Source organism: Taudactylus pleione, unplaced genomic scaffold (assembly GCF_031769625.1).
Source record: "Taudactylus pleione unplaced genomic scaffold, aTauple2 ptg001767l, whole genome shotgun sequence".
Classification (NCBI taxonomy): domain Eukaryota; kingdom Metazoa; phylum Chordata; class Amphibia; order Anura; family Myobatrachidae; genus Taudactylus; species Taudactylus pleione.
Genome location: NW_028286164.1, coordinates 103,862 through 175,950, shown reverse-complemented (window position 1 = coordinate 175,950; position 72,089 = coordinate 103,862). Strand labels below are relative to the sequence as shown.

General features: G+C 44.1%; 1 protein-coding gene across 1 annotated transcript; it reads right to left on the bottom strand.

Annotated features, from left to right (window-relative positions):
* Positions 1-31,332: 31,332 nt before the first annotated feature.
* On the bottom strand, positions 31,333-42,062 carry LOC148439465 (uncharacterized). The gene is given in 3 exon segments (XM_088464715.1): positions 31,333-35,527; positions 35,529-35,533; positions 41,978-42,062. Coding segments are annotated over 3 exon segments (3,180 nt in total). The 3' UTR covers positions 31,333-32,437.
* Positions 42,063-72,089: the final 30,027 nt, after the last annotated feature.

Here is a 72,089-nt window from a genome sequence, read left to right as displayed (position 1 = left end):
GGTGTTTTCTAGAATAGATTATTAGCGGCAGGTGCTTTCTAGATTTGGCTATTAGCGGCAGGTGCATTCTAGAATAGGCTATTAGCTTCAGGTGTATTCTAGAATAAATTATTAGCGGCAGGTGTATTCTAGAATAGATTATTAGCGGCAGATGTATTCTAGAATAGATTATTAGCGGCAGGTGTTTTCTAGAATAGATTATTAGCGGCAGGCGTATTTTTGAATAGGCTATTAGCGGCAGGTGTATTCTAGAATAGATTATTAGCGGCAGGTGTATTCTAGAATAGATTATTAGCGGCAGGTGTATTCTAGAATAGATTATTAGCGGCAGGTGTATTCTAGAATAGATTATTAGCGGCAGGTGTATTCAAGAATAGGCTATTAGCGGCAGGTGTATTCAAGAATAGGCTATTAGCGGCAGGTGTATTCTAGAATAGGCTATTAGGGACAGGTGCATTCTAGAATAGATTATTAGCGGCAGGTGCATTCTAGAATAGGCTATTAGCTTCAGGTGCATTCTAGAATAGGTTATTAGCGGCAAGTGTATTCTAGAATAGATTATTAGCGGCAGGTGTATTCTAGAATAGATTATTAGCGGCAGGTGTATTCTAGAATAGATTATTAGCGGCAGGTGTATTCTAGAATAGATTATTAGCGGCAGGTGTATTCTAGAATAGATTATTAGCGGCAGGTGTATTCTAGAATAGATTATTAGCGGCAGGTGTATTCTAGAATAGATTATTAGCGGCAGGTGTATTCTAGAATAGATTATTAGCGGCAGGTGTATTCTAGAATAGATTATTAGCGGCAGGTGTATTCTAGAATAGATTATTAGCGGCAGGTGTATTCTAGAATAGATTATTAGCGGCAGGTGTATTATAGAATAGATTATTAGCGGCAGGTGTATTCTAGAATAGATTATTAGCGGCAGGTGTATTCTAGAATAGATTATTAGCGGCAGGTGTATTCTAGAATAGATTATAAGCGGCAGGTGTTTTCTAGAATAGATTATTAGCGGCAGGTGTATTCTAGAATAGATTATTAGCGGCAGGTGTATTTTTGAATAGGCTATTAGCGGCAGGTGTATTCTAGAATAGATTATTAGCGGCAGGTGTATTCTAGAATAAATTATTAGCGACAGGTGTATTCTAGAATAGATTATTAGCGGCAGGTGTTTTCTAGAATAGGCTATTAGCGGCAGGTGTATTCTAGAATAGGCTATTAGCGGCAGGTGTATTCTAGAATAGATTATTAGCGGCAGGTGTATTCTAGAATAAATTATTAGCGGCAGGTGTTTTCTAGAATAGGCTATTAGCGGCAGGTGTATTCTAGAATAGGCTGTTAGGGACAGGTGCATTCTAGAATAGATTATTAGCGGCAGGTGCTTTCTAGAATAGGCTATTAGCGGCAGGTGCATTCTAGAATAGGCTATTAGCTTCAGGTGTATTCTAGAATAGGTTATTAGCGGCAGGTGTATTCTAGAATAGGTTATTAGCGTCAGGTGTATTCTAGAATAGATTATTAGCATCTGGTGTTTTCTAGAATAGGCTATTAGCTTCAGGTGTATTCTAGAATAGGTTATTAGCGGCAGGTGTATTCTAGAATAGGTTATTAGCGTCAGGTGTATTCTAGAATAGATTATTAGCATCTGGTGTTTTCTAGAATAGGCTATTAGCGGCAGGTGGTTTCTAGAATAGGCTATTAGCGGCAGGTGCATTCTAGAATAGGCTATTAGCTTCAGGTGTATTCTAGAATAGGTTATTAGTGGCAGGTGTATTCTAGAATAGATTATTAGCATCAGGTGTTTTCTAGAATAGGCTATTAGCGGCAGGTGTTTTCTAGAATAGATTATTAGCGGCAGGTGCATTCTAGAATAGATTATTAGCGGCAGGTGCTTTCTAGAATAGATTATTAGCGGCAGGTGTATTCTAGAATAGATTTATAGCGGCAGGTGCATTCTAGAATAGATTATTAGCGGCAGGTGTTTTCTAGAATAGATTATTAGCGGCAGGTGTTTTCTAGAATAGGCTATTAGCGGCAGGTGTATTCTAGAATAGGCTATTAGCGGCAGGTGTATTCTAGAATAGATTATTAGCGGCAGGTGCATTCTAGAATAGATTATTAGCGGCAGGTGTTTTCTAGAATAGATTATTAGCGGCAGGTGTATTCTAGAATAGATTATTAGCGGCAGGTGTTTTCTAGAATAGGCTATTAGCGGCAGGTGTTTTCTAGAATAAATTATTAGCGCCAGGTGTTTTCTAGAATAGATTATTAGCGGCAGGTGTTTTCTAGAATAGGCTATTAGCGACAGGTGTATTCTAGAATAGATTATTAGCGGCAGGTGTATTCTAGAATAGGCTATTAGCGGCAGGTGTATTCTAGAATAGGTCATTAGCGGCAGGTGTATTCTAGAATAGGTCATTAGTTTCAGGTGTATTCTAGAATAGGTTATTAGCGTCAGGTGTATTCTAGAATAGATTATTAGCGGCAGGTGTTTTCTAGACTATGCTATTAGCGGCAGGTGTTTTCTAGAATAGATTATTAGCGGCAGGTGTATTCTAGAATAGGCTATTAGCGGCAGGTGTATTCTAGAATAGATTATTAGCGGCAGGTGTATTCTAGTATAAATTATTAGCGCCAGGTGTTTTCTAGAATAGATTATTAGCGGCAGGTGTTTTCTAGAATAGGCTATTAGCGACAGGTGTATTCTAGAATAGATTATTAGCGACAGGTGCATTCTAGAATAGGCTATTAGCGACAGGTGTATTCTAGAATAGATTATTAGCGGCAGGTGTATTCTAGAATAGATTATTAGCGGCAGATGTATTCTAGAATAGGCTATTAGCGGCAGGTGTATTCTAGAATAGATTATTAGCGGCAGGTGTATTCTAGAATAGATTATTAGCGGCAGGTGTATTCTAGAATAGGTCATCAGCGGCAGGTGTATTCTAGAATAGGTCATTAGTTTCAGGTGTATAGGCTATTAGCGGCAGGTGTTTTCTAGAATAAATTATTAGCGCCAGGTGTTTTCTAGAATAGATTATTAGCGGCAGGTGTTTTCTAGAATAGGCTATTAGCGACAGGTGTATTCTAGAATAGATTATTAGCGGCAGGTGTATTCTAGAATAGGCTATTAGCGGCAGGTGTATTCTAGAATAGGTCATTAGCGGCAGGTGTATTCTAGAATAGGTCATTAGTTTCAGGTGTATTCTAGAATAGGTTATTAGCATCAGGTGTATTCTAGAATAGATTATTAGCGGCAGGTGTTTTCTAGACTATGCTATTAGCGGCAGGTGTTTTCTAGAATAGATTATTAGCGGCAGGTGTATTCTAGAATAGGCTATTAGCGACAGGTGTATTCTAGAATAGATTATTAGCGGCAGGTGTATTCTAGAATAAATTATTAGCGCCAGGTGTTTTCTAGAATAGATTATTAGCGACAGGTGTATTCTAGAATAGATTATTAGCGGCAGGTGTTTTCTAGAATAGGCTATTAGCGACAGGTGCATTCTAGAATAGATTATTAGCGGCAGGTGTATTCTAGAATAGATTATTAGCGGCAGATGTATTCTAGAATAGGCTATTAGCGGCAGGTGTATTCTAGAATAGATTATTAGCGGCAGGTGTATTCTAGAATAGATTATTAGCGGCAGGTGTATTCTAGAATAGGCTATTAGCGGCAGGTGTATTCTAGAATAGGTCATTAGTTTCAGGTGTATTCTAGAATAGGTTATTAGCGTCAGGTGTATTCTAGAATAGATTATTAGCGGCAGGTGTTTTCTAGAATAGATTATTAGCGGCTGGTGTTTTCTAGAATAGGCTATTAGCGGCAGGTGTATTCTAGAATAGATTATTAGTGGCAGGTGTATTCTAGAATAATTAGCGGCAGGTGTTTTCTAGAATAGATTATTAGCGGCAGGTGCTTTCTAGATTTGGCTATTAGCGGCAGGTGCATTCTAGAATAGGCTATTAGCTTCAGGTGTATTCTAGAATAAATTATTAGCGGCAGGTGTATTCTAGAATAGATTATTAGCGGCAGATGTATTCTAGAATAGATTATTAGCGGCAGGTGTTTTCTAGAATAGATTATTAGCGGCAGGCGTATTTTTGAATAGGCTATTAGCGGCAGGTGTATTCTAGAATAGATTATTAGCGGCAGGTGTATTCTAGAATAGATTATTAGCGGCAGGTGTATTCTAGAATAGATTATTAGCGGCAGGTGTATTCTAGAATAGATTATTAGCGGCAGGTGTATTCAAGAATAGGCTATTAGCGGCAGGTGTATTCAAGAATAGGCTATTAGCGGCAGGTGTATTCTAGAATAGGCTATTAGGGACAGGTGCATTCTAGAATAGATTATTAGCGGCAGGTGCATTCTAGAATAGGCTATTAGCTTCAGGTGCATTCTAGAATAGGTTATTAGCGGCAAGTGTATTCTAGAATAGATTATTAGCGGCAGGTGTATTCTAGAATAGATTATTAGCGGCAGGTGTATTCTAGAATAGATTATTAGCGGCAGGTGTATTCTAGAATAGATTATTAGCGGCAGGTGTATTCTAGAATAGATTATTAGCGGCAGGTGTATTCTAGAATAGATTATTAGCGGCAGGTGTATTCTAGAATAGATTATTAGCAGCAGGTGTATTCTAGAATAGATTATTAGCGGCAGGTGTATTCTAGAATAGATTATTAGCGGCAGGTGTATTCTAGAATAGATTATTAGCGGCAGGTGTATTCTAGAATAGATTATTAGCGGCAGGTGTATTCTAGAATAGATTATTAGCGGCAGGTGTATTCTAGAATAGATTATTAGCGGCAGGTGTATTATAGAATAGATTATTAGCGGCAGGTGTATTCTAGAATAGATTATTAGCGGCAGGTGTATTCTAGAATAGATTATTAGCGGCAGGTGTATTCTAGAATAGATTATAAGCGGCAGGTGTTTTCTAGAATAGATTATTAGCGGCAGGTGTATTCTAGAATAGATTATTAGCGGCAGGTGTATTTTTGAATAGGCTATTAGCGGCAGGTGTATTCTAGAATAGATTATTAGCGGCAGGTGTATTCTAGAATAAATTATTAGCGACAGGTGTATTCTAGAATAGATTATTAGCGGCAGGTGTATTCTAGAATAGATTATTAGCGGCAGGTGTATTCTAGAATAGATTATAAGCGGCAGGTGTTTTCTAGAATAGATTATTAGCGGCAGGTGTATTCTAGAATAGATTATTAGCAGCAGGTGTATTTTTGAATAGGCTATTAGCGGCAGGTGTATTCTAGAATAGATTATTAGCGGCAGGTGTATTCTAGAATAAATTATTAGCGACAGGTGTATTCTAGAATAGATTATTAGCGGCAGGTGTTTTCTAGAATAGGCTATTAGCGGCAGGTGTATTCTAGAATAGGCTATTAGCGGCAGGTGTATTCTAGAATAGATTATTAGCGGCAGGTGTATTCTAGAATAGATTATTAGCGGCAGGTGTTTTCTAGAATAGGATATTAGCGGCAGGTGTATTCTAGAATAGGCTGTTAGGGACAGGTGCATTCTAGAATAGATTATTAGCGGCAGGTGCTTTCTAGAATAGGCTATTAGCGGCAGGTGCATTCTAGAATAGGCTATTAGCTTCAGGTGTATTCTAGAATAGGTTATTAGCGGCAGGTGTATTCTAGAATAGGTTATTAGCGTCAGGTGTATTCTAGAATAGATTATTAGCATCTGGTGTTTTCTAGAATAGGCTATTAGCTTCAGGTGTATTCTAGAATAGGTTATTAGCGGCAGGTGTATTCTAGAATAGGTTATTAGCGTCAGGTGTATTCTAGAATAGATTATTAGCATCAGGTGTTTTCTAGAATAGGCTATTAGCGGCAGGTGGTTTCTAGAATAGGCTATTAGCGGCAGGTGCATTCTAGAATAGGCTATTAGCTTCAGGTGTATTCTAGAATAGGTTATTAGTGGCAGGTGTATTCTAGAATAGATTATTAGCATCAGGTGTTTTCTAGAATAGGCTATTAGCGGCAGGTGTTTTCTAGAATAGATTATTAGCGGCAGGTGCTTTCTAGAATAGGCTATTAGTGGCAGGTGCTTTCTAGAATAGGATATTAGCGGCAGTTGCTTTCTAGAATAGATTATTAGCGGCAGGTGTATTCTAGAATAGATTATTGGCGGCAGGTGTATTCTAGAATAGGCTATTAGCGGCAGGTGTATTCTAGAATAGATTATTAGCGGCAGGTGTATTCTAGAATAGATTATTAGCGGCAGGTGTTTTCTAGAATAGGCTATTAGCGGCAGGTGTATTCTAGAATAGGCTATTAGCGGCAGGTGTATTCTAGAATAGATTATTAGCAGCAGGTGTATTCTAGAATAGATTATTGGCGGCAGGTGTATTCTAGAATAGATTATTGGCGGCAGGTGTATTCTAGAATAGGCTATTAGCGGCAGGTGTATTCTAGAATAGATTATTAGCGGCAGGTGTATTCTAGAATAGATTATTAGCGGCAGGTGTTTTCTAGAATAGGCTATTAGCGGCAGGTGTATTCTAGAATAGGCTATTAGCGGCAGGTGTATTCTAGAATAGATTATTAGCAGCAGGTGTATTCTAGAATAGATTATTAGCGGCAGGTGTTTTCTAGAATAGGCTATTAGCGGCAGGTGTATTCTAGAATAGATTAATAGTGACAGGTGTATTCTAGAATAGGCTATTAGCGGCAGATGTTTTCTAGAATAGATTATTAGCGGCAGGTGTATTCTAGAATAGACTATTAGGGACAGGTGTATTCTAGAATAGATAATTAGTGGCAGGTGCTTTCTAGAATTGGCTATTAGCGGCAGGTGCATTCTAGAATAGGCTATTAGCTTCAGGTGTATTCTAGAATAAATTATTAGCGGCAGGTGTATTCTAGAATAGATTATTAGCGGCAGGTGTATTCTAGAATAGATTATTAGCGGCAGGTGTATTCTAGAATAGATTATTAGCGGCAGGTGTATTCTAGAATAGATTATTAGCGGCAGGTGTATTCTAGAATAGGCTATTAGCGGCAGGTGTATTCTAGAATAGGTTATTAGCGGCAGGTGTATTCTAGAATAGATTATTAGCGGCAGGTGTATTCTAGAATAGATTATTAGCGGCAGGTGTATTCTAGAATAGATTATTAGCGGCAGGTGTATTCTAGAATAGGCTATTAGCGGCAGGTGTATTCTAGAATAGGCTATTAGCGGCTGGTGTATTCTAGAATAGGCTATTACGGCAGGTGTATTCTAGAATAGGCTATTAGGGACAGGTGTATTCTAGAATAGGCTATTAGCGGCAGTTGTATTCTAGAATAGGCTATTAGCGGCAGGTGTATTCTAGAATAGGCTATTAGGGACAGGTGTATTCTAGAATAGGCTATTAGGGACAGGTGTATTCTAGAATAGGCTATTAGCGGCAGTTGTATTCTAGAATAGGCTATTAGCGGCAGGTGTATTCTAGAATAGGCTATTAGCGGCAGGTGTATTCTAGATAAGGCTATTAGGGACAGGTGCATTCTAGAATAGGCTATTAGGGACAGGTGTATTCTAGAATAGGCTATTAGCGGCAGTTGCATTCTAGAATAGGCTATTAGCGGCAGGTGTATTCTAGAATAGGCTATTAGGGACAGGTGTATTCTAGAATAGGCTATTAGGGACAGGTGTATTCTAGAATAGGCTATTAGCGGCAGTTGTATTCTAGAATAGGCTATTAGCGGCAGGTGTATTCTAGAATAGGCTATTAGCGGCAGCTGTATTCTAGAATAGGCTATTAGGGACAGGTGCATTCTAGAATAGATTATTAGCGGTAGGTGCTTTCTAGAATAGGCTATTAGCGGCAGGTGCATTCTAGAATAGGCTATTAGCGGCAGGTGTATTCTAGAATAGGCTATTAGCGGCAGTTGTTTTCTAGAATAGGCTATTAGCGGCAGGTGTATTCTAGAATAGGCTATTAGCGGCAGGTGTATTCTAGAATAGGCTATTAGGGACAGGTGCATTCTAGAATAGATTATTAGCGGTAGGTGCTTTCTAGAATAGGCTATTAGCGGCAGGTGCATTCTAGAATAGGCTATTAGGGACAGGTGTATTCTAGAATAGGCTATTAGCGGCAGTTGTATTCTAGAATAGGCTATTAGCGGCAGGTGTATTCTAGAATAGGCTATTAGCGGCAGGTGTATTCTAGAATAGGCTATTAGGGACAGGTGCATTCTAGAATAGATTATTAGCGGTAGGTGCTTTCTAGAATAGGCTATCAGCGGCAGGTGCATTCTAGAATAGGCTATTAGCGGCAGGTGTATTCTAGAATAGATTATTAGCGGCAGGTGTATTCTAGAATAAATTATTAGCGGCAGGTGTTTTCTAGAATAGGCTGTTAGCGGCAGGTGTATTCTAGAATAGGCTATTAGCGGCAGGTGTATTCTAGAATAGGCTATTAGGGACAGGTGCATTCTAGAATAGATTATTAGCGGTAGGTGCTTTCTAGAATAGGCTATCAGCGGCAGGTGCATTCTAGAATAGGCTATTAGCGGCAGGTGTATTCTAGAATAGATTATTAGCGGCAGGTGTATTCTAGAATAAATTATTAGCGGCAGGTGTTTTCTAGAATAGGCTGTTAGCGGCAGGTGTATTCTAGAATAGGCTATTAGCGGCAGGTGTTTTCTAGAATAGATTATTAGCGGCAGGTGCTTTCTAGATTTGGCTATTAGCGGCAGGTGCATTCTAGAATAGGCTATTAGCTTCAGGTGTATTCTAGAATAAATTATTAGCGGCAGGTGTATTCTAGAATAGATTATTAGCGGCAGATGTATTCTAGAATAGATTATTAGCGGCAGGTGTTTTCTAGAATAGATTATTAGCGGCAGGCGTATTTTTGAATAGGCTATTAGCGGCAGGTGTATTCTAGAATAGATTATTAGCGGCAGGTGTATTCTAGAATAGATTATTAGCGGCAGGTGTATTCTAGAATAGATTATTAGCGGCAGGTGTATTCTAGAATAGATTATTAGCGGCAGGTGTATTCAAGAATAGGCTATTAGCGGCAGGTGTATTCAAGAATAGGCTATTAGCGGCAGGTGTATTCTAGAATAGGCTATTAGGGACAGGTGCATTCTAGAATAGATTATTAGCGGCAGGTGCATTCTAGAATAGGCTATTAGCTTCAGGTGCATTCTAGAATAGGTTATTAGCGGCAAGTGTATTCTAGAATAGATTATTAGCGGCAGGTGTATTCTAGAATAGATTATTAGCGGCAGGTGTATTCTAGAATAGATTATTAGCGGCAGGTGTATTCTAGAATAGATTATTAGCGGCAGGTGTATTCTAGAATAGATTATTAGCGGCAGGTGTATTCTAGAATAGATTATTAGCGGCAGGTGTATTCTAGAATAGATTATTAGCAGCAGGTGTATTCTAGAATAGATTATTAGCGGCAGGTGTATTCTAGAATAGATTATTAGCGGCAGGTGTATTCTAGAATAGATTATTAGCGGCAGGTGTATTCTAGAATAGATTATTAGCGGCAGGTGTATTCTAGAATAGATTATTAGCGGCAGGTGTATTCTAGAATAGATTATTAGCGGCAGGTGTATTATAGAATAGATTATTAGCGGCAGGTGTATTCTAGAATAGATTATTAGCGGCAGGTGTATTCTAGAATAGATTATTAGCGGCAGGTGTATTCTAGAATAGATTATAAGCGGCAGGTGTTTTCTAGAATAGATTATTAGCGGCAGGTGTATTCTAGAATAGATTATTAGCGGCAGGTGTATTTTTGAATAGGCTATTAGCGGCAGGTGTATTCTAGAATAGATTATTAGCGGCAGGTGTATTCTAGAATAAATTATTAGCGACAGGTGTATTCTAGAATAGATTATTAGCGGCAGGTGTTTTCTAGAATAGGCTATTAGCGGCAGGTGTATTCTAGAATAGGCTATTAGCGGCAGGTGTATTCTAGAATAGATTATTAGCGGCAGGTGTATTCTAGAATAAATTATTAGCGGCAGGTGTTTTCTAGAATAGGCTATTAGCGGCAGGTGTATTCTAGAATAGGCTGTTAGGGACAGGTGCATTCTAGAATAGATTATTAGCGGCAGGTGCTTTCTAGAATAGGCTATTAGCGGCAGGTGCATTCTAGAATAGGCTATTAGCTTCAGGTGTATTCTAGAATAGGTTATTAGCGGCAGGTGTATTCTAGAATAGGTTATTAGCGTCAGGTGTATTCTAGAATAGATTATTAGCATCTGGTGTTTTCTAGAATAGGCTATTAGCTTCAGGTGTATTCTAGAATAGGTTATTAGCGGCAGGTGTATTCTAGAATAGGTTATTAGCGTCAGGTGTATTCTAGAATAGATTATTAGCATCTGGTGTTTTCTAGAATAGGCTATTAGCGGCAGGTGGTTTCTAGAATAGGCTATTAGCGGCAGGTGCATTCTAGAATAGGCTATTAGCTTCAGGTGTATTCTAGAATAGGTTATTAGTGGCAGGTGTATTCTAGAATAGATTATTAGCATCAGGTGTTTTCTAGAATAGGCTATTAGCGGCAGGTGTTTTCTAGAATAGATTATTAGCGGCAGGTGCATTCTAGAATAGATTATTAGCGGCAGGTGCTTTCTAGAATAGATTATTAGCGGCAGGTGTATTCTAGAATAGATTTATAGCGGCAGGTGCATTCTAGAATAGATTATTAGCGGCAGGTGTTTTCTAGAATAGATTATTAGCGGCAGGTGTTTTCTAGAATAGGCTATTAGCGGCAGGTGTATTCTAGAATAGGCTATTAGCGGCAGGTGTATTCTAGAATAGATTATTAGCGGCAGGTGCATTCTAGAATAGATTATTAGCGGCAGGTGTTTTCTAGAATAGATTATTAGCGGCAGGTGTATTCTAGAATAGATTATTAGCGGCAGGTGTTTTCTAGAATAGGCTATTAGCGGCAGGTGTATTCTAGAATAGATTATTAGCGGCAGGTGTATTCTAGAATAAATTATTAGCGCCAGGTGTTTTCTAGAATAGATTATTAGCGGCAGGTGTTTTCTAGAATAGGCTATTAGCGACAGGTGTATTCTAGAATAGATTATTAGCGGCAGGTGTATTCTAGAATAGGCTATTAGCGGCAGGTGTATTCTAGAATAGGTCATTAGCGGCAGGTGTATTCTAGAATAGGTCATTAGTTTCAGGTGTATTCTAGAATAGGTTATTAGCGTCAGGTGTATTCTAGAATAGATTATTAGCGGCAGGTGTTTTCTAGACTATGCTATTAGCGGCAGGTGTTTTCTAGAATAGATTATTAGCGGCAGGTGTATTCTAGAATAGGCTATTAGCGGCAGGTGTATTCTAGAATAGATTATTAGCGGCAGGTGTATTCTAGTATAAATTATTAGCGCCAGGTGTTTTCTAGAATAGATTATTAGCGGCAGGTGTTTTCTAGAATAGGCTATTAGCGACAGGTGTATTCTAGAATAGATTATTAGCGACAGGTGCATTCTAGAATAGGCTATTAGCGACAGGTGTATTCTAGAATAGATTATTAGCGGCAGGTGTATTCTAGAATAGATTATTAGCGGCAGATGTATTCTAGAATAGGCTATTAGCGGCAGGTGTATTCTAGAATAGATTATTAGCGGCAGGTGTATTCTAGAATAGATTATTAGCGGCAGGTGTATTCTAGAATAGGTCATCAGCGGCAGGTGTATTCTAGAATAGGTCATTAGTTTCAGGTGTATAGGCTATTAGCGGCAGGTGTTTTCTAGAATAAATTATTAGCGCCAGGTGTTTTCTAGAATAGATTATTAGCGGCAGGTGTTTTCTAGAATAGGCTATTAGCGACAGGTGTATTCTAGAATAGATTATTAGCGGCAGGTGTATTCTAGAATAGGCTATTAGCGGCAGGTGTATTCTAGAATAGGTCATTAGCGGCAGGTGTATTCTAGAATAGGTCATTAGTTTCAGGTGTATTCTAGAATAGGTTATTAGCATCAGGTGTATTCTAGAATAGATTATTAGCGGCAGGTGTTTTCTAGACTATGCTATTAGCGGCAGGTGTTTTCTAGAATAGATTATTAGCGGCAGGTGTATTCTAGAATAGGCTATTAGCGACAGGTGTATTCTAGAATAGATTATTAGCGGCAGGTGTATTCTAGAATAAATTATTAGCGCCAGGTGTTTTCTAGAATAGATTATTAGCGACAGGTGTATTCTAGAATAGATTATTAGCGGCAGGTGTTTTCTAGAATAGGCTATTAGCGACAGGTGCATTCTAGAATAGATTATTAGCGGCAGGTGTATTCTAGAATAGATTATTAGCGGCAGATGTATTCTAGAATAGGCTATTAGCGGCAGGTGTATTCTAGAATAGATTATTAGCGGCAGGTGTATTCTAGAATAGATTATTAGCGGCAGGTGTATTCTAGAATAGGCTATTAGCGGCAGGTGTATTCTAGAATAGGTCATTAGTTTCAGGTGTATTCTAGAATAGGTTATTAGCGTCAGGTGTATTCTAGAATAGATTATTAGCGGCAGGTGTTTTCTAGAATAGATTATTAGCGGCTGGTGTTTTCTAGAATAGGCTATTAGCGGCAGGTGTATTCTAGAATAGATTATTAGTGGCAGGTGTATTCTAGAATAATTAGCGGCAGGTGTTTTCTAGAATAGATTATTAGCGGCAGGTGCTTTCTAGATTTGGCTATTAGCGGCAGGTGCATTCTAGAATAGGCTATTAGCTTCAGGTGTATTCTAGAATAAATTATTAGCGGCAGGTGTATTCTAGAATAGATTATTAGCGGCAGATGTATTCTAGAATAGATTATTAGCGGCAGGTGTTTTCTAGAATAGATTATTAGCGGCAGGCGTATTTTTGAATAGGCTATTAGCGGCAGGTGTATTCTAGAATAGATTATTAGCGGCAGGTGTATTCTAGAATAGATTATTAGCGGCAGGTGTATTCTAGAATAGATTATTAGCGGCAGGTGTATTCTAGAATAGATTATTAGCGGCAGGTGTATTCAAGAATAGGCTATTAGCGGCAGGTGTATTCAAGAATAGGCTATTAGCGGCAGGTGTATTCTAGAATAGGCTATTAGGGACAGGTGCATTCTAGAATAGATTATTAGCGGCAGGTGCATTCTAGAATAGGCTATTAGCTTCAGGTGCATTCTAGAATAGGTTATTAGCGGCAAGTGTATTCTAGAATAGATTATTAGCGGCAGGTGTATTCTAGAATAGATTATTAGCGGCAGGTGTATTCTAGAATAGATTATTAGCGGCAGGTGTATTCTAGAATAGATTATTAGCGGCAGGTGTATTCTAGAATAGATTATTAGCGGCAGGTGTATTCTAGAATAGATTATTAGCGGCAGGTGTATTCTAGAATAGATTATTAGCAGCAGGTGTATTCTAGAATAGATTATTAGCGGCAGGTGTATTCTAGAATAGATTATTAGCGGCAGGTGTATTCTAGAATAGATTATTAGCGGCAGGTGTATTCTAGAATAGATTATTAGCGGCAGGTGTATTCTAGAATAGATTATTAGCGGCAGGTGTATTCTAGAATAGATTATTAGCGGCAGGTGTATTATAGAATAGATTATTAGCGGCAGGTGTATTCTAGAATAGATTATTAGCGGCAGGTGTATTCTAGAATAGATTATTAGCGGCAGGTGTATTCTAGAATAGATTATAAGCGGCAGGTGTTTTCTAGAATAGATTATTAGCGGCAGGTGTATTCTAGAATAGATTATTAGCGGCAGGTGTATTTTTGAATAGGCTATTAGCGGCAGGTGTATTCTAGAATAGATTATTAGCGGCAGGTGTATTCTAGAATAAATTATTAGCGACAGGTGTATTCTAGAATAGATTATTAGCGGCAGGTGTTTTCTAGAATAGGCTATTAGCGGCAGGTGTATTCTAGAATAGGCTATTAGCGGCAGGTGTATTCTAGAATAGATTATTAGCGGCAGGTGTATTCTAGAATAAATTATTAGCGGCAGGTGTTTTCTAGAATAGGCTATTAGCGGCAGGTGTATTCTAGAATAGGCTGTTAGGGACAGGTGCATTCTAGAATAGATTATTAGCGGCAGGTGCTTTCTAGAATAGGCTATTAGCGGCAGGTGCATTCTAGAATAGGCTATTAGCTTCAGGTGTATTCTAGAATAGGTTATTAGCGGCAGGTGTATTCTAGAATAGGTTATTAGCATCAGGTGTATTCTAGAATAGATTATTAGCATCTGGTGTTTTCTAGAATAGGCTATTAGCTTCAGGTGTATTCTAGAATAGGTTATTAGCGGCAGGTGTATTCTAGAATAGGTTATTAGCGTCAGGTGTATTCTAGAATAGATTATTAGCATCTGGTGTTTTCTAGAATAGGCTATTAGCGGCAGGTGGTTTCTAGAATAGGCTATTAGCGGCAGGTGCATTCTAGAATAGGCTATTAGCTTCAGGTGTATTCTAGAATAGGTTATTAGTGGCAGGTGTATTCTAGAATAGATTATTAGCATCAGGTGTTTTCTAGAATAGGCTATTAGCGGCAGGTGTTTTCTAGAATAGATTATTAGCGGCAGGTGCATTCTAGAATAGATTATTAGCGGCAGGTGCTTTCTAGAATAGATTATTAGCGGCAGGTGTATTCTAGAATAGATTTATAGCGGCAGGTGCATTCTAGAATAGATTATTAGCGGCAGGTGTTTTCTAGAATAGATTATTAGCGGCAGGTGTTTTCTAGAATAGGCTATTAGCGGCAGGTGTATTCTAGAATAGGCTATTAGCGGCAGGTGTATTCTAGAATAGATTATTAGCGGCAGGTGCATTCTAGAATAGATTATTAGCGGCAGGTGTTTTCTAGAATAGATTATTAGCGGCAGGTGTATTCTAGAATAGATTATTAGCGGCAGGTGTTTTCTAGAATAGGCTATTAGCGGCAGGTGTTTTCTAGAATAAATTATTAGCGCCAGGTGTTTTCTAGAATAGATTATTAGCGGCAGGTGTTTTCTAGAATAGGCTATTAGCGACAGGTGTATTCTAGAATAGATTATTAGCGGCAGGTGTATTCTAGAATAGGCTATTAGCGGCAGGTGTATTCTAGAATAGGTCATTAGCGGCAGGTGTATTCTAGAATAGGTCATTAGTTTCAGGTGTATTCTAGAATAGGTTATTAGCGTCAGGTGTATTCTAGAATAGATTATTAGCGGCAGGTGTTTTCTAGACTATGCTATTAGCGGCAGGTGTTTTCTAGAATAGATTATTAGCGGCAGGTGTATTCTAGAATAGGCTATTAGCGGCAGGTGTATTCTAGAATAGATTATTAGCGGCAGGTGTATTCTAGAATAAATTATTAGCGCCAGGTGTTTTCTAGAATAGATTATTAGCGGCAGGTGTTTTCTAGAATAGGCTATTAGCGACAGGTGTATTCTAGAATAGATTATTAGCGACAGGTGCATTCTAGAATAGGCTATTAGCGACAGGTGTATTCTAGAATAGATTATTAGCGGCAGGTGTATTCTAGAATAGATTATTAGCGGCAGATGTATTCTAGAATAGGCTATTAGCGGCAGGTGTATTCTAGAATAGATTATTAGCGGCAGGTGTATTCTAGAATAGATTATTAGCGGCAGGTGTATTCTAGAATAGGTCATCAGCGGCAGGTGTATTCTAGAATAGGTCATTAGTTTCAGGTGTATAGGCTATTAGCGGCAGGTGTTTTCTAGAATAAATTATTAGCGCCAGGTGTTTTCTAGAATAGATTATTAGCGGCAGGTGTTTTCTAGAATAGGCTATTAGCGACAGGTGTATTCTAGAATAGATTATTAGCGGCAGGTGTATTCTAGAATAGGCTATTAGCGGCAGGTGTATTCTAGAATAGGTCATTAGCGGCAGGTGTATTCTAGAATAGGTCATTAGTTTCAGGTGTATTCTAGAATAGGTTATTAGCATCAGGTGTATTCTAGAATAGATTATTAGCGGCAGGTGTTTTCTAGACTATGCTATTAGCGGCAGGTGTTTTCTAGAATAGATTATTAGCGGCAGGTGTATTCTAGAATAGGCTATTAGCGACAGGTGTATTCTAGAATAGATTATTAGCGGCAGGTGTATTCTAGAATAAATTATTAGCGCCAGGTGTTTTCTAGAATAGATTATTAGCGACAGGTGTATTCTAGAATAGATTATTAGCAGCAGGTGTTTTCTAGAATAGGCTATTAGCGACAGGTGCATTCTAGAATAGATTATTAGCGGCAGATGTATTCTAGAATAGGCTATTAGCGGCAGGTGTATTCTAGAATAGATTATTAGCGGCAGGTGTATTCTAGAATAGATTATTAGCGGCAGGTGTATTCTAGAATAGGCTATTAGCGGCAGGTGTATTCTAGAATAGGTCATTAGTTTCAGGTGTATTCTAGAATAGGTTATTAGCGTCAGGTGTATTCTAGAATAGATTATTAGCGGCAGGTGTTTTCTAGAATAGATTATTAGCGGCTGGTGTTTTCTAGAATAGGCTATTAGCGGCAGGTGTATTCTAGAATAGATTATTAGCGGCAGGTGTATTCTAGAATAATTAGCGGCAGGTGTTTTCTAGAATAGATTATTAGCGGCTGGTGTTTTCTAGAATAGGCTATTAGCGGCAGGTGTATTCTAGAATAGATTATTAGCGGCAGGTGTTTTCTAGATTAGATTATTAGCGGCAGGTGTTTTCTAGAATAAGCTATTAGTGGCAGGTGTATTCTAGAATAGGCTATTAGCGGCAGGTGTTTTCTAGAATAGGCTATTAGCGGCAGGTGTTTTCTAGAATAAGCTATTAGTGGCAGGTGTTTTCTAGAATAGATTATTAGCGGCAGGTGTTTTCTAGAATAGATTATTAGCGGCAGGTGTTTTCTAGAATAGATTATTAGCGGCAGGTGTAATCTAGAATAGATTATTAGCGGCAGGTGTTTTCTAGAATAGGCTATTAGCGGCAGGTGTTTTCTAGAATAGATTATTAGTGGCAGGTGTATTCTAGAATAGATTATTAGCGGCAGGTGTTTTCTAGAATAAGCTATTAGTGGCAGGTGTATTCTAGAATAGATTATTAGCAGCAGGTGTATTCTAGTATAGATTATTAGCGGCAGGTGTATTCTAGAATAGGCTATTAGGGACAGGTGTATTCTAGAATAGATTTATAGCGGCAGGTGTATTCTAGAATAGGCTATTAGCGGCAGGTGTATTCTAGAATAAGCTATTAGTGGCAGGTGTATTCTAGAATAGGCTATTAGCGGCAGGTGTATTATAGAATAGATTTATAGCGGCATGTGTATTCTAGAATAAGCTATTAGTGGCAGGTGTATTCTAGAATAGGCTATTAGCGGCAGGTGTATTATAGAATAGATTTATAGCGGCAGGTGTATTCTAGAATAGATTATTAGCGGCAGGTGTATTCTAGAATAGATTAATAGCGGCAGGTGTTTTCTAGAATAGGCTATTAGCGGCAGGTGTATTCTAGAATAGGCTATTAGCGGCAGGTGTATTCTAGAATAGATTATTAGCTGCAGGTGTATTCTAGAATAGATTATTAGCGGCAGGTGTTTTCTAGAATAGGCTATTAGTGGCAGGTGTATTCTAGAATAGATTATTAGCGGCAGGTGTTTTCTAGAATAGGCTATTAGCGGCAGGTGTTTTCTAGAATAGATTATTAGTGGCAGGTGTATTCTAGAATAGGCTATTAGCGGCAGATGTATTCTAGAATAGGCTATTAGCGGCAGGTGTATTCTAGAATAGATTATTAGCGGCAGGTGTTTTCTAGAATAGATTATTAGTGGCAGGTGTTTTCTAGAATAGATTATTAGCAGCAGGTGTATTATAGAATAGTATATTAGCGGCAGGTGTATTCTAGAATAGATTATTAGTGGCAGGTGTGTTCTAGAATAGATTATTAGCGGCAGGTGTATTCTAGAATAGATTATTAGCGGCAGGTGTATTCTAGAATAGATTATTAGCGGCAGGTGTATTCTAGAATAGATTATTAGCGACAGGTGTTTTCTAGAATAGGCTATTAGCGGCAGGTGTTTTCTAGAATAGATTATTAGTGGCAGGTGTTTTCTAGAATAGATTATTAGTGGCAGGTGTTTTCTAGAATAGATTATTAGCGGCAGGTGTATTCTAGAATAGGCTATTAGCGGCAGGTGTATTCTAGAATAGATTATTAGCGGCAGGTGTATTCTATAATAGGCTAATAGCGGCAGGTGTATTCTAGAATAGGCTATTGGCGGCAGGTGTATTCTAGAATAGATTATTAGTGGCAGGTGTATTCTAGAATAGATTATTAGCGGCAGGTGTATTCTAGAATAGACTATTAGCGGCAGGTGTATTCTAGAATAGATTATTAGCGGCAGGTGTATTCTAGAATAGATTATTAGCGGCAGGTGTATTCTAGAATAGACTATTAGCGGCAGGTGTATTCTAGAATAGATTATTAGCGGCAGGTGTATTCTAGAATAGATTATTAGCGGCAGGTGTATTCTAGAATAGGCTATTAGCGGCAGGTGTATTCTAGAATAGATTATTAGCGGCAGGTTTATTATAGAATAGATTATTAGTGGCAGGTGTTTTCTAGAATAGATTATTAGCGGCAGGTGTATTCTAGAATAGATTATTAGCGGCAGGTGCACAATTGCAGAATTTTTGAAAACTTACTTTAGGGACATAAAAATATGCTAGTACCCATTTTCATGTACCCCAAATTTGATGGGACCACTTAAAAAAATGAAAAAAATAACCTAAGTGCTCTTCTGCATCACTTCTTCAATGTCGGGAAAAAAACACTTGCCGCAGCTATTTAAATCCCCAACTTTCATTTGCAGGATAAAACGGGGGTACCCATAGTGATCCCCCATGTTTTTACAACTTTATGGGGTCCTACAATTTTTTCAAGGAAAATTTCGTTTTTTTATGAAAATCTGACTTCGCCAGGTCCCGTTTTCGTAGGTTTTATATTGAATACGGGGATAAAGCAGGCGCGCACCCGATACTTTATCCCAGGAAAATCTCCGATGTGGAGCGAAAAGTCCAGCACGGACTTTTCGCTCCCATATTGAATACCCCTCAAAGTCTCTTAAATAAGGAGATGCAGAGATTTATTTGGGCAGGAAAGAGACCCAGAATCTCTCTTTTTAAACTTCAACAAACTACTGATTTATGTGGGTAAATTTACCATGTATTAAAACGTATTCCTTGGCGGCTAATTACCGGTTTGCCATGGACTGGATTGGTGGCCATAGTAATTTCAGCAATTCTGGCATTGATCAGGCGTCTAGCCCTGGAACACATCTGGCAGCTCTATTATACCCCTTTTACACCAGAGCAAAAACCTGGGTTTTTGCTGGGTCTACCCGGGTCGCAGCTCAGTGTACAAGGGTCCCTGAAATATAACCTGCGTCAAGTGACCCTGCAATCCAACCCAGGTAGCTATCAGGGATGGACCCAGGTAATGGTGCAGTGTAAACGGCGCAACCCGGGTTATCTGACCTGGATCATGCCTAAAATGAGCTGATTGGTGGTTGTGGAGCAGTCACCTCCCACTTTTTATGACCTCACAGGTTTAGCAGGGCAGACCTGAGTTCAGTGTGAACAGGGCTGACCTGGGAGTAACCCAGATCGAAGGTGCAGTGTAAATGGGGTCTGACCTGGGTATTTGGTGGAAAAGAGGTATTACATATGCACCCGTCTAATATCCCGGCAGACATAAAAGAAAACATACTTTTATCCACCACGTGTGCAGCCTGGAGACAAACCCGGTCAATATTAAAACTATCCTGGTCCCATACTCTCTTTCTCCCATTGTCAGATAACCCCCTTTTCCCTGGCGGTTGGACATCCCCGTACACAAAGGCCTGGTCCCTTCATGGTTTCAGGTACTTATATCAGATTTTATACACTCAGCAACCGTATTCACATAGACAGCTCCAGCAACAATTCCCTAACCTACTCATCCCTATTTACAAGTATCTAGTTACTTACAAAGAACATTGAGGATATTTACAGAGGCAGACAAACAATTTAGGCTGGATGAAATGCTACGTCTCCGCCTGGGTGATCCCTTCTCCTCTTCCAATATATATTCATATATAAGATCCATAATGGATTTATATAAAATAACGGGCGGATTGGCCAAGTGGAAAAACGACTTCCCCGATTTGGAATTATCCTTCATAACCCAAAAGCCACCAAAAGACTAAACATAGATTTCTCATCCATTTCCTCTGCACAGGGCATATTTTACTCCTAGATTATTATACGTAACAGGAAAATCCACAAACGATAACGGCTTTAAATGCAAATCCCCTAACGCCGATATCTACCACTGGTTATGGTCATTCTCATATGTTAAACAGTTTTTGGGAACAGGTCTACCTATATATTAAGAATACTTTACATATAGATTTTTTGTTGACTCCGGAATGGGCCTTTTCTATCCATATATTAAACTTTTACTGACAAAAATAGCGTCTACAGCCAAAAAAACAATCTTATCTTGTTGCTCCTTGCCTTAGTTTGATGATGCCAAGAGTACTTTACTTATTGAACATGGATTGGTCTTCAACAACTCTAGATAAAGAAAGGTTTCTCAATATGGCTTCCTTTTATACATACATTAACACCCCAACTAAAGTCGTCTCTGAGACGTAGTTTCCAGTGGACGACTTGGTACAATTTATCAGCTATAGAGGGTCAAGAACCTTTTTAATACAAAGGGAAAAATTAAACTAATTGATCTAAATGTGTACAGCCTGGTTTTTCTGAAGGTATATGGTTTACGTGTTTTACAATATATTGATGTTTAACTGTAATTGTCACATAAGACACTATTACTCCAGGAGTAGATTGGAGTTGTTTAATAATGACACAAATGAACACAACAAAGTCTACTGCAGTTTTATTTTATTGGATGTAATAACAATTTTTGCTATAACAAGTATTTTACAATATTGTAAATTTTTGGTTTTTGAATTTATGTCAATAAACAAAAAATTCTATTCGAAAATAAAAAGAATGTTCCAAACAGTTAATTTGGCCACACCTAATGTTTTTGCTATCTCTCTGATGGGTTTGTTTTGATTTTTCAGCCTAATGATGACTTGCTTCTCTGATGAGGTGGTATGTTTTGGATCATGAGCAGTTCCTTTCCTTCTCCATACTCGTCTCTTCCCATCACTCTGGTACAAGTTGATCTTTGTCTCATCTGTCCATAGGATGTTGTTCCAGAACTGTAATGGCTTTTTTAGATGTTGTTTGGCAAACTCTAATCTGGTCTTCCTGTTTTTGTGGCTCACCAATGGTTTACATCTTGTGGTGAACCCTCTATATTCACTCTTGTGAAGTCTTCTCTTGATTGTTGACTTTGACACATATACACCTACCTCCTGGAGAGTGTTCTTGATTTGGCCAACTGTTGTGAAGGGGTTTTTCTTCACCAGGGAAATAATTCTTCTGTCATCCACCACAGTTGTTTTCCGTGGTCTTCCGAGTCTTTTGGTGTTGCTGAGGTCTCCGGTGCGTTCTTTCTTTTTAAGAATGTTCCAGACAGTTGATTTGGCCACACCTAATGTTTTTGCTATCTCTCTGATGGGTTTGTTTTGATTTTTCAGCCTAATGATGGCTTCACTGATAGTGACAGCTCTTTGGATCTCATATTGAGAGTCGACAGCAACTGATTCCAAATGCAAATGTCACACCTAGAATCAACTCCAGACCTTTTACCTGCTTAATTGATAATGAAATAACGAGGGAATAGCCCACACCTGCCCACGAAATAGCTTTTGAGTTGATAGTCCCATTACTTTTGGCCCCTTAAAAAGTGGGAGGTACATATAGAAACCGTTGTAATTCCTACACCGTTCACCTGATTTGGATGTAATTACCCTCAAATTAAATCTGAAAGTCTGCAGGTAAATCACATCTTGTTTGTTTCATTACACAGCCATTGTGGTGGTGACTAGAGGCCAAAATCTGAACATTCTGTCACTGTCCCAATATTTAGGCACCTGACTGTATTATATATACCATACAGTGTATAATATAACATACAGGGTAATGTACACATTGTTACTTATAAGCCCTTGAAAAAGGGCTTCAAAAAGCGAAATATTAAAAATTATTTTTTATTTAACAAAATTATAACGTGATAGAAAAAATATTATGTGAAAAAATAAAGTTGATTTAAAAACAAGGTCCTGTGCGCTGTCTGTATTTCTCAGTGTATTATGTTAGATTGTGTGTTCTTGTCCCTGCAAAAATCCTTCCAGATAATAATAAATCACTCCAGAAAAATACAGGTGTTATTTACTGAGTATATTCCTAATGCTGGGCATGCACTCTACGGAATCGGTATGAATTACCGCTGGACCGACAGAGGGAAAAATCCTGATCATCCCAAGGTAAGTATTCACTAACCTAATCTACCCCCTAACCCTCCTTTAGAGTGCCTAACCCTAACCTTCCCCCCCAGTGCCTAGCCCTAATCCCCCCTTTAAGTGCCTAAACCTAACCCCCCCTTCCCTGCCACCTAAACCTAAGTCCCCCGGGGGGTGCCTAACCCTGACCTCCCCCCAGGGGTGCCTAACCCTAATCCTCCCTCCCCCTAGCCTAACCCTAACCTCCCCCCTGGGAGCCCTAAACCTAACCACCCCACTCGCCCTGCGGCTGTCCACTGCGGCACCCGGCATCCACTCGAGCGGGATGCCGAGCGCCGGTCTCCCGACGTCAGTCAAATAACAGGCGTCTAAATTTAGACGCTGGTCATTCGTCTCTAGTCGGGATAATAGTGTCTGGAAGCCGGCGGTCGGCATCCCATCCGCCGGCTTCCTGAACGTATACTCACTCTACAATTATCTGCCAGATATCTGTCTGGCGAGAGGGAAAATCGGGTCCATTTACTGGTGTTTGGGCGCAAATTCTACTGTCATTGGCTCCCGTCCATTACCAGGTTTTCATTCCAACCGAAACTCCTTACTTGTATATACTAAACATTATTATCATATCTTATACATCCGTATGAAACCATAGACATTATATTAGTTATTCCCACAGTATATTTATGTACTCCAGATAGGAATAATCCGATTAATCGTCTGATGGTGCGTCTGCTCTCACAACATTGATTTAGTGTTTTCACTGCTATATATTGGAGCGCGGATGATGCTGGACTACGTCAGTCTGAAAAGCAAAGTCTCAGTCAGTGACCGTCTTATTACAGCGCAAATCAGATGCCGGGATCAGCATTACTGAAATGCCGTCAGCGTATTTCGGATATCCCCGTGAGCTCTCAGGCCGACCAGTAGATGCTGGGACAAGTTATATTATACCCCTTTTACACCGGAGCTACAATCCGGGTTATTGCAGGGTTAACCCGGGCAGCTCCTTGGTGTAAAAGGGGTGAGGGTTGGATTGCTGGGTCGTAACCCGTGACACCCTGCTGTAAGAACAGCGCACTCTGGGTCACGATGACCTGGAGTGCGCTGCTAGTCGGCCGATTGGTCCGGCTTCAGAGGCGCTTGGAGATGACATCATCTCCAAGTGTCCACTTTCACGCCAGGAAAGCCGGGTCTATGCAGACCCGACTCTGGTGTGAGTGGCGCCGACTCGGGAATATCCCGAGTCGGCGCCGGCTAAATTCCGGGTCTGATCTGGATAGGAACTCGGGGCCTCATTCAGAGGCGGTCGTTAGATGCAAGCGGTCGCTCTGAATCAGGGTGGCCGCTTGCATCCTGAACGGCCGCCTCCTTGTCGATCGTTAAGCTGTGGGTTAACACCCACAGCTCTAACGACCGACATGGGTGATGGTCGCGATGGTCAAGACCATCGTGACCATCGGGGCTTACGACCAGACCCTAAGGTTGGGTCTGGACACTCGTAAGCCCCAGGGAGCTTCCTGCTCTGTTCGAGCAGGAAGTTCCCCACTGACATCAGCAATGATGTCAGTGGAGCCGCCCCCAAACGACAAGCGCCTCCGTTTGGCCGGGCACACCCCCGGCCCGCCCAGCAAACGGGGCGAGCTGTCATTCAACATCGACAGCTCGCCCCATCTGCTACGAGACCCCTAACGACGGAGCGCCCGTCGCTAGCCGGGTCTCGTGCATGCACACGACGGAGCCGGCTCCGTCGTGCGCATGCGCTCTGGGGCAACATCGAGTCGGTTGTGAGCGCTCAGTGCTCACGACCGACTCTGAATGAGCTCCAATGTTCCAACTCCGGGTCAGACCCGGAATTTAGGTGGAGAAGGGGTATTAGTATTCTAACTGCATATAACGGATAGTGTTTCCTAGTCTACACACGGCAACATCTACATCATTATAAACATTGTTGGATCAGCGCACGACACGCGCCGACGCGCATTTCACTCCCTCAGCTTTATCAAGGCTATGAGAGCTGACGCCCGCCAGGATGGAGATTTAAATAGCGCTGTGTATCCAATCTCATGCGAGGATAGTTACCTCCAATTAGCGATAAGGTTTTCTTTCCATTATATTCCTATAGGTCCCTCTTATACTTATGGAGCTCGCAGAATAATTATTATTAAATACACAGAAGTAATTATTAATTATCATAAAAATCTCTTCTAAAATACTATTTATATTAATCCTATATACACTTCGATGTGATCGTTTGTATTTAACTTGAATTTTTAGAACTATTATTATATATCAATTAGGATTTATTTTACAAGGATAACATTAATTCATCCTTAATTACAATTATCACAGTAATTAACCAGTTTTATTTACTAAATACAAATGATATTAAACCTACTCATATTGTAGATATTTATTATATATATATACACCAACATTCTTTTAGTATAATTGAAATATATATATATTCTACTATTAACAAAATCAAATGAATAAATCCAATAAACTGTCACAGTGGGGACTCGCGCGCGTGGAATCCACGCTAATTGAATCCCAACCAGCGCGACAATTAGCTGCGGGGTTAACCCCGCGGCTAATTGGATATGCCCCTATGTATATGTACGACCCCGTGCTCCGGGAGACACGAGATGGGGGGGCACTCTTGCATGACCAGGCACCGGCCAGGCGGCGAGAAGCTTCAGTTCCGGCAGCCTGACCAAAGGAGCGACCATCGGTCACCTGCACTACAATAATGGCTGCGACCACAGCTCATCCCCGGGGGGCACAGGAGACTTAGTTATGCTGCGTAGTGATAATAAACCTCTGGCTCCAGCTGCCACAAGGATCAGCCGTTGTAGTGTTCATCGTCCGCACCTGCAGTATAGGGACCGTAGATACATTGTGCCCCATTACTAGCAATCTATAATATTACTGGAGAGATCCTGAGTGTGCCGCACTAACTCACCGACTCAATATGTAAGCGCCGTTCTGTAATAGTATATTCACAGACAGTATATATCTGATCTAATATTCTAGTGCCCGCTATGTTCCTTGGATACTAGATATGGGGATAGCGGTGTAAATTTGCACTGACCTGTCTCCAGTAGCTGCCTGTATAAGATATGCAGCCAAGATCCGTGAGCACTAGGACAGAGTGCTATCATCATGTGCTGGTAAGTTCCTGTGTCTCTCCAGCAAACACCCTGTGTCTCTCCAGCTCAGCCCCGTGTCTCTCCAGCTCAGCCCCCTGCATCTCTCCAGCTCAGCCTGCTGTGTCAGTCTTGAGCACCCCCTACATCTCTCCAACTCATCCCCATGCGTTTATATCAACCCAGAGCCCCCTCATGTCCTTATATACTGGCCCAAAGCCCCCTCATGTCCTTATATACCGGCCCAAAGCCCCCTCATGTCGTTATATACCGGCCCAGAGCCCCCTCATTTCTTTATATACCGGCCCAGAGCCCCCCTCATGTCCTCATACACCGGCCTAGAGCCCCCTCATGTCCTCATACAGCGGCCCAGAGCCCCCTCATGTCCTCATATACCGGCCCAGAGGCCCCCTCATGTCTTTATATACAGGCCCAGAGCCCCCTCATGTCCTCATATACCGGCCCAGAGCCCCCCTCATGTCCTCATATACCGGCCCAGAGCCCCCCTCATGTCCTCATATACCGGCCCAGAGCCCCTCTCATGTCCATCCTTATATACAGGCCCAGAGCCCCCTCATGTCCTCATATACCGGCCCAGAGCCCCCTCATGTCCTCATACACCGGCCGAGAGCCCCCTCATGTGTTCATACACCGGCCCAGAGCCTCTTCATGTCCTCATATACCGGCCCAGAGCCCCCTCATGTCCTCATATACCAGCCCAGAGCCCCCTCATGTCCTCATACACTGGCCCAGAGCCCTCTCATGTCCTCATACACCGGCCCAGTGCCCCCTCATGTCCTCATATACCGGCCCAGAGCCCCCTCATGTCCTCATACACTGGCCCAGAGCCCCCTCATGTCCTCATATACCGGTCCAGAGCCCCCTCATGTCCTCATACACCAGCCCAGAGCCCCCCTCATGTCCTTATATACCGGCCCCGGAGCCCTCTCATGTCCTTAAATACCAGCCCAGAGCCCCCCTCATGTCCTCATATTCTGGCCCAGAGCCCCCCTCATCCTTATATGCTGGCCCAGAGCCCCCTCATGTCCTCACATAATGACCCAGAGCCCCCTCATGTCCTCATATACTGACCCAGAGGGGCTCATACTTAAGGGGTGTGGCCAGCCACCACAGGTGCTTGGCTAACCATTAGGCAAATTTTGGTGTATTTTTTATAGAAGAAAACTAAGAACCCATGTTTTTCAGTGCTCCTGCTCCACCAGGTAACGGACCCTCCAATAGAGTAAGAGTGTACAATTCAGTGCACAGTCCAGAACATGACCCCTAGAGGAGGGGGTGGGACCATCAGGCAGTGGGGGGCAGGGCCGATTGGAAGTGGAGCTGTAGTGAGGGCTGGCCTGGCAATGACATGGGGCCTGATTCAGCAATGAACGCACGGATGTAGACGCATGCATCTGGCCGCTGTGAGAATATGCTAATGAATACATATGCACAGCAACTGCAGCACAAGAGACACCCAGCGCTACAAAATGCCGCCCTTCCGCTAATGTCCGCACTCATGCGATAGACCTTGTCCACTCACTGTATACATCTGTCCTCTGACCATATACACCTGTCCCTGCTTATGATACTCAGGTTTTCAGTCTCCCCTTTTCCACGTCCCCATTAACCTTTCCCCCTAGTGTTTGCCTGTACCTATCCCACCTCCAGAGGTGGATCAGGAGATGGGAGGGGCTAATGTGCAGCCTCCATGCGCGACTCCCCCCTCTCTATCATCGGCTCTTTTCCGCAGTACATTCTAGCATTGGCCAGAGTCTACTGCGCATACGCCCATCTCCAAGAAAATGACACTGGTGCCATTTTTCTGGTGATTCGCAGATCTCCACAAACATGGCGCCTGTGGCATACTTACGGGGATATCTACGATACAGATCTCCGGATACATGGCACTTACCTGTGGCACAGATTGGGAGGTAATTTTTTTGAATAGATGCATGGCCACGTCTTCAACATGCCCCTCTCCCGACACCTTCCCATCCATCTCCAAAGATGCACTTATCTCACCTGTTCTCAAGAAACCATTTTTTTCCTTCACTTTTCTTCCGAACTAAAACCCCTTTTCCCATGGCCTCCAAATCCTGGGTTGTTGCACGTGTACCCGGGATTTTTGTCAGTGGAAATGGGTCAACCCGGGGTCCAGTGCCCCAGGAATCCAGCCCTGGTAGCTTGCAGGGTTTTACCTAGGATGGACTCAGTGGAAGCGTGTATGCCGCATTATCCGACCCTGGTCTCGTTTCCAGCTGGGGGAGATTGGCGCTGGGAGATGATGTCATCTCCAAGTGCCACCTTAAGAGTTCCACTGCACACGGGTGAAGTGTGAATGGCACTGACCCGGGAACAAACCACACCGGTGCCAGAGTGAAAGGGGCTGTCCCGGGCCTGACCCAGTTTGGAACCATGTTCCAAATCCCGGGGGTTAGACCCAGGACTGTAATGTAAAAGGGGTATAATTGAGCGGCTTGTATACCAGCATCTGACCCGTTAGCTCTCCACTGAAAACTCCGCAATCTGGCTTCCACCACCTACACTCCTCAGAGACTGCCCTGACCAGTGATTCACGCATGGCTGATTCAAAGGGTCATTGCTCCCTGCCCGTCCTCCTGGACCTCTCTGCTGCATTAGATAGTGTCAGCACTTGAAACCTGCTCCCTGCTGTTCCCGACCCCTGCTCGTATTGCCGCTGGAGCTGTGCATGAAGCTCAGGCCTGTCTCTGGCTGTAGGGATGCTAGAGCTGGAGGTTTGGGCACAGTAGGGGCTGCCTGGACCAGCATGCAAGGTTCTCCCTGGCTTCCTGACTCTTGTGCCTCAGCCTATAGCACCTTCTATTTCAGATAACCGTTACCGGAATTTGTGTAGAATTGATCAGTGCCTGTGCCCTCTCTATTCGGATACCTGTTGCCAGTTCTGGGACTTGCTCCAGGCAGGATTATATAACCTGTGCCCGTTTCTATTTTGGATACCAGTTACCAGACTCGGATAGTCCCTGACTTGCTATTATTAATCCCCGAGACTATTGGATACCTGCTGCTGTTTTCTGGACTGTATCTAATTTCCTGCCCCAGCTCCAGTCCTGGAACAGGGACCCAGATGCCTTCTGTGCACATGAGACATACTTTAAGTTGCTCTCTGTATGTTACCATATAATTGTGTCACTCTGCGAGTGGAATTCAGTCTGATAATTAAGGACTGCGCCTCTGTGCACCCACGTGACCGATCGCCAGTCACACTCTTCTTGCCCGTGGGCTTAGCAGGACATTTCTCTCCTGGTTCTTCTCCTGCTGTGCTGGTGCCGTTCTTCTCTAGGCTGTCTGCTTCAGGCCACACATAAAGTACTTTGCGCTGTCCTGTCACCAATTCCATCGAAACTTTGCCACAGTAAGCCCCTTCCTCGTTCAGGGTGTTCTGAAGACCCTAACCCATTTTCTCGTTATAACCCACCTTGACCATGGCAACCTCCTACCTATCTAACCTCTCTTTCCTCCTGGCTTTCCCATTTATAATATACCCTAAATGTTCTGGTGAGACTGATCTATGTCTCTGGCTGATTCACGGTGTCGCTGCAAATCCCTGCACCAACTCCCCGTTCACCCTCACCTTCAAAGGCCTCATTATCTCCTCCCATTCATCAATCTATGACCTGTTAGACCCGCTCCCTCTCACTCTCTCCGGTCTACCTCTGACCTACGCCACTCATCCTCCCTGGTAGCCGCCTCTCGCTCCCACCTGCAAGACTTCTCTCGCGCTGCCTCGCACTTGATGGTGTTCTCCTGTGGTCTGTATTGAACCCTGAATTACCAGCAAAGCAACAGCTATACACAACAGAAGTGGTTCCCGGTGTGGCGGTGAGGGATCCTGGGGCAGCCAGCAAGGACTACTCATGCAATGAATGCACATTTAGCCCCTGCAGCTGGTATCCGGCGGTTGCATAGCACCAGTGAGAGTGATCAGTAATAGTAGGTTACTGGTGGTAATAGTGAACCACAAGACAAGCAGTAAAACAATAAACTACTGAGATAAAAAACATGGAGGGAGATGTACTAATGCATAAAGTACCAACCAATCAGCTCCTAACTTCCACTTTACAGACTGTGTTTGAAAATGACAGGAGCTGATAGGATGGTACTTTTTATCTCATTCCAAGGTTTAGTACATCTCCCCCATGGTGGCAGAATAAGTTAATCTTGTCACAGCCCCTGTATACCATCTGCGCATCATTTGGCTTTCTGGTTGGTTTGTTCTCCTTTATGTGCAGGATTTGTGACTACTGTCCGTCACTGCAGAGATGTTTCTGCCTCCATAGGCCTCATAGGAAGCCAACTGGATGTATTGGAGACAATGGTTTTGAACATTTTCTGTACTGATCCTCCGTGCTAATAAGCTTTTATTAGTAGCTATTAATTCCTATTAATAGCCATTCACTATTCCTGTATAGTGTCAGCAGCACTTTTTGTGGTCTCTCATTATTATGGGTTTGTCCGACTCAGGTAATTGCCCAAATTATATAATTTCCTGTATTATTAGTACCTAGGTCTGGCGGCTGGCCTGGCGGCAGTGCTCCCGTGTTTGTGTCCCGTCTTTTCAGACGGCTTCCCAGCATTTCCCGGTTGTCTGGCTTCCTCCGGCGGCCGTGGATTGTCCTCTCTTCTGACTCTTTTTCAGAGCTTCTGACCCAGCTTGACTTCCGGATCCCACCTTGCCTGTACCCCAAACCTCTGCTAGTTCTCCGTTTTGCACCGTAGCCTGTGACCCTGATCTCGAATTGTCTGGCTATTCCTTTGCCTTGTGATTCGGTGCCACGTTTTCATTACTCCCAGCTGTCACGTCCAGGAGCAGTTTGAAGGCTGCGACCTGGTGGTCAGTGACAGTAAAGCCCATAACAGTTACTGGTGAAGACCGGGGTGGCCTGTTGGACATGCCTGGACTCCGTTAGTGTCGATACCGGACTGACAGTATCCACTTCTGCCTAACCACATTCAAGTGTCACTCATTCCCATCAGGTGCATTATACTCTCCCCAGAATGAGCAACACTTGACCCCTCACTTAGATTCACCAGGGTTAGTAGGAAAAGTCTCACTATAACCTCAGGGGTGGCAAAGAGGAGTATCCTCCAAAATTGGATTAGCCATTGTCCTCCTCCCATGCCCCGCTTTGTCAATAAGATGTTTTTTGTTTCCAGAATGGAATGGCTAAAGTCCTCGTTACACAAGGAACAGCGCGCAGAACGGCTTTTCGAGACATGGACCAGCTTCACTAATGCACCACCATTCATGGCTGCTTTCACAGGAGCACTTGGCATGAATCAAGGCTTTTATTGTAGGATCCAGATTGTTTTCCATGGTGCCAGTCATGTAGGTCTTTCTTTTGTGTGTTGGGGGGGGGGGGGCGGGTTACCATTATATTAAGCTTTATTAGCTATATTATACATCAACAAATGCCCCTCTTAATTATGGCACTCACCCCTTGTTTATTGCATATACGAAACCAGTATTGTTATAATCATAGTTACTCAGAAAACTGTGCTCCAAAACCGGTATTCTATAATAACGACCAGTCCCATTATTAGTTGCTAGCTCACTGAACAATTCCTACTATAGACAGACAGGATATGAAGTTAATTAGTCAAAACAATATTATTCAAAAATGATCATCTTTCACAAACATCTAGATAGTTATATCAGGTGACAGAGAATATTAAAGAGACCTATGGAGTTACGTTAGCTGGACCTGTCTTGGGGAGATCAGATTCGAGGTGGCGACTATAGATCCACAACAGACATCAGATAGACCGGCATATTAGGTTTATTCGAAATACAAAATGGGAGCATAATCACCTTTAGACATAGTTATGTACATTTTGGAATAGAACGTATACACCATTCCAACACTTCAACTTGGACATCCTAAACTGGCATCATATTATTATCTATACATCTCAAACGCGTTTCGCTAGGGATTGTTCACAAGATAATTTGTGTGTGGCCCTTGGCTGATCATAAATAATGGCTGAGCATTGCAATACCTGGAGCTTTTAACAATTCCCGGTTGAGACTATAGGTCAGGGGTTCTTAAACGTGGTCCTCAAGGCCTCATATATCCATGGTTGAGCACAGGTGACAATCAAATTGACTGAGATACAAATTAAGTCACCTGTGGTCAAGCATGGATATCCTTATACCTGGACTATTAGGGTGCCTTGAGGACCAAGTCTGGAAACCTCTGCTATAGGTGGTAGCTGACCACGAATGATATATACGTTTGAGCCCACTAACACTGACTCATGAGATCGGGATATTTAGTGGTCAGGCCTATCTTTGAATTTGACCATTAATTCAATATCATAATTAACCTATTGATGAAAATCAGTATCATAAATTTACTTATAATTAATTAGTTTTGTGCCACAACATTGAAAAAGAGAGAACAAAAAGGGATACTACTAATGATATCCCAAGAAACAGTCCATTGCTATATCTGACTGCTCTTCTCTTCTTGCGTACGATATGAACAAATTTTAGCATTATCCCAACCCTCATTCCAGGGAGTAGCTATTTGGGTCTATCAGTTATCTGATCAGGATGTGGCCTCCTGCCCTAAGTTATTGGGTCTGCTCCCGCTGAAGTTCCAATATGAAGTATGGTGCACGCAGAGGACTGCTTCTCCTGCTATCCCTCTCCCAGGTGAGTCACAGAGGGAAGATGGTGACATTTATGCCATGTATAAAACAAAAGAAGGTCTATCACCGAGGGGATAAGTAATTTTTACATAGAATTCTGGTAAACAGAAAACGTCTTCTCTTATAAGTCATCATAACCACTCTCATGTACACATATAAATGCTACTTTTAAATAGACACGAAAGTGTAGATTCATAGGTAAAACTTCCCCAATGGACATTCATTTATTTCTTTTCTCTGTGGCTTCTCCGATGTCGGCTCAGAGACGAGCGATCTCTATATCGTTTCCCGCAATCCGTACACACGCAAGGTGTCTCCCCAGTATGAACGGTCTTATGTTTGGCGAGTCCGGACTGATTGGTGAAGCTCTTCCCACATTCCGGGCACACGTAGGGCTTCTCTCCTGTGTGTATTCTCTTATGATGAGCAAGCGTGGACTGGAGCCTAAAGGACTTCCCGCACTCGGGGCACATGCACGGCTTCTCCCCTGTGTGAGTTCTCTCGTGCATGACCAAGGACGCCTTGGTAGTTAATGATTTGCCACATTCGGGGCACACGTACGGATTGACGCCGGTGTGAATTCTCTCGTGAATAACTAGGGACGCCTTGGTACTTAATGACTTGCCGCACTCGGGGCACATGTACGGCTTCTCTCCCGTGTGAAGCCTCCGATGCTTAACAAGCGAAGCCTTGGTGGTAAAAGATTTCCCACACTCAGAGCAGACGTACGGCTTCACGCCCGTGTGTATCCTCTTGTGTTTGACAAACGTTGACCAATTAATAAAGCGCTTCCCACAATCAGAGCACACGTACTGTTTCTCTTCTTTGTGGACCCTCTCGTGTTTAGCAAGTGTGGACTGATTAATGAAACACTTCCCACATTCAGCGCAGGCGTACGGCTTCACTCCGGTGTGAATCCGTCCATGTGTAACTAGCGAATACTTCACACGAAATCTTTTCCCACATTCAGAGCACTCAAATGGTTTCTCTCCTGTATGAGTCCTTTGATGGACAACAAGTTGGGTATTGAAAGCAAAACATTTCCCGCAGACAGGACATACAAATGGCTTCTCTCCCGTGTGAGATCTATGGTGTAAAATGAGCTGAGCACTGAAAGTAAAACATTTGCCACATTCACAGCATCGAAATGGTTTCTCTCCTGTGTGAGTTCTTCGATGGGCAATAAGTTGGGAGTTGGAAGCAAAACATGTTCCACATTCGGAACATCGAAATGGTTTCTCTCCTGTGTGAGTTCTATGGTGTACAACAAGTTGAGCATTAAAAGCAAAACATTTCCCACATTCGGAGCATCCAAATGGCTTCTCTATTGTTGAGGTTCTTCGATGGTCAATAGTATTGGAGCTGGAAGCAAAACATGATTCCACCTTAATATGATCTGTGGGTGTATAAATGTCTCTGTCTGTGAGGTTTCCTCCATCACGTGAGACCGGTTCCTCCATAATATGAGATATATACTGTGTATGATCTGTGGGTGTATAAATGTTGGTATCTGGGAGGGTTCCTCCATCACATGAGACCGGTTCCTCCTTAATATGAGTAGATGTATGTTGTGTATGATCTGTGGGTGTAGTGTCTGTGAGGTCTCCTCCATCACATGAGACTGGTTCCTCCTTAATTTGAGTAGATGTACACTGTGTATGATCTGTGGGTGTATAAATGTTGGTATCTGGGAGGGTTCGTCCATCACATGAGGCTGGTTCCTCCATAATATGAGTAGATGTATACTGTGTATGATCTGTGGGTGTATAAATGTCACTGTCTGTGAGGTTTCCTCCATCACACGAGACTTGTTCCTCCTTAATTTGAGTAGATGTATACTGTGTATGATCTGTGGGTGTATAAATGTTACTGTCTGTGAGGGTCCCATCACATGAGACCGGTTCCTCCTTAATATGAGTAGATGTATACTGTGTATGATCAGTGGGTGTATAAATCTCAGTCTCTGTTAGGGTTCCTCCATCACATGAGACTGGTTCCTCCTTAATATGAGTAGATGTATACTGTGTATGATCTGTGGGTGTATAAATGTTGGTGTCTGTGAGGTCTCCTCCATCACATGAGACTGGTTCCTCCTTAATTTGAGTAGATGTACACTGTGTATGATCTGTGGGTGTATAAATGTCGGTATCTGTGAGGTTTCCTCCATCACATGAGACTGGTTCCTCCTTAATTTGAGTAGATGTATACTGTGTATGATCTGTGGGTGTATAAATGTTGGTATCTGGGAGGGTTCGTCCATCACATGAGGCTGGTTCCTCCATAATATGAGTAGATGTATACTGTGTATGATCTGTGGGTGTATAAATGTCACTGTCTGTGAGGTTTCCTCCATCACACGAGACTTGTTCCTCCTTAATTTGAGTAGATGTATACTGTGTATGATCTGTGGGTGTATAAATGTTACTGTCTGTGAGGGTCCCATCACATGAGACCGGTTCCTCCTTAATATGAGTAGATGTATACTGTGTATGATCAGTGGGTGTATAAATCTCAGTCTCTGTTAGGGTTCCTCCATCACATGAGACTGGTTCCTCCTTAATATGAGTAGATGTATACTGTGTATGATCTGTGGGTGTATAAATGTTGGTATCTGGGAGGGTTCCTCCATCACATGAGACCGGTTCCTCCTTAATATGAGATGTATGCTGTGTATGATCTGTGGGTGTATAAATGTTGGTATCTGGGAGGGTTCGTCCATCACATGAGGCTGGTTCCTCCATAATATGAGTAGATGTATACTGTGTATGATCTGTGGGTGTATAAATGTCACTGTCTGTGAGGGTTCCTCCATCACACGAGACTGGTTCCTCCTTAATATGAGTAGATGTACACTGTGTATGATCTGTGGGTGTATAAATGTCGGTATCTGTGAGGTCTCCTCCATCACATGAGACTGGTTCCTCCTTAATATGAGATATATACTGTGTATGATCTGTGGGTGTATAAATGTTGGTGTCTGTGAGGGTTCCTCCATCACATGAGACTGGTTCCTCCTTAATATGAGTAGATGTATACTGTGTATGATCTGTGGCTATATATATGTTGGAGTCTGTGAGGGTTCCTCCATCACATGAGACTGGTTCCTCCATAATATGAGCAGATGTATTTTGTGTCACTGTATAAATATCAGTTTGGTTTTCTCCTTCACATGAAATTGATTTCTTAGTCACTTTTATCTCAGCCTTTCTCTGCCTTTTGCCAGATTTATAAGTGTTCCTACATTTGTTTGTGTTTGTAGAAGGAGATGATAAAATCGGGTTGTGAAATTCGTTTTTTGGCAATGACAGCGTCAGACATATCTGTAGGGGAAAAAAGAATCATATTTTGAACCAGAAACATAACACTAAATAAAACGTATCTGAAATGATCATATGAAGAGAGGACTTATTGTCTTACCTTGTTCAATCCTTTTCTTTGACTCATAGGGGGCAGAGGAAGGATGATGGGTATAGCCGGGAGAGGAGAGTCTGGGCAGCAAACAGTTAAATTTAACCAGCAGCCCAGAGATCCCTTTCCCCTTTACCCCGCTCCCAGGCCCACGGCTGGTTAGTTAAGTTAGCAAGCCCACCGCAGGGAGCGAGGATTGAAGAAAGACCGGGACTCACAAAGAAACACACACAGGGACAAGGTGCTTAGAAAACCTGTATCACAAAAACTAACCCCCGCAAGCCAAGTGCGTCAGGGTGGGCGCCCTTTTTTTCCCCATATGGAGCCGAAGAAAAAGGATTGAACAAGACCATAAATCCTCTTTTCTTCTTCCTTCACTTGGGGGCACAGGGAGGACGAAGGGACATCCTAAAGTTGTCCCCCTATGGGAGAGGACACTCCTGAGCTGCGCTATGAACACATCACCCAAAGGCCACATCTGCGGAGGTGAAAGTATCAAAGGCAGAGAAACAAATGAAAGTGTGGCAGAGGACCACGTGGCAGCCTTACAAAGCTGGTCTGCAGAAGTGCCACGTCCGAGGCGGCCACTGACCTAGTTGAATGAGCAATTTCCACAGCTGGGGCAGGAAGATTAGCCACAGAGTAGGCATGGCAGATAATCAGGCAGAGTCACCTGGCCAAAAAGTCTGTTTAGAAGCCGGCCAGCCCCACTTGTGAAAATCATACAGGACAAACAGAGAGTCAGATCTGTGGAGATCTCTGGTCCTGTCCATTTAAATCCGGAGAGCCCTAACTACATCCAGAGAGGCCTTCTCCAGCGAAGAACCCAAAACACTGAAAGTTGGTGCCACAATATTCTGGTTAATGTGGAACCGAGATACAACCTTGGGTAGGTAAGCCAAGCAAAGTACTCAAGACAGCCCGATCCAAATGGACGATCAGAAAAGGGGAGCAACAAGCCAAGGAGGTCAAGTCAGACACTCGCCGGGCCGAAGCAATAGCAAGTAAGAAGACAGTCTTCCATGTAATCCAACGAATGTCCGCCATATCCAACGGACTCAAAAGGGGCCAACTGGAGAGCTCAAAGAACCAAGGAGGAATTCCATGGGGCCACTGGAGGAACAAATGGAGGCTGCACATGGAGGACGCCCTGAACAAACGTTTGTATGTCCGGTAAGAGGGCAAACTGCAGCTGAAAGAGTACAGACATGACAGAGACCTGTACTCTCAAAGAAGAGAGTCGAAGGCCCAAATGTAGACCACCTGCAGAAAGAAGAGGATTCTTGAGAGCTGGTAGAACAGAGGTTTGAAATCTCTGGCCGAACGCCACACAAAGTAGGTCGACCAAACACTGTGATAAATCTTTGCCGAAGAAGGCTTCTGGGCATTAAGCTTAGTACGGATGACTCTCCTGGAAAACCCCTTTAATCTCAGGATGGATGTCTCAAGAGCCACCCCGTCAAAGCGAGACAGGCAAGATCCGGATATAAGCATGGACCCAGAGACAGAAGATCCGGCTGCAGAAGCAGATGAGCATTGATGGAGAGGCCCAAAAGAACTGGGTACCACACCTTGCGGAGAACTCACTGGACCATCGAGATTAGAGGAAAGACGTAGATGAGCGAGAACATCCACGGCACAGCCAGAGCGTCCACCAGGAATGCTACAGGATCAGTACCTTGGCAGCTGTGAATTGTGTTGAGATGCCATCATATCTATGCCTGGTAGGCCCCAATGGCTGACCAATAACTGGAAGACGTCTGGATGCAGAGCCTACTTGCCCAAATGAATGTGCTGGCGGCTTAGGAAGTACACTTCTCAATTCTGCACTCCGGGAATGAAAACTGCTGACAGAGCCTAAAGGTGATGCTCCGCCTAGTGGAGGATGTGACTCACCTCCTTCATGATACCACGACTGCAAGTGCCGTCCTGGTGGTTTATGTAGGCGACAACTGTCGCGTTGTCTGACTGCACCTTGATCGGACGCCCCTGAGGAAAGGCTGAGCCAAGCAAAGCGCTCTGTACACCACCAAGTTCAAGGAGATTGATGGATAATCGGCTCTCCTGTGCAATCTACCATCCCTGGAATGACTTATAACCTTGGACTGCAGGGCCTAAAACTTGTGTGCCGGAAGGAAGACATGCTGAGCCCTGGAATCCAGCCGAGCTCCCAAATGCAGCATCTCCACAGAAGGCGTCAACTTAGCTCTTTCACCAATTTAAATCCACCCATGTGACTCTAGAAGATCCACTGTCAGACGAAGGTGGTCCTTCAGGACATCCAGAGATTGGGCTAGGAGAAGAAAGTCATCCAGATTAGGAAAGATTCTGACGCCCATTCCTGAATACATGAGGATCTGTTTACAGCCCAAATGGAAAAGCCTGAAAGTGGCAGTGATCCGACCACACCGCAAATCTGAGGAAGCGCTGGTGGCTGACTCGGATAGGGATGTGTAAATAGGCATCCTGGATGTCCAAAGATGCCATAAAATTCTCCCCGGTTACATAGCTTGAATGATGGAGCACAGACTCCATGCGGAATTTGGGAATCCGCAGATACATGTTCAGTGCCTTCAAATTGAGGATGGGTCAAAATGAGCCGTCCGGCTTCTGGACTAGGAAGAGGTTGGCCTAAAAACCTGTACCTCTTTGAGATGGGGGTGCCAGTATGATGACCATGGAAGCCAAAAGGGAGTGAACCGCCTCCCTGAGAGCTCTTGCTTTCCCTGGATCTGCTGGAAATCCTGTGGAAAAGAACCGCGCCAGAGGACGCTTCTGAAAAGTCAGTGTGTATCCCTGAGAGACTACACCCCTGACCCAAGCGCCTGTCGTGGTTCCCATCCAAACTTCTGTGAAAAACGAAAGCTGGCCTCCCCACACTGGGGTTCCCTCAGGTGGAGGCCCGCCCCGTCATGTGCCAGGCTTGTCAGCTGGCTTGCCAAATGGCTTAGTTCCCTTGGAGGAGGAACTCTGGAATTTAGATGAAGCCTGACCTCTGGCCTTTCCTTGTAGAAGAAAGGAATGAAAGGTAGATGTCCTAGACCTTGGAGGTGCAGCCGAAGGCAGGAAGGTTATCCTGGACGCCGCCACTGTCAATACTGTCCAACTCCTGACCAAAGAGAATGTCGCCAAAATACGGGAGTACCTCTAACGCTTTCTTATGGTGCATACACACGGTCAGATTTTCCTTCAGATCTGTACAATAACGATTTTAAAAATCGTTCATATCTGAAGGAAAATCTGACATATCTGACATGTTTGTCAGAAGAACGATGCGCGTTTCTGCTTGTCAGATAACGATATCCGACATCTGATGTGTTTACAGTCAGATTTGGACGATTCCATTCATTTTAATGCAGTCAGAAATCGTTCAAATCGTTGGTCAAATTGTTCATCTGACACATCTGACCGTGTGTATGCTCCATTAGAATCAGTATCGGCTCGCGAGGAATGTAGCCAGAGGGTTCTCCTGGCTTCAACAGATGCTGACACCTTAGAGGTCAAGACCCCCGTGTCAGAGACAACCTCACCAAGGTCAGAGCCCACCTCCTTAATGTGCCCCACAAGAGGCAATAAATCCTTTCTGCTGGTACCAGAGCTGAGGTCGGCTACCAATGCCTTTGCGACCCAAGCTGAAGCCAGAGAGGGCGTGCGATAGCTCCCGCATTAGTATAGGTTGTCTTAAGTAAAGTCTATTAAGGGAAGCCGTATTAGGTATAGGAAAGAATGGGAGATCTAACAGTGAGCGATGTGGGCATCAGCTGGAGGAGGAGACTCCCACTTAGCCCAAGTCAGGATCTGGCCTGGGATCAGCCATAACTTACCACAGACCCGGCTTCTTCTGATCAGCCGCGCAGTGAGATGTTTGATATGGCAACGGGTGGCCACATTGTCTATTCTCTCCAGGGGTTGAAGACTCCAGCGTTTCCCTTGTGAGGTTCACACGCCTGTCATCATGGGCGCTGCCATATTTTTTCTGTCAGCTGACCGGACTTTCCATCAAGGGAATACCTGCTGTCAGTCAGCTGATTTAGTCTGCCTACAGCAAGCTACCTTAGTGTATAAATCAGGACTCTGGGAAACAGGAAGTAGGTTGAACAACTTCTCTACTTCTAGTTGATCCAGGCTCCACGTGGTTATATCTCCTGTGTGCTCTTCCTGTTCACCGCAGATATTCTCCAGTGATACTCTACATCGATCCTTACTGATATTCTCCAGTGACATTCAACATCGGTCCTTACTGATATTCTCCAGTGATACTCTCCAGTGACATTCAACATCGGTTCTTACCGATATTCTCCAGTGACACTCTCCAGTGACATAAAACATCGATCTTTACCGATATTCTCCAGTGATACTGCTCAGTGATACTACCGGTCCTTACTGATATTCTCCAGTGACTTTCAACATTGGTCGTTACCAATATTCTCCAGTGATACTCTCCAGTGACATTCATCATCGGTCCTTACTGATATTCTCCAGTGACCCTCTCCAGTGATATTTAGCATTGGTCTACAACGATATTCTTCAGTGATACTCTCCAGTGATACGCAACATCGGTTCCTACCGATAACCTCTAGTAATTTTCAACATCAAGTCTCCTACCTTCCTCTGCCCTACTCCTCGCTATCTACTGGGTATTTAGCTAGGGGGCCGGGAACTGCTCGTCATGCGTTGCGAAGACTATATCCTCTTGCGAGGGTCACTGGTGAAGACCCCTGACGGGTTAGATTTCGCGCCACTGGTTAGGTCTACACCAACTCAGGTGTTAGCTACTGGTTCCTGTCTATGAGGAAGTCCTATATCCACCCTCCACAGCTGCCGCTTCCCTCCCAGTGACCCCTACACTCAGTCCTCCGACTGAAGTTAACAAGGGCCAGGTCATGACAGTCCACTCTACAACCGGTAGTCGGTTTAAGGATGTAATGCGCTTTGACAACTGGAAGAGCCTATTAGGATGAGACCATGCTTCCAAAAAGAAGATCCTCCAACTTCCCCGAAGAATGGAACTTCAAACGCTTGAAAACCGTGGCTTTGGACCTTGCAGTCTGTTCAGAGATGGAGTCCAATCCTCTCTGGAGTCTGCGGCGGAAGTGACCAACCCAGTAGCCGTTGCTGCCGCCCCGGCACTAGGGTTGCTGGAGCGGCTGTGAGTGCAACCATAGGACGCCTTTCACTGCCCCTATGTAAGCAAAACAAATAAATAAAAAAAGATAACAGGGGACAACTAACAAGGAGTCCCCCCTGCTGAACACAGTACCCGTTCCTGCTGGCACCAAACTGAAAACTGGCTGACTGTGTTCTGAGTATAGAGGAGAGGAAGCCATGGGCTGCTGGATAATTAAATTAACTGTTTGGTGGCCAGACTCTCCTCTCCGGGCTATACCTATCGTCCTCCCTGTGCCCCCTAGTGAAGGTAGAAGAATGACAAAGTAAAGAAATAAAACAAAACCTAACTTCTGGCAGTGACAAAGGAACGTAAGAAAAGTATCGCCTTCGTAGTATCAGGAGGGACTCGGGGCTGATACACAGCGATACACAGACTGGGGGGAAAACAACTAGAGCTAAGGGGACCAAGTGTAAAAGCTAAATGTGTAAAAAGTTCCAGGCTGGTCCAAGTACCAAATTAGCGAATGAGCTGGTAAAACGGACAGGTGGCTGGAATACCCCATGGCAATATGTATATAAGTACAGTATAAAAAGGGCATGAAAGCCCTACGTAAAATACTTTGGTATAGTCCACGTGTAGCTCTTAGTGATGTGTAACAGCTAGGATAGGGCAATACAAAGTGTTCTTCCTAAAGATCCAGCTCAGTTCCAGCACATTGGCTATCATCTCCTGGAGACCTGTAACATGAGAGGACAGCTAAGCCACTAATGCGTCTCTTGGCTCTCCTGCGTAGATCACACCACCTGGAGCCAATGCTTCGACTCCGAGCTCCTGATCCTAATAAGAGGTCAGGAGGAAATGGCCCAGGTGCTGCAGGAGCTCACACACCACCCAGAACCAAGCAGTCCAGGGTGGTGGCAGTGACGAAAATCCTACAACTAGGGCGAAGATGACACACAGTCTGGCAAGTGTCTGGTGGCCTACAAATGCCAGCATGGTGGTCAGTAATGGCAACATACTGATGGAAGCCTGAGACACATCTGTAAAACCATCTCCCCGCATGCCGGGGTCATAGTAAGCCCATCCGGTCAGTGCCTGTTACTACATTTCCCACGTTACACTGCAAACAATTGAGCGCTTGTAACTCAAAAAGTTGATTTCAAAAGTCCACCTCTAACCACTCTACTTTCCCATAGTTACAGCTAGTGACCACGTGTTCTAGCTATACAACATGCATGACTCTTACCCGGTGATGTGAGGGGCCGGTGATCCTCCATCTTCACGTCCTTGTACAGACCCCTGTATTCCTCTATATACTCCCCCTCCTGCATGGAGACATAGACAGTGACATCCTGACACCTTATAGGAACCTGACACACAATGATACAGTCATCACCCAGACACATCCTCTGGTGTTACTGTATAATGTCCCATTCCCAGCAGTCACCTCTCCAGTCATCACCCGACACATCCCCTGGTGTTACTGTATAATGTCCCATTCCCAGCAGTCACCTCTCTGGTCATCACCCAGACACATCCCCTGGTGTTACCGTATAATGTCCCATTCCCAGCAGTCACCTCTCAGGTCATCACCCAGACACATCCCCTGGTGTTACCGTATAATGTCCCATTCCCAGCAGTCACCTCTCTGGTCATCACCAAGACACATCCCCTGGTGTTACCGTATAATGTCCTATTCCCAGCAGTCACCTCTCCAGTCATCACCCAGACACATCCCCCGGTGTTACTGTATAATGTCCCATTCCCAGCAGTCACCTCTCCAGTCATCACCCAGACACATCTCCCGGTGTTACTGTATAATGTCCCATTCCCAGCAGTCACCTCTCCAGTCATCACCCAGACACATCCCCTGGTGTTACTGTATAATGTCCCATTCCCAGCAGTCACCTCTCCAGTCATCACCCAGACACATCCCCTGGTGTTACTGTATAATGTCCCATTCCCAGCAGTCACCTCTCCGGTCATCACCCAGACACATCCCCTGGTGTTACTGTATAATGTCCCATTCCCAGCAGTCACCTCTCCGGTCATCACCCAGACACATCCCCTGGTGTTACTGTATAATGTCCCATCCCAGCAGTCACCTCTCCAGTCATCACCCAGACACATCCCCTGGTGTTACTGTATAATGTCCCATTCCCAGCAGTCACCTCTCCAGTCATCACCCAGACACATCCCCTGGTGTTACTGTATAATGTCCCAATCCCAGCAGTCACCTCCCCAGTCATCACCCAGACACATCCCCTGGTGTTACTGTATAATGTCCCATTCCCAGCAGTCACCTCTCCGGTCATCACCCAGACACATCCCCTGGTGTTACTGTATAATGTCCCATCCCAGCAGTCACCTCTCCAGTTATCACCCAGACACATCCCCTGGTGTTACTGTATAATGTCCCATTCCCAGCAGTCACCTCTCCAGTCATCACCCAGACACATCCCCTGATGTTACTGTATAATGTCCCATTCCCAGCAGTCACCTCTCCAGTCATCACCCAGACACATCCCCTGGTGTTACTGTATAATGTCCCATCCCAGCAGTCTCCTCTCCGGTCATCACCCAGACACATTACCTGGTGTTACTGTATAATGTCCCCTTCCCAGCAGTCACCTCTCCAGTCATCACCCAGACCAATCCCCTGGTGTTACTGTATAATGTCCCATTCCCAGCAGTCACCTCTCCAGTCATCACCCAGACACATCCCCTGATGTTACTGTATAATGTCCCATTCCCAGCAGTCACCTCTCCAGTCATCACCCAGACACATCCCCCGATGTTACTGTATAACGTCCCATTCCCAGCAGTCACCTCTCCAGTCATCACCCAGACACATCCCCTGATGTTACTGTATAATGTCCCATTCCCAGCAGTCACCTCTCCGGTCATCACCCAGATACATCCCCCGGTGTTACTGTATAATGTCCCATTCCCAGCAGTCACCTCTCCAGTCATCACCCAGACAGATCCCCTGGTGTTACTGTATAATGTCCCATTCCCAGCAGTCACCTCTCCAGTCATCACCCAGACACATCCCCTGGTGTTACTGTATAATGTCCCATACCCAGCAGTCACCTCTCCAGTCATCACCCAGACAGATCCCCTGGTGTTACTGTATAATGTCCCATTCCCAGCAGTCACCTCTCCAGTCACCATCCAGACACATCCCCCGATGTTACTGTATAATGTCCCATTCCCAGCAGTCACCTCTCCAGTCATCACCCAGACAGATCCCCTGGTGTTACTGTATAATGTCCCATTCCCAGCAGTCACCTCTCCAGTCACCATCCAGACACATCCCCCGGTGTTACTGTATAATGTCCCATTCCCCACCAGTCACCTCTCCAGTCATCACCCAGACACATCCCCTGGTGTTACTGTATAATGTCCCATTCCCAGCAGTCACCTCTCCAGTCACCATCCAGACACATCCCCTGGTGTTACTGTATAATGTCCCATTCCCAGCAGTCACCTCTCCAGTCATCACCCAGACAGATCCCCTGGTGTTACTGTATAATGTCCCATTCCCAGCAGTCACCTCTCCAGTCATCACCCAGACACATCCCCTGGTGTTACTGTATAATGTCCCATACCCAGCAGTCACCTCTCCAGTCATCACCCAGACAGATCCCCTGGTGTTACTGTATAATGTCCCATTCCCAGCAGTCACCTCTCCAGTCACCATCCAGACACATCCCCCGATGTTACTGTATAATGTCCCATTCCCAGCAGTCACCTCTCCAGTCATCACCCAGACAGATCCCCTGGTGTTACTGTATAATGTCCCATTCCCAGCAGTCACCTCTCCAGTCACCATCCAGACACATCCCCCGGTGTTACTGTATAATGTCCCATTCCCCACCAGTCACCTCTCCAGTCATCACCCAGACACATCCCCTGGTGTTACTGTATAATGTCCCATTCCCAGCAGTCACCTCTCCAGTCACCATCCAGACACATCCCCTGGTGTTACTGTATAATGTCCCATTCCCAGCAGTCACCTCTCCAGTCATCACCAAGACACATCCCCCGATGTTACTGTATAATGTCCCATTCCCAGCAGTCACCTGTTTGTGCAGAAATTGAACACGAATGATATCAATTTGAGAATGACTTTAGAACACAGCAAGAACAATTTTTTTTTTTATGTTTTTCACTATATATATATATACGAATAATTTTGATTCATTTTTACATTGATAAATATTGAATTATTTTTATCGCTAGAACTCAGCACTTTGAGATGGGTGTGGTTGGCATAAGGTGCATACACACACAACGATTTTTTGAACGATTATCGTTAAACGATATCGTTTGAAAAAAATCGTTCACTTTCTGAGTCAAACGATGAACGATTATTGTTCATGCGCGTTCACGTTTGTAGTTCAGTCAGAATTGTCAACTCAACGATTTTCATTAAGTTAATATGCAAAAATCGTTTGTAGTTCATAAAAATCGTTCATTACATTTAGTAAATGAACAACTTTAGTAAACGATTTTAGTTCATTTTTTCAAGGGAAAGAATCGTTTACTAAAATCGTTCATTAACTAAATCGTTGTGTGTATGCAGCTATAGAGTTTAACTTTACTTATCAATTTAATATAAAAGTTAAATATTTTATTATATATTTATTTTATTATTCTTATTTTTATTCATATTTTTCTAGTATATTGTTTAGTCATTTATATGATGAATACTTAATATATGGAACATTGTTTCATCTTTCTAAACGTATGGTATATCAAACATGTGAGATTGAAATTTATGTTGATATATCAATGATCTGACGTTCATGTATGATTCTGGTTTCAATTGGACTCAAACTGATTATCATTATTACTGTTATTCTTTATTTATTTTTAGATTTATTTTTGATTTTATATATATTTTTATTTATCAGCTGCTGTATAATTGGGCTGTTCTAGGGTAAATTTGGCAGTTAAATGATATTTGTTTTTTTCACAATATTAATTAATTCGGGATTTTTTCCCCTTGTGACCTATAACAGAAAGTAAGATTGTATTAGATGCAAATTATATAATATGTCCAAGAGCAGGAAACCATTGCAAATCCCTTTTCTCTCTCTCTACCTAACAAATTTGGATCACATGATTTATTTAAGTGATTATTTAATTGCCAATTTATATTGTTTTAATTGTTTGAGCAAGTTTACAAGATGAATGTTCCATTTCTATTATGCCATTGTAGACACAGAAGATAGTTTTCCACACGTGCTGTATATAATGATATAAGGAAACTTTTCTTCTATTACTTTCATTGTAATTTATGTAACCTGCTGGTTCATTATCCAGACCGTTCTCACATGTAGTGAATAATCCGACATTAGAAGCCTATTTAGGAGAGACCTGGATATGTAGTCAGGCTGTATGGTGAGACACGTGTCCAGTCAGTCACTCACTCCCCACTGCAGGAGGGAGCAGCACGGTAGCACAGTGTCAGGCACAAGCCTTCGGTCATTATAACTCAGGTACTCTTATTCGGGTGGGTCGTGACCTGGTCCGGTGGCGCATTCAGATTTCAGCAACAGACACTGCCTAATACCACGTACGGATCGGTGTGTCCCCGTCCCCCCCCCCTCCCTTTATTTTCTATCAGTGTATTCCTGATCCCTCTCTCATCCACGTATCCGCTCACAGAAGACCCTGGACAGCAGAGGGGACCAGGTACTTGTACTCCGTACTTACATTTCTATAGCTGCATATACACACAACTATTTAGTTAATTAACGATTTTAGTAAACTATTTTTTCCCTTGAAAATATGAACTAAAATCGTTTACTAAATGTAATGAACGATTTTTATGAACTACAAACGATTTTTGCATATTAACTTAATGAAAATCGTTGAGTTGACAATTCTGACCAAACTACAAACGTGAACGCGCATGAACGATAATCGTTCATCGTTCATCGTTTGACTCAGAAAGTGAACGATTTTTTCAAATGATTATCGTTAAACGATATCTTTAAACAATAATCATTCAAAAAATCGTTGTGTGTGTATGCACCTTATGGGGTTATGTGACACTACATGATATTATCTGCCTATAGTAACTAATAATATATAAGTATGTCATCTGGGATATTTACGCCTACAGGGTGGTCTTTGCTCTCCCCCTTTTCTCAGAGTACTCTGACAGCATCTCATGTGTATATTTATATATTTTTGGTTACATTGAGGTGATAGGATTAAATCATTTGTTGTACACGGGGATCATGTGTTATGGTTTGGCCATACATGGTATATGATACTCAGCAGACACGTTATTATCACACTCAATGTATAGATTTATCTCATATACCCCCATACACACAGTCACTGCCCAGCATTACACCTCATACATACAGTCCTGGTCATACCTTATACATCATCCTCATACCCAGCACATATACCTCCATACACACAGTCACTGCCCAGCATTACACCTCATACATACAGTCCTGGTCATACCTTATACATCATCCTCACACCCAGCACATATACCCCCATACACACAGTCACTGCCCAGCATTACACCTCATACATACAGTCCTGGTCATACCTTATACATCATCCTCATACCCAGCACATATACCCCCATACACACAGTCACTGCCCAGCATTACACCTCATACATACAGTCCTGGTCACACCTTATACATCATCCTCATACCCAGCACATATACCCCCATACACACAGTCACTGCCCAGCATTACACCTCATACATACAGTCCTGGTCATACCTTATACATCATCCTCATACCCAGCACATATACCTCCATACACACAGTCACTGCCCAGCATTACACCTCATACATACAGTCCTGGTCACACCTTATACATCATCCTCATACCCAGCACATATACCCCCATACACACAGTCACTGCCCAGCATTACACCTCATACATACAGTCCTGGTCACACCTTATACATCATCCTCATACCCAGCACATATACCTCCATACACACAGTCACTGCCCAGCATTACACCTCATACATACAGTCCTGGTCACACCTTATACATCATCCTCATACCCAGCACATATACCTCCATACACACAGTCACTGCCCAGCATTACACCTCATACATACAGTCCTGGTCATACCTTATACATCATCCTCATACCCAGCACATATACCCCCATACACACAGTCACTGCCCAGCATTACACCTCATACATACAGTCCTGGTCATACCTTATACATCATCCTCATACCCAGCACATATACCCCCATACACACAGTCACTGCCCAGCATTACACCTCATACATACAGTCCTGGTCATACCTTATACATCATCCTCATACCCAGCACATATACCTCCATACACACAGTCACTGCCCAGCATTACACCTCATACATACAGTCCTGGTCATACCTTATACATCATCCTCATACCCAGCACATATACCCCCATACACACAGTCACTGCCCAGCATTACACCTCATACATACAGTCCTGGTCATACCTTATACATCATCCTCATACCCAGCACATATACCTCCATACACACAGTCACTGCCCAGCATTACACCTCATACATACAGTCCTGGTCATTCCTTATACATCATCCTCATACCCAGCACATATACCCCCATACACACAGTCACTGCCCAGCATTACACCTCATACATACAGTCCTGGTCATACCTTATACATCATCCTCATACCCAGCACATATACCTCCATACACACAGTCACTGCCCAGCATTACACCTCATACATACAGTCCTGGTCATACCTTATACATCATCCTCATACCCAGCACATATACCCCCATACACACAGTCACTGCCCAGCATTACACCTCATACATACAGTCCTGGTCATACCTTATACATCATCCTCATACCCAGCACATATACCTCCATACACACAGTCACTGCCCAGCATTACACCTCATACATACAGTCCTGGTCATACCTTATACATCATCCTCATACCCAGCACATATACCTCCATACACACAGTCACTGCCCAGCATTACACCTCATACATACAGTCCTGGTCACACCTTATACATCATCCTCATACCCAGCACATATACCTCCATACACACAGTCACTGCCCAGCATTACACCTCATACATACAGTCCTGGTCACACCTTATACATCATCCTCATACCCAGCACATATACCCCCATACACACAGTCACTGCCCAGCATTACACCTCATACATACAGTCCTGGTCACACCTTATACATCATCCTCATACCCAGCACATATACCTCCATACACACAGTCACTGCCCAGCATTACACCTCATACATACAGTCCTGGTCATACCTTATACATCATCCTCATACCCAGCACATATACATCCATACACACAGTCACTGCCCAGCATTACACCTCATACATACAGTCCTGGTCATACCTTATACATCATCCTCATACCCAGCACATATACCTCCATACACACAGTCACTGCCCAGCATTACACCTCATACATACAGTCCTGGTCATACCTTATACATCATCCTCATACCCAGCACATATACCTCCATACACACAGTCACTGCCCAGCATTACACCTCATACATACAGTCCTGGTCATACCTTATACATCATCCTCACACCCAGCACATATACCCCCATACACACAGTCACTGCCCAGCATTACACCTCATACATACAGTCCTGGTCATACCTTATACATCATCCTCATACCCAGCACATATACCTCCATACACACAGTCACTGCCCAGCATTACACCTCATACATACAGTCCTGGTCATACCTTATACATCATCCTCATACCCAGCACATATACCCCCATACACACAGTCACTGCCCAGCATTACACCTCATACATACAGTCCTGGTCACACCTTATACATCATCCTCATACCCAGCACATATACCCCCATACACACAGTCACTGCCCAGCATTACACCTCATACATACAGTCCTGGTCATACCTTATACATCATCCTCATACCCAGCACATATACCTCCATACACACAGTCACTGCCCAGCATTACACCTCATACATACAGTCCTGGTCACACCTTATACATCATCCTCATACCCAGCACATATACCCCCATACACACAGTCACTGCCCAGCATTACACCTCATACATACAGTCCTGGTCACACCTTATACATCATCCTCATACCCAGCACATATACCTCCATACACACAGTCACTGCCCAGCATTACACCTCATACATACAGTCCTGGTCACACCTTATACATCATCCTCATACCCAGCACATATACCTCCATACACACAGTCACTGCCCAGCATTACACCTCATACATACAGTCCTGGTCATACCTTATACATCATCCTCATACCCAGCACATATACCCCCATACACACAGTCACTGCCCAGCATTACACCTCATACATACAGTCCTGGTCATACCTTATACATCATCCTCATACCCAGCACATATACCCCCATACACACAGTCACTGCCCAGCATTACACCTCATACATACAGTCCTGGTCATACCTTATACATCATCCTCATACCCAGCACATATACCTCCATACACACAGTCACTGCCCAGCATTACACCTCATACATACAGTCCTGGTCATTCCTTATACATCATCCTCATACCCAGCACATATACCTCCATACACACAGTCACTGCCCAGCATTACACCTCATACATACAGTCCTGGTCATTCCTTATACATCATCCTCATACCCAGCACATATACCTCCATACACACAGTCACTGCCCAGCATTACACCTCATACATACAGTCCTGGTCACACCTTATACATCATCCTCATACCCAGCACATATACCTCCATACACACAGTCACTGCCCAGCATTACACCTCATACATACAGTCCTGGTCACACCTTATACATCATCCTCATACCCAGCACATATACCTCCATACACACAGTCACTGCCCAGCATTACACCTCATACATACAGTCCTGGTCACACCTTATACATCATCCTCATACCCAGCACATATACCTCCATACACACAGTCACTGCCCAGCATTACACCTCATACATACAGTCCTGGTCATACCTTATACATCATCCTCATACCCAGCACATATACCCCCATACACACAGTCACTGCCCAGCATTACATCTCATACATACAGTCCTGGTCACACCTTATACATCATCCTCATACCCAGCACATATACCCCCATACACACAGTCACTGCCCAGCATTACACCTCATACATACAGTCCTGGTCATACCTTATACATCATCCTCATACCCAGCACATATACCCCCATACACACAGTCACTGCCCAGCATTACATCTCATACATACAGTCCTGGTCACACCTTATACATCATCCTCATACCCAGCACATATACCCCCATACACACAGTCACTGCCCAGCATTACACCTCATACATACAGTCCTGGTCACACCTTATACATCATCCTCATACCCAGCACATATACCCCCATACACACAGTCACTGCCCAGCATTACATCTCATACATACAGTCCTGGTCACACCTTATACAACATCCTCATACCCAGCACATATACCTCCATACACACAGTCACTGCCCAGCATTACACCTCATACATACAGTCCTGGTCACACCTTATACATCATCCTCATACCCAGCACATATACCTCCATACACACAGTCACTGCCCAGCATTACACCTCATACATACAGTCCTGGTCATACCTTATACATCATCCTCATACCCAGCACATATACCCCCATACACACAGTCACTGCCCAGCATTACACCTCATACATACAGTCCTGGTCATACCTTATACATCATCCTCATACCCAGCACATATACCTCCATACACACAGTCACTGCCCAGCATTACACCTCATACATACAGTCCTGGTCACACCTTATACATCATCCTCATACCCAGCACATATACCCCCATACACACAGTCACTGCCCAGCATTACACCTCATACATACACTCCTGGTCATACCTTATACATCATCCTCATACCCAGCACATATACCTCCATACACAGTCACTGCCCAGCATTACACCTCATACATACAGTCCTGGTCATACCTTATACATCATCCTCATACCCAGCACATATACCCCCATACACACAGTCACTGCCCAGCATTACACCTCATACATACAGTCCTGGTCATACCTTATACATCATCCTCATACCCAGCACATATACCTCCATACACAGTCACTGCCCAGCATTACACCTCATACATACAGTCCTGGTCATACCTTATACATCATCCTCATACCCAGCACATATACCTCCATACACAGTCACTGCCCAGCATTACACCTCATACATACCGTCCTGGTCACACCTTATACATCATCCTCATACCCAGCACATATACCTCCATACACACAGTCACTGCCCAGCATTACACCTCATACATACAGTCCTGGTCACACCTTATACATCATCCTCATACCCAGCACATATACCCCCATACACACAGTCACTGCCCAGCATTACACCTCATACATACAGTCCTGGTCACACCTTATACATCATCCTCATACCCAGCACATATACCTCCATACACACAGTCACTGCCCAGCATTACATCTCATACATACAGTCCTGGTCACACCTTATACATCATCCTCATACCCAGCACATATACCTCCATACACACAGTCACTGCCCAGCATTACACCTCATACATACAGTCCTGGTCATACCTTATACATCATCCTCATACCCAGCACATATACCCCCATACACACAGTCACTGCCCAGCATTACACCTCATACATACAGTCCTGGTCATACCTTATACATCATCCTCATACCCAGCACATATACCTCCATACACACAGTCACTGCCCAGCATTACACCTCATACATACAGTCCTGGTCACACCTTATACATCATCCTCATACCCAGCACATATACCCCCATACACACAGTCACTGCCCAGCATTACACCTCATACATACAGTCCTGGTCACACCTTATACATCATCCTCATACCCAGCACATATACCTCCATACACACAGTCACTGCCCAGCATTACACCTCATACATACAGTCCTGGTCATACCTTATACATCATCCTCATACCCAGCACATATACATCCATACACACAGTCACTGCCCAGCATTACACCTCATACATACAGTCCTGGTCATACCTTATACATCATCCTCATACCCAGCACATATACCTCCATACACACAGTCACTGCCCAGCATTACACCTCATACATACAGTCCTGGTCATTCCTTATACATCATCCTCATACCCAGCACATATACCTCCATACACACAGTCACTGCCCAGCATTACACCTCATACATACAGTCCTGGTCATACCTTATACATCATCCTCATACCCAGCACATATACCCCCATACACACAGTCACTGCCCAGCATTACACCTCATACATACAGTCCTGGTCATACCTTATACATCATCCTCATACCCAGCACATATACCCCCATACACACAGTCACTGCCCAGCATTACACCTCATACATACAGTCCTGGTCATACCTTATACATCATCCTCATACCCAGCACATATACCCCCATACACACAGTCACTGCCCAGCATTACACCTCATACATACAGTCCTGGTCATTCCTTATACATCATCCTCATACCCAGCACATATACCTCCATACACACAGTCACTGCCCAGCATTACACCTCATACATACAGTCCTGGTCACACCTTATACATCATCCTCATACCCAGCACATATACCTCCATACACACAGTCACTGCCCAGCATTACACCTCATACATACAGTCCTGGTCACACCTTATACATCATCCTCATACCCAGCACATATACCTCCATACACACAGTCACTGCCCAGCATTACACCTCATACATACAGTCCTGGTCATACCTTATACATCATCCTCATACCCAGCACATATACCTCCATACACACAGTCACTGCCCAGCATTACACCTCATACATACAGTCCTGGTCATACCTTATACATCATCCTCATACCCAGCACATATACCCCCATACACACAGTCACTGCCCAGCATTACACCTCATACATACAGTCCTGGTCATACCTTATACATCATCCTCATACCCAGCACATATACCCCCATACACACAGTCACTGCCCAGCGTTACACCTCATACATACAGTCCTGGTCATACCTTATACATCATCCTCATACCCAGCACATATACCTCCATACACACAGTCACTGCCCAGCGTTACACCTCATACATACAGTCCTGGTCATACCTTATACATCATCCTCATACCCAGCACATATACCTCCATACACACAGTCACTGCCCAGCATTACACCTCATACATACAGTCCTGGTCATACCTTATACATCATCCTCATACCCAGCACATTATACCTCCATACACACAGTCACTGCCCAGCATTACACCTCATACATACAGTCCTGGTCATACCTTATACATCATCCTCATACCCAGCACATATACCCCCATACACACAGTCACTGCCCAGCGTTACACCTCATACATACAGTCCTGGTCACACCTTATACATCATCCTCATACCCAGCACATATACCTCCATACACACAGTCACTGCCCAGCGTTACACCTCATACATACAGTCCTGGTCACACCTTATACATCATCCTCATACCCAGCACATATACCTCCATACACACAGTCACTGCCCAGCATTACACCTCATACATACAGTCCTGGTCATACCTTATACATCCTCCTCATACCCAGCACATATACCTCCATACACACAGTCACTGCCCAGCATTACACCTCATACATACAGTCCTGGTCATACCTTATACATCCTCCTCATACCCAGCACATATACCCCCATACACACAGTCACTGCCCAGCATTACACCTCATACATACAGTCCTGGTCACACCTTATACATCATCCTCATACCCAGCACATATACCCCCATACACACAGTCACTGCCCAGCATTACACCTCATGCATACAGTCCTGGTCACACCTTATACATCATCCTCATACCCAGCACATATACCCCCATACACACAGTCACTGCCCAGCATTACACCTCATACATACAGTCCTGGTCATACCTTATACATCATCCTCATACCCAGCACATATACCCCCATACACACAGTCACTGCCCAGCATTACACCTCATACATACAGTCCTGGTCACACCTTATACATCATCCTCATACCCAGCACATATACCTCCATACACACAGTCACTGCCCAGCATTACACCTCATGCATACAGTCCTGGTCATACCTTATACATCATCCTCATACCCAGCACATATACCTCCATACACACAGTCACTGCCCAGCATTACACCTCATACATACAGTCCTGGTCATACCTTATACATCATCCTCATACCCAGCACATATACCTCCATACACACAGTCACTGCCCAGCATTACACCTCATGCATACAGTCCTGGTCATACCTTATACATCATCCTCATACCCAGCACATATACCTCCATACACACAGTCACTGCCCAGCATTACACCTCATGCATACAGTCCTGGTCATACCTTATACATCATCCTCATACCCAGCACATATACCTCCATACACACAGTCACTGCCCAGCATTACACCTCATACATACAGTCCTGGTCATACCTTATACATCATCCTCACACCCAGCACATATACCTCCATACACACAGTCACTGCCCAGCATTACACCTCATACATACAGTCCTGGTCATACCTTATACATCATCCTCACACCCAGCACATATACCCCCATACACACAGTCACTGCCAGCATTACACCTCATACATACAGTCCTGGTCATACCTTATACATCATCCTCATACCCAGCACATATACCCCCATACACACAGTCACTGCCCAGCATTACACCTCATACATACAGTCCTGGTCACACCTTATACATCATCCTCATACCCAGCACATATACCCCCATACACACAGTCACTGCCCAGCATTACACCTCATACATACAGTCCTGGTCATACCTTATACATCATCCTCATACCCAGCACATATACCCCCATACACACAGTCACTGCCCAGCATTACACCTCATACATACAGTCCTGGTCATACCTTATACATCATCCTCATACCCAGCACATATACCCCCATACACACAGTCACTGCCCAGCATTACACCTCATACATACAGTCCTGGTCATTCCTTATACATCATCCTCATACCCAGCACATATACCCCCATACACACAGTCACTGCCCAGCATTACACCTCATACATACAGTCCTGGTCATAACTTATACATCATCCTCATACCCAGCACATATACCTCCATACACACAGTCACTGCCCAGCATTACACCTCATACATACAGTCCTGGTCATACCTTATACATCATCCTCATACCCAGCACATATACCTCCATACACACAGTCACTGCCCAGCATTACACCTCATACATACAGTCCTGGTCATACCTTATACATCATCCTCATACCCAGCACATATACCTCCATACACACAGTCACTGCCCAGCATTACACCTCATACATACAGTCCTGGTCATACCTTATACATCATCCTCATACCCAGCACATATACCCCCATACACACAGTCACTGCCCAGCATTACACCTCATACATACAGTCCTGGTCATACCTTATACATCATCCTCATACCCAGCACATATACCTCCATACACACAGTCACTGCCCAGCATTACACCTCATACATACAGTCCTGGTCATACCTTATACATCATCCTCATACCCAGCACATATACCTCCATACACACAGTCACTGCCCAGCATTACACCTCATACATAAGTCCTGGTCATACCTTATACATCATCCTCATACCCAGCACATATACCTCCCATACACACAGTCACTGCCAGCATTACACCTCATACATACAGTCCTGGTCACACCTTATACATCATCCTCATACCCAGCACATATACCTCCATACACACAGTCACTGCCCAGCATTACACCTCATACATACAGTCCTGGTCACACCTTATACATCATCCTCATACCCAGCACATATGACCGGCCTGTGTTACCTGTTACAGCCCCAGCAGATCAGCCTGAGACACAGCAGCCGGGGTGGTGACAGGGACCTGGGGACAGACTATAAGAAAATGGCCGCCGCTGCCTTGAGAATAACGTAAGTAGGTGAATTATTTCCATGCTATTTGTGTACAGAAAAATGGCCGCAGCTGCTGTCAAGACATTTAACTAAAGCCTGTATAGGAATAGAAGTATATATTGCTTTGATGCTTATTGTGTCCTCAGTACAGGGGAGCGGCGGCCATGTTCTCTAAGACATGTAAGGCTTTATATAGCACAGATCACACTGCACCGCGGCCATGTTGCTGTGGTCTATATAACAGTGATCTCTCCCCTGTGTGTATTATATAAGGGGTGAGGGGACCAGGCTGAGGTCTTATTACTGTTGCACTGAGTTTTATTATTAGTTTTGTTATAATTAATCCAAGATTTTTACTATTTTCTACAGTATGATGACTACTATATTATAATTACACCTTTATTGTTTCTGCAAATTATAACCGCTCTATATATTACTCTGAATATTATTACTGTATTACAATTAATATTGCTGTAATTTATATATTACTGTATTATAATTAATATTGCTGTAATTTATACATAGTTACTGTATTATTATTGCTGTCAGTTATACATTGTTACTGTATTATGATTACTGTATTATAATTAATATTGGTCATTTATAGTTACTGTATTATAATACTGCAATAATAATCATAATTAATATTGCTGTCATTTACACTGTTACTGTATTATTATTGCTGTAATTTATATATAGTTACTGTATTATGATTAACTAGTATTTACGACCCATCATTCATGAGGTCACTGGCTATTGTCTCTGTTCTTCCACCAACTTCCCATCTCTCCCTATTACCCCCACATTCACCTTCCCATCTCCCTCTCTCCCTCTCTCCCTATTACCCCCACATTCACCTTCCCATCTCCCTCCTCCTATCCCTCTCTCCCTATTACCCCCACATTCACCTTCCCATCTCCCTCTCTCCCTCTCTCCCTATTACCCCCACATTCACCTTCCCATCTCCCTCCTCCTATCCCTCCCATCTCTCCCTATTACCCCCACATTCACCTTCCCATCTCCCTCTCTCCCTCTCTCCCTATTACCCCCACATTCACCTTCCCATCTCCCTCCTCCTATCCCTCTCTCCCTATTACCCCCACATTCACCTTCCCATCTCCCTCTCTCCCTCTCTCCCTATTACCCCCACATTCACCTTCCCATCTCCCTCCTCCTATCCCTCCCATCTCTCCCTATTACCCCCACATTCACCTTCCCATCTCCCTCCTCCTATCCCTCCCATCTCTCCCTATTACCCCCACATTCACCTTCCCATCTCCCTCTCTCCCTATTACCCCCACATTCACCTTCCCCTCTCTCCCTATTATTCCCACACTCACCTTCCCCTCTCTCCCTATTACCCCCACATTCACCTTCCCCTCTCTCCCTATTACTCCCACACTCACCTTCCCCTCTCTCCCTATTACTCCCACACTCACCTTCCCCTCTCTCCCTATTACCCCCACATTCACCTTCCCCTCTCTCCCTATTACTCCCACACTCACCTTCCCCTCTCTCCCTATTACCCCCACATTCACCTTCCCATCTCCCTCCTCCTATCCCTCCCATCTCTCCCTATTACCCCCACATTCACCTTCCCATCTCCCTCCTCCTATCCCTCCCATCTCTCCCTATTACCCCCACTCACCTTCCCCTCTCTCCCTATTACCCCCACATTCACCTTCCCCTCTCTCCCTATTACCCCCACATTCACCTTCCCCTCTCCCTCCTCCTATCCCTCCCATCTCTCCCTATTACCCCCACTCACCTTCCCATCTCCCTCCTCCTATCCCTCCCATCTCTCCCTATTACCCCCACATTCACCTTCCCATCTCCCTCCTCCTATCCCTCCCCTCTCTCCCTATTACCCCCACTCACCTTCCCCTCTCTCCCTATTACCCCCACATTCACCTTCCCCTCTCTCCCTATTACCCCCACATTCACCTTCCCCTCTCTCCCTATTACCCCCACATTCACCTTCCCCTCTCTCCCTATTACCCCCACATTCACCTTCCCCTCTCTCCCTATTACCCCCACATTCACCTTCCCCTCTCTCCCTATTACCCCCACATTCACCTTCCCCTCTCTCCCTATTACCCCCACATTCACCTTCCCCTCTCTCCCTATTACCCCCACATTCACCTTCCCCTCTCCCTCCTCCTATCCCTCCCATCTCTCCCTATTACCCCCACTCACCTTCCCATCTCCCTCCTCCTATCCCTCCCATCTCTCCCTATTACCCCCACACTCACCTTCCCCTCTCTCCCTATTACCCCCACATTCACCTTCCCATCTCCCTCCTCCCATCTCTCCCTATTACCCCCACTCACCTTCCCATCTCCCTCCTCCTATCCCTCCCATCTCTCCCTATTACCCCCACATTCACCTTCCCATCTCCCTCCTCCTATCCCTCCCATCTCTCCCTATTACCCCCACTCACCTTCCCATCTCTCCCTATTACCCCCACATTCACCTTCCCATCTCTCCCTATTACCCCCACATTCACCTTCCCCTCTCCCTATACCCCCATTCACCTCCCCATCACCCCCTATTCCTCCCCTCTCTCCTTATTACCCCAATTTACCTTCACATCTCCCCCTATTCCTCCCCTTACACACGTAAACAAGTTTGTTGTTACCTTTTCAAGAAAAACACTCACATTGTTGTCTTTTTACAGCAAATATGACAAAAGTAATTATCATCCATCATAGTTTATTACATATTTATTAGAAATCAGACTTTTCATTTGATTTTTGAAGAATATTTATAAAATAAAACAAATGTTAATGGCCAAAAATGATGGGACCCGTAACTCTTATATTGTGTTTCACAACCTTTCCGGGCAATGACTGCGATGTCTGTGCTCTCAGTGAAGCTCCTGCACCCATCAGCCGTTAGCTCGTCTCCACTCGTCCTGAGAAATCTGCTCCCGCTGTCTCCGGTGTGATGGGACCTTCTCCAGGCTGCACGTTTCAGCTCTCTCCATAGACGTTCCATCAGACTCAAAAGTTCAATGTTTCGTTCTTATCCATTTTTCGGTGCTTTTAGCTGTGTGTTTGGGTCATTATCCTGTGGTAGGACCCATGAACTGCCAATGAGATGACTGATAAGATTGATGACAGCTCTCTGCTTAGCTTTCTCTGGTCCGTGCTCAGGGTCTTATTCAGACCTGCTCGCAAGTGGGTCGATGTTGAGGCCCTGCACACGCGCAGCGGCTGCAAGCCCCAGAGCGAGAGAGAAATTCTCTTGCTCCAGGGCTAACTACAAAAGGGGCGGCTGTCGATGGTGATCGACAGCTCGCACCGTTTTGTAGGCGTGGTGGCTTGCCAAATGGAAGTGTTCCCGTCAAAACGCCTGCCGTTTGGGGGCGGCCCTACTGACGTCAGTGGTAAGTTTCCGGCTCTAATAGAGCCGAAAGCTCACTGGGGCTTGCGGTAGACGAGACCCTACCAGAAGGGTCTCGTCGCAAGCCCTGATGGTCAAGACTATCGCATCCATCAACCTGGCTGTTCACTAAATCTGTGGATAGTCACCCACAGCCTAGCGCGCGGCCAGGAGGCCGGCTCTGAACATAGAAGTGGCCGTCCTCACTCAGAGCAAGCGCTCGCATTGTGCGAGCGGCTCTGTATGAGGTCATCAGGGTGGTGCACACGGTGATAGCACACAGCATAGTGACTGCGTCTCTCCATGTACATGGGCTGACTGACTACAGGTATTAAAGGTGAGTTTATATCTTTATCACAGCGCGGAGGTGTACGGCCAGTGTACAGAGGTGTACGGCCAGTGACGCAGCGCAGAGGTGTACGGCCATTGTACAGAGGTGTACGGCCAGTGACGCAGCCCGGAGGTGTACGGCCAGTGACGCAGCCCGGAGGTGTACGGCCAGTGTACAGAGGTGTACGGCCAGTGTACAGAGGTGTACGGCCAGTGACGCAGCGCAGAGGTGTACGGCCAGTGACGCAGCGCAGAGGTGTACGGCCATTGTACAGAGGTGTACGGCCAGTGACGCAGCGCAGAGGTCTGTGCGTAGTCTCTATTCCTCCCTCTGGCATTTTGTATACAGCACATGCGCAGCGCCCTAGGAAATTGGTGACTGCCATTTCCCCTGTGTTTCCATTACTGCGTTTGTGCCGCCCTGGGAGCGGAGTTGGGGGGAGCTCACATCGCTGCTCTGCGCAGAAGGAGAATAGATGGCGTGGGCATGCACACGGCAGCTATTCATGGTGCGAGAGGAAAGCTCGGGGACAGCCCAACACCTCGCAGAGTGCTGGACATGCCCCTAAGTGATGTAATAGGGGGCGTGGTGCCAGCTCCATTTCAGCCGCAGGCGTCTCTGGCGCGCAGAAGATCCTATTATCAAGATACAAATGTTGGGAGGTATGCATGCTGCTGACAAGATAACACAGCAGCCCCATCCCACACATACATACAGCATAGTACACACATACATGCAGCACTATATGCACTCATGCAGCACTATATGCACTCATGCAGCACTATATGCACTCATGCAGCACTATATGCACTCATGCAGCACTATATGCACTCATGCAGCACTATATGCACTCATGCAGCACTATATGCACTCATGCAGCACTATACACACATGCAGCACTATATGCACTAATGCAGTACTATACACACATGCAGCACTATACGCATTTATTCAGCACTATACACCCATTCAGCACTATACGCACTAATTCAGCACTATACACACATGCAGCACTATACACACATGCAGCACTATACTACTGATTTCCTAATAGTTGCTAGTTGCTATTTAGCGCAGCAAGTCACTTAAGAAATAATTGTTTTCCAGTCCAATCGTGTGGTTCCAAAGCACAAAAAGTTATTAATGTAAAAAGTCACACGATGTAAGATTTAACAATTAGCATAAAAAGCAATGAAAAGAGTACAGCCGATACATATGCATGGACACTGGTCCCAGTATACAGTCATCAATCCAGAAGTCTGCGGTCGCAAGAAGATGTCCCCTACACTGGGATTGGGACACAGCTTATATACCTTACAGGTTTCAGAGTTAATAAAGGGACTAACAGGTTTCCATTGGTTGTTGCTTCTGGATAATCTGGTCATTGGTCAGTTCATACGGTGTCATCAGGGGTATGGCTCAGTCCTCCAACGGTCTCTTTGTGTATCTTCCTGCCGAACAACTGGTTAAAACTGGCTACAACACTGCACATATGTAATAACATTCTAAGCAATAACTCCCTATCATCCATAACTAGCGGACGCATGATGCGATTTCTTAGCCGATAGAAACGAATGTCTGCAAATAAAGAGGGATTTAGTATGATACCAAACAACATGGCATGTCCACTGTATTCTAGACCTTAGATCTCATTTAAGTACATATTACTTCATAATAACTAACAAAACCTTTAATAACTCTGGTTATTAACTATAATGTGTGGGAACCATTTCATGTGTATGCGTTTGCATATGTGCGTCTCTGTATTGAAATGGCAAATGTGCGTAGGCATGTATGTGAATACGCATATGAGCGTCTACGTGTATGTATGTAACTATACATACGATCGTCTGTGTGTGTGTGTGTGTGTGTGTATATATATATATATATATATATATATATATTTATTAGTGTGAGTTATGCGCATCAGGGTATGTGTGTGTGATGGATTCGCATTTGTGCGCATTGGAATGCACGACGCAAAGTATCGTCTTGGTATCACATCGTCAGACTACAGACGACTATATCGTCAGATAATTGTAAGCAATCATATTCAATTATTTGACTTTGACAGTCCACCCTTTGATAGCAAACAGAAAACTATCACATTCTATTCTTAACCTCTTTGAATACTAATTTATTATGCATGACTAAATGTTCTAAATGGTATGACACAACTGGGTCATTGAACTGTCAATAATGCGTTTCAGGAAAGGGTAAAACAACCCTTATAGGCCATCTGTGGAGCTATAGGGGATCATTGGCAGGGTGTGGGACCTCATCTAACCTATAAAGGAAGTTTGGGGGGGGGGGGGGGGGAGAATTGAGACTACATTATCTATGATGTTTAACAGAACATTTACAATACATTTTATTATACATTACCAAGCAAATTTACATGTTATCTGATGGTACATTCAATTTCAGGATTGTAATGCAGTTCTTTATTAACCTTAGTACCTATACCACTACCACTCACCACCATCATGATTTAATTTTCAAGGTTTACTTTGGTGGTACATTTTCCACATTTTACCGCAGTAAGAACATATCTGACACATAAACCAATTACTAAGATGACAACAAGTATAAGAATAAGGAGCTTACCTACACTAGCTACCATCTCCTGTACCCACTCTCCCAGACCGGTGAACCATTTGACAGGGTTTAACCATGAGAACCATTCCTCTACCTTTACCTCAGTCTCATACAAGGAAGTATTATGGTCCCTCCGAAATTCCCATTTCAGTTTAGGATTTCATCCATTTTCCGGTCAATTACCTCTTTGGGGTCATTAGTATTATTGGTGATGTACGTGCAACACTTGACACCAAATTGGGTGACCATAGTCACACAATATCCACCAGTAATAAGTGTTAGGTAGTTTAACACTAGCCTATGTTGTACCAATTCCTTTTTATAAGCCTGTAGCTTCTTACCCATATACCTGAAAGTGTCATCATACATCTCAGTTATGTTCTCTATTAATTTAGCCAGGTCTTGGATGTATCTAAAATTTAAAGTTCCCCGAGTGATCCTGGTGGGACCTAATGCTACCAAAATTTGGAAGCCAGTTGTTTCACTAAGCAACTGTGTGGCTGTATGTACTTCACCAGGGATCATATTTCTTTTGTCACTATGGGCCTGGTTCAGACCCACTCGCGAGCGGCTGTCCGCTCGCAAGTGGGTCGATGGTGCGCATGCGCGAGACGCGACGAGCGAAGGACTTTCCTTCGCTCATTGTGTCTGATCAAAGGGGGCGTGCTGTTGATGTTGATTGACAGCACGCCCCCTTTGGTGGGCGTGCCTCCCAGATGGGGGCGTTCCCAAGGGAACGCCTACCGTCAGAAGCCGGCCCCACTGACATCACTAGTGATGTCAGTGGGGGTGATTTTGGCTCTGACAGAGCCAAAATCACTCCGGGCCTTGCGGTTGAGAAACTCAACCGCAGGCTTCGGCTCGCAGTGGCGATGGTCAAGACCATCGCGACCATCATCCTGCACACTCGTATATGCTGTGGGTGGTGATCCACAGCTATACGAGCGTCCAGGAGGACGCTCCATAATTATGGAGGTGGGCCCTGATTCAGAGCGAGCGCTCTGGTCAGAGCGTCCAGCTCTGAATCAGGGCCTATGTTCATACTGCGTGTGTATGTATGGAGGTGATGCAGTTTTATGGATACCAATAATTTCATCATGTGCAAGGGTCATGATATCTGGTAGCACTCTTCCAAGATAACATAAACCTTCAGAGTTTGGAGACAGCCACTTGTACGCTTTCCTTCCACATATAAATACACATCATCCGGAAGAACGTAAGGAACAGAATGCATCATTATCATTGAACACATTATTCTGACAAAGAAACCTGCCCCTATTTCCCCCATTTGACTGGTACACGTTTCTGGTTGTATACTATTTTGCACAGTACCCTAATTATACTCTGCCAACCATTACGCGTGTACCTATACCAGAAGCACCTCCCATTTGCAATAATTCTGCGTACAAGTTAAGAATCGATAGGCTCATTAACAGCTCTGTGTGAGTATGTCATTGTCTGATTGCTCCAGATCACCTCCCAATTTCCTGGTTTTCTGATATTTGTGAGATTGAAGCATACCAGGGAGCTATCTATATGATACTGGTGGAGCTTAAGACTAGGGGGTCTAGATATATTATATTTCTTGTCCACCGGTTTTCCCCCATGTAATTCAAGTACCTTTGCTAACTTTAATGGGTATGGCACTAATCCCAAATTACTCTGTCCTTGAGGTACTTGTGAGCAAACCCAATATTCTGTTTGGTTTAGAACCTTACCCACTAAGGAATGGTAAACCTCTAAAGGATGCCCGTCCATATACATATTACTCTTGGACTGGCATCGTTGGATGCATTTCTCATCAACTAGGGATCCACAATACTCACAAATACCATATTCCTCAGACAATAACCCCTCACACTGTCTCCAAGTTACATGGCTAACAGATCTCTTAATTCCTAAACTGAGTTTGACCATAGGTAGCCCTGATCATTTTAGTGCTCTCTCCTCTGACTCCACTCCATCAACATCACTATCTGCCTCCCTCTCCGTAATCTGTCCTCCGTCACAGAAATAAGACATCCTGAAACAAATAAGAATGAGAAGAACCCTGGAACGAAATAAAGAAACCGATCGCCACTCCATTGCTGGAATAGTAATCTGCACGCGTCTCTGGCTCAGGTGTTTTCACTGCACTCTTTAGTTCTCCCGGAACAGGCTCGCAATCGACAGGTCCACGTTGTCGATCTCGACTTCACCTTGTACCTCCTTCGGTAGGCTGACCTTTCTGCAGTGAGTGGAATGGACCCAGGTAGATCTTTCTGCTACCTTCAAAGATGTGGTACTTGTCATCAACACCTGGTACGGACCTTCCCACCGGTCTGTCAAACAACCTGAGCGTAAGAAATTCTGCATCATAACATATTCTCTAGGTTCAACATCGTGACAGTTAGTTTGTTTCTGGCATATCAGGTAACAACATTTTCAGTTTCTGTTGCTTCAGCTGTCGCACAGTAACCTCATTATTACTCTTCAAATCATCCTGTGGACTTATAATCAAGTAAGGTTGCCTCCCAAACAGTATCTCAAAGGGGGACAGATTAAGAGGAGATCTAGGAGTGGTCCTGATGCTATGGAGGACTAGCGGTAAGGCTTCTGGCCATCTTAATCCAGTTTCAGCCATGATCTTACTCAGTTTATTCTTAATGGTACCGTTCACTCTCTCCACCTTCGCACTGGCTTGCGGCTGGTAGGGGGTGTGAAGTCTACTATTGATTCCCATAAGCTTACACATGTTCTGGAAAACATCACCAGTGAAATGAGTACCCCTATCACTTTCTATGATTCTAGGGATACCGTATATGTATACAAACTCCTCAAAAAATCTTCTTAGCAGTAAAAACAGCAGTATTAGTGGCAGCTGGATATGCCTCTACCCAATTAGAAAATACATCAGTACAAACTAATACATACTTGAGATTCCTGCAAGGTGGTAATTGGATGAAATCAATTTTTATTACCTGAAAAGGTCCGTCTGTCGGAGGGATATGGGATGGCTTGGTTGGTATTGTCTTCCCAACATTTTTCCTCAAACAAGTCAGGACATTGCTCTCTTTCCAGCTTGAGAAGAAAAGCCTGGTGCACACCAATATGCTCTAACCAACTTGCACATACCTTCTTTTCCCAGGTGAGTCAGACCATGCGCTGCCTCAGCCAAGCTTGGGTAATATGCCTTGGGACCAACAGGCCTACCTTGTCCATCTCTCCAGAGTCCAGAGGACACCTGAACACATCCCTTCGATCACCAGACTGCCTTTTCCTGTAGGGAACACAAATCTTGCATTTCAATTAATTTCTGTGCATCTATTGTCTGGAAGACCATCACGTTATCAGTTATGTTTATGCGTAACCCTGCTGCCCATTTGGCAGTTTCATCTGCTCTGTTATTGCCCATTGACACTGGGTCTTCGCATGTGTGGGCTTTGTATTTGATGACCGCTTCTGCCTTTGGTCGCTGAATTGCTGTCAGAAGTCCTTTTATGTTATGTGAATGTGCGACTGGTGTGCCTGCTGCTGTCATAAAGTCCCTAAGATGCCAAAGAGCCCCAAAATCATGCACTACCCCGAAGGCGTACCTAGAGTCAGTGTAGATATTAGCTGACTTACCTTCTGCCAGCTCACACGCTCTCCTTAATGCCACCAGTTCAGCCACCTGGGCTGAGTGAGGTGGACCAAGGGGTTCAGCCTCTATTACATCCTCGTCATCTACAACAGCATAACCTGTGCATAATTCTCCTGTGTAAAATGTAAAATCTACATCTTCTAATGGTGTGTCATGTATATGTCTGGTAGTGCAGTAAAGGTCTGATTCAAATACTCCATACAATCATGTGTGTCAGTATACCTGCAAAACTCACCTTCAACCAGAGACTCACCTTCCTCCACCCTTTGTGCATCTTGAGGCACATATGGTAAGCACGTTTCTGGGTTTAACGTATTACACCGTTTAATGGTAATATTTGCAGGTGCCATCAGAGCTAGTTCCCATTTAGTGAACCTTGCTGAAGAGACATGTTTTGGTTTGGGCAGAATTTAATAAAGCAGATACTACATGCGGTGTATAGACAGTTGTATCATGCCCTAATACTACATCCTCGCTCTTGTTTACCAGAAGAGCAGTTGCAGCTACACTTCTTAAACACATCAGGAGTGATCTTTCCACAGTGTCCAATTGTGCACTGTAGTATGCTACAGGTCTGCTTGCGTCACCATGTATCTGTGTGAGGACACCTGCTCCGCAGCCATCAGCTTCCGTACAATATAATTCAAAGGGTTTTTCATAATCTAGTATTCCCAAGGCAGGAGCTCTTGTCAGACTATCCTTAAGGTTAAGGAAAGCCTGCTCTGTTTCCTCAGTGTGTGTGTGACACGATCGGGTTTTGAGGAGGAAATTAATTCCTGCAATGGAAATGCCAAAATAGGAAAACCTGGGATCCATGTCCTGCAGTATCCAGACATGCCCAAGAAGGTACGAATTTGCTGCTGGTTTTGCGGCAGTGTCATGGTCTGTATTGTCTGAATTCTGTCCGTTGTCAAGTGTCTTAGCCCCTGGGTTAGACAGTGTCCCAAGTATTTAACCTTAGTCTGGCATGGTTGTAATTTGTCCTTTGCAACTGTTACAGTGTATATATTAAAATCAATAATAATAATTCCTCATACGACTCGAATCAAATATATATATGTGTAATTCACATATTCCAGAGAGAGTCAGGTCACAAAACAAGTGTATCAGAGTCCACATTAGCATATGAACAGACTTAGCTAGAGCCTTAGTTCAGTATAGACCACTTCCTACCTGAGGCTCTAGATAACACTAAGGTTTGGGATGCCATTTGTATAGGCACGACTTCACAGGTGAGGGAGAGGAGGAGGGCATTCACACTGGGAACACATGCTTGCAAGGACACACCAGGCACAGATGCAGACACACACACTTGGAGAAACACACATTCTTGCAAGGAGACGCCCCCCCCCCCCCCCCAGAAGGAGGCCAAAATGCAGCTTCACTCCCCAGGAGGCCTGGAGATATCTACTCATAATGGCTAAGTAAACTGTACATTAGTTTGGGTATTTGTAACTAGTTTGTATTAATCTGTTTATAGCTTATATAGATAGTTTGTAGTGATTTATGTAGTAATCAATATGGTGATTAACAGCAAGGTTATCAAGCTGTAATGCTTTGAATATGCCTTGGATGGTTAGTGGACTTGTAGCAAGTTTGTCTCCATCTGTAGTAGACTATATGTGTAACAAGTTTGTATTGTAGTTTCGGAAAAGGCTGGGTTAACATTCAATAGTGAAGTGAATTTCTAACAGTAAGCTATATGGGTGACTCTGTAATGTAGAATATGTAGCAATGCATACAGTGGATTTGTAGTGTGTTCCTTGTCTTGTTTAATGGAAGCTACAGTTTCGTAACATGGTGTAGATTTCAGGTTACAAAGGAAATTCCGTGTGCTCTCCCCCTTCCCCCATTGAACCATGTGTTTAATGGAAATTGAAGTTGGTCCATGTGGTTGGTGGATGCTTTATAGTATTATGATAGAATTGTGTACTGAGGGCCTGATTCAGAGCCGGACGCTATTTGCGGACGGTCGTTCTGATAAAGGGGCTGGCTATTTAAGTGTTCGCTCTTTGCAGTCTGTTGACGCCTCTAAGTCTGAACAAGCGAACAAAACCTGCGGCCGCTATTTTGATAAAAACGCCCCTTGGCTGCTCGCATCCTACGTCATCTCCGCTATTTATTAGATTAATCGAGTACATCGAAAGGCGAATTAACTGCTCGCTATTCTTGTGGTTGGATTTTCCTACCGCAATCATGCGAGCAGTTCTGGCTAAAAGACAACCAAGTGACGTGGTCGATGACGCTGCTGTGTTAATTATGCACACCCATAAAACGCCCGTTTTGACCTTTAAGCACACCTGCATTCTGATCTCCACTCCCCGATTTCAAGCACCTTCCCCTGTTACCACCCACATACGCCTCATTCTGTCACTCATATTAGCAGGCATTCGCTATTTTGCGAGCACACGATTTCCGACCGCACTGACTGGTTGGCGCATGTGCAGATGTGTGAACATCGCTCGGAGCGAACGAGCGGCTCTGAATCAGGCCCATAGTTATAATATTATCATAGTTTTTGGTGTTATTTCAGTATTATGATAGACTTGTGTACTATGAGTTGTATACTGGTATTTTAACTATTACAGAGGAATCAGCTCATATGTATTATACAACGTTATAGTATCTGAAAAGCTTGTATAGTATAGTGGATGTAATCATAGGCTAGTATCAGTGTTATAACATGGAAGTTGAAAATATTAGACACTGGTATACAATATAATGTACTGTTTTGGTCCAAAGATATCACACAGTTGTGGTGGGTGAGAATATTGGTATTACAGAACATGTGCTTCGGCCCATCCCCCTCCCCACGGTCTAGTGGGTGCTGGATGAGGTCTGTTGTAGGATGGTATTGTTGTATATTGGAATCAGCATGTGTTGTACATGTTGGAATATTAAATGGTGCAGTGTTTGCCTGATGTGTTGGTAGGGCCGGATTAACTATGGGGCGGGTGGAGCTACAGCTGTCACCACCTTCGGCCGTTGTAAGCCGACCACGCCCCCCTCAGGCCGCTACCAATTCATAGCTTCACACACCTGGTCGCCGAATGCCAGAAGCCCCGTCCACTCAAGCAATCGGAAGCCCCACCACCAGTTACCCGAAGCCGCGCCCATTCACCCGTGGCTATACGAAGCCCTCCCCCAAGCCCCGACCAATTCATAGCTTCACCCGGTCGCCGAGTGCCAGAAGCCCTGCCCCCAGTCACTGAAGCCACGCCCACTCACTCATGGCTATAGGAAGCCCCCCCCCCCAAGCCCCGACCAATTCATAGCTTGACCCACCCGGACGCCGGGTGCCAGAAGCCCCGCCCACTCGTGGATGACGGAAGCCCCGCCCCCAGCCACCTGAATCCATGCCCAGTCACCTGCGGCTATGCAAAGACCAAAGCAATGCAAACCTAGAAGGTAGTTACACATTTATAGTTAGTTACTGTGCATGGCAGAATCGGTTTTCCCGGGGAAGCAGATATGGAAGATATACCACATGAAGAATGGTTGTCTCCAGGGGGAAAAAGCAGAAGCATAAAGAACTCTTCCAGTGGGTGGATTTTGAGAAGCGAGTGGAAATGATTGTTTCATGCATGTAAACACAGGCTCAGGCTTATACCCCAATACAGCAGTTTGTAGTGCCTACTCCCATTCCAAGGCCGTAAGCCGGTGCCTTTGCATGGGGCGGGGTGCCCAGGGGGCAGAACCAGCCATACTCCCCTGCCACCACAGCCAGTGTCCTGCTCCATATTCCCGTCTCCCCCACTGTACTGGAACCGTGGGATCTGTACTGCTGCTCAGAGTGTCCTTAGGGCACCCCAAGCAGCACCCTAGTTACCTGGTGAAGTGGCATGGGGTGCAGGGTGATGATGGACTGGCACTCGGGTACAGGTCTGCTTATTTCTATAAAGTGACGACATAGACTGTGTTCTTCTCCTGTATGGTTACTATACAGGACAGGGCTGCTGTTGTCTTGAAGTATGTCCCATACACATGCTGATGTTATGCAGTATTTTCATTTCCAGCAAAAAAAGGTGGACCCCAATAATTAAGTATTCAACTTGCTGCGAGTTCCAGTTCTACCGGAGCACCCTGTGCCGGCCCCCTTCGGCCGCGTGTGATCGAGAATGGGGGCGTGGCCTAATTACCATAGGCCACGCCCCATGTGTGACGTTATTAGGAGGCATGCCCGCCTCCAAACAACGTCCGGCTGGGGGGAGCCTCACTAGCTGGGCTTCCCCCAGCCCTTTGCCATCACTGAATGGATGCCGTGCGCAGCATCCATTCAGAGCCTCCGGGGTCCGTCACAGCTTTGGCAGTGGGGGGGGTCCCCAGCCTCCCGATTTAACCACCCGCGGGCCACTTCAGCCCACGGGTGGAACAGTAGTGTCCCGCTGAAATCGGGATGTTGGGGAGGGGGGTACGCCCTCTATGGGTGACGCCCCTGTGCAACCGCTCAGATCGAACACCCCTAGAGCCGACCCTGTGTCCTTTACACACTGCATAAGCTATAATAATAATATAATAATGACTGACCGCCCGATACAGTATGTCGTTCACCGTTACCATTGACCTTGCAGACATCGGCAGCTGGGTGAATTTACTATCCCGGCATGCATGGACAACGAGGGTGCGCAAAGTGGGTACACACTAAACTATGTGCCCGATATGTCGGCCCGATCCATGGCACTTAGGCCTGTCAGTATCTGGATAATTGGGACTTTCTAACGTAGGCAGAGTACAGTAAGGAAGCGTTCATGTCAATGCAATCAGATTCAGATTGACACACACACATATATATATATATATATACACATCTGAGCAAGCGATGTTATTATCTGTGGTTGGGCAAATACCAGATGATGATGATGATGGGGACCGCCTGCACCAGTAAAACCGCTTCTGATTGGCTGTTTGAGAATGGATCTCTCCCTATGTAACTAGTATTATAGCGGTGCCACATTCTGCTGGCACTACAGTATCTCATGATGGCAATAACAGAGTAAAAAAAAGACCAAACCAGCTCACACATGCACATCTGCAAAGAAGTAGTTTAACCCTTACCGCCCTGATCCAGTATTACGATTGTGGCCTTTTTTTTTTTTAAAGGCTACAGCTAAGAAGGCAGATGATTTATTCATTTACTGCAGTGGCTAGGGATGTGGGCTGAACATTTATAGAAATATGGCAAGAATAAGTGAACAATATTTTCTTCTTTAATAACTCAAACTACTCTAGCACTCAAAGAGAGGTAGACAATATGGGGCCTGTTGCAGAGACAGTTGCAAATGGCGTTGCAGCTGCGATCCCGTTCACAACCGATGTGCAAAAATGTGCAAATGTAGCAGCGCCC